Source organism: Chiloscyllium punctatum, chromosome 11, assembly GCF_047496795.1.
Source record: "Chiloscyllium punctatum isolate Juve2018m chromosome 11, sChiPun1.3, whole genome shotgun sequence".
Taxonomy (NCBI): domain Eukaryota; kingdom Metazoa; phylum Chordata; class Chondrichthyes; order Orectolobiformes; family Hemiscylliidae; genus Chiloscyllium; species Chiloscyllium punctatum.
In genome coordinates this window covers 115,775,904-115,847,992 of record NC_092749.1, presented here as the reverse complement: position 1 = coordinate 115,847,992, position 72,089 = coordinate 115,775,904, and the positions used below count along the sequence as shown (strand labels likewise).

At 40.9% G+C, this 72,089-nt stretch overlaps 1 protein-coding gene across 1 annotated transcript; it reads left to right on the top strand.

Annotated features, from left to right (window-relative positions):
* Positions 1–18,234: 18,234 nt before the first annotated feature.
* On the top strand, positions 18,235–69,620 carry LOC140483376 (uncharacterized). The gene is made up of 13 exons (XM_072581600.1): positions 18,235–19,018; positions 23,075–23,111; positions 36,217–36,261; positions 38,916–39,016; positions 39,095–39,159; positions 42,177–42,337; positions 42,469–42,621; positions 51,993–53,543; positions 54,798–54,898; positions 54,999–55,063; positions 63,680–63,840; positions 68,101–68,250; positions 69,159–69,620. Exons 1-13 carry the CDS (start codon positions 18,893–18,895, stop codon positions 69,527–69,529), a joined length of 3,087 nt encoding a protein of 1,028 aa, XP_072437701.1. The 5' UTR covers positions 18,235–18,892; the 3' UTR covers positions 69,530–69,620.
* Positions 69,621–72,089: the final 2,469 nt, after the last annotated feature.

Sequence of the window (72,089 nt, the reverse complement as noted above, 5' to 3'; positions counted from 1 at the left end):
CCCTGATTTGCCTTTCCAAAGTGCAGCACCTTACATTAATCTAAATTAAACTTCACTTGCCACTCCTCAGCCTAGTCCTTTAATTGAAACTTTCTAGAATGTAAGAAAATATACAACTCAAACACATTTATTTCTGGGTGATATCTTGTGCTATAAATAATTACTCTAAAAATAATACATTATTTTAGAATATAATAAACCTTCAATTACTTCCAAATTCCTAGTCATGAAACAAAAGTCAACAAAATCTTTTGTTAAAGATCATATAACTTTAGGCTTGCCATGAGTTTGAAATATGTGTATTTGGATCTGTTGGGAAAACATCTGTTTCAGTGCCGGAGGGATTATGAGAAAGCAATGTGAATCAGGATCACATGCCTGAAGTCATAAACCTCATGGTTGCTGATACATAATCTTGGCCTACTTAATCAGATTTAACTTGTTTTCCAAACGCAGCAAATTGAAATGCCCCACCCCCCAAAAAAATTGAGACTTCTACAATCTAAGTGTGGAGAGTGTGTTGCTGGGAAAGCACAGCAGGTCAGGCAGCATCTGAAGATCAGGGGAATCGACATTTCGGGCATGAGCCCTTCGTCAGGAATGAGGGGAATTCATCTAAAAGAGTCCTGTTACTGATCTCTGAAATGACTGGGTTCATAGTTCCACTTCCAACTTCAGCTTTAAGCTATCAGCATACCTTGCAAACACAATATTTGTGGTTTCAATAGAAAACTGCAAATAGAATATTTAATAAACTTGAAATAAGCTTATCTTAATTTCTGTAGCAGATCAGTTGAGAGAGAACATTTCACCTCCAGCATAACAAAATCAATCAGAGACAACAGTAGTTAATAATGTTCACTGACCCTTAGAGTTTTTTTTAAAAGGCCTGAACGCCATTTAAAAAATATACAATATCCCAAATGTCAATGTTTCAGTCCAGTTTTCAAATTGTAAATCCACACCAAATCTGGTCTCTGGTAGGTGAGAAGTGAACATTAACTGAACTGAACAAAAGTTTATTAATTTAAGCTTAAATTGTGGATGAGTTATGCAAATTGTCTTTGACGACCGATAATATTAATTTTTGGTAGCATTGTCCAGGGTGAGCCAATTATAATTCAAAGTTTGGGAGAAGATTTGTAGCTCGGATGCTCGTTGTTGTGGTTCTGTTCGCCGAGCTGGGAGTTTGTGTTGCAAGTCAAATTCCCAGCTCGGCGAACAGAACCACAACAACGAGCACCCAAGCTACAAGTCTTCTCCCAAACTCTGAACACCTACGGGCGAGAGACGCTAAGATAAGCCAGGAAATGGGAATCCTGTGCCAAATGCAAGACAAATTCCCAGCTCGGCGAACAGAACCAATTATGATGTTTATAACCATCAGATGTTTCTGTGTAACTGGCAGAGTCGAGGGCAAAGATTTACAATGACTCAGCAAAATCAAATTCTAGTTGTAGCAAGCAGTATTCTGGGATTTGTTTTACATGTGCCAAGGGATCAAATCGTCTATAATTCTGTGAAGGCTGTTACTTTCTGAAATGTATGGAAATGCAGAGTGTTTCACGAGGCAGATTTCAATCTGTAAAACTTTATGTAGAATATATTATATAAAAGTTCCATATTCCTTATTTAACAGTTAGAATTGGTGCTAAATCCTATCTATGTCAATGTGTCAACAACATTCCCATTTCCTCATTTTGAAACTCATTTATATCATAACCATAGAGTCAGGCCTGGAGTGAGGAGAAAGCCAATATAAACATACAGACAATTTGGAAGCTGCCAGAGACCGTTCGTACCTTAGAGCCTGCTCCACCATTAAATAAGATCATGGTTGATTTACTTGTACCTTGAATTCCCGTCTCCTCTGCTTTAAAATATTAAACATTGAGAATATAAGAGATGGGAGGAGAATTGCAAACAAGTTTTCAATGTGAGAGAGGTCGGAGAAGAAAACTTGTAAGATTGAAGGGACAAATGTAGTGACGTACATTGGAGACTGAGGAACAGCTGGCGATTTGGAAATTGTCATGGAAGCTTGGTATACCTGTGACAGTCAGAGAAAGGTACGTACAGTCACAGCTTTCTGCTGTTTGGATATTTTTGCTCTGACTCTGCTCAGTCTGCAGTTGGGTTGCATAACAATTACGGAGAGATGTGTCGATTCGGCGAAGGACACTTCACTGCGTTAACGAAGCTAAACACAAATAAGTTTTTGTTATTATTACTCAAAGCCAGACTTTTGATTGGATCGCATGAACTCTGAAAGTACAGAGCTGAGGTCAGTGATCCTAGTTAAGGAGCCGGCTTCTGGAAAACTTCAGCTTGAAGCTAACGAGGTGTCAGGGTGAGGATCGCTTCGTGCACAGAGTTCCCAGCACAGCAGCTCACTTACAGCCGGGGAGTGGCCGTGACAGACCACTACTTTCCTATCCACCCAACTCTCAACTTGGAGGTGAATGGGAGAAGAAGGAAGGAGGACTAGAGAACATGTTGTGGGTATCAGATCCGATCAATCAACCGTCAGCAAATGTCTCCATCGCTGATTCACTCGGAATTGGTCAAGAACCATAAAATCTATGACTCATTTCCCCCTCAAGTGGCCCGATGACAGTTCTCGTAAAACCAGTGAATATTCCCAGCAGCGATGATACTGCTAAGGAATGTGTCACTTCTGAAGTCAGCAATATGACGAAAGATGCCAACCTTCAAAGCATCGGAAAACAGAAGCATGTTAATGACTAACAATACTCTCAGTGAATTCCGTGTAGTCTCATATTGAATCCAGTGAGTCTCACAACCACAGGAGAGAAGGCATTCTAAGTCAATGCGAAAAAGAAGGAAATCCGCGCAGTAGCACCCAGTAAAATCTGCTCTGGTTTGTGTTGTAACACTGTACAAAGGTCATATTCTGTTTCAAGGCACTGACCACATTCTTCCATTGCATAATTCAAGGAAGGAAGATCCCACCTCACTGTGTGGGCGGTGACGTGGCTGTCTCCGTTAATCTACCCTTATATTGTAGTCCGGTTGAAATGTTGTGGAACCACAGCCAACAGTTTGAACTGAACAAGGGAATTTTTTGAGATCTGCTTCGGACTGGCAACCAACGACTGTTTCCTACCATTTGCAGTTAGATGCTACCATCTTTCGGAACATCCCAGTCACAAAAACATTCACATTAGTTTGTTCACTAATCGCTTTGAGAAAAGAGAATTTGTTTTTACAAAGGTTGCTAGAAATGTTTCAGACTGTCTTCTATCAGGTTACTTAATTAAAATTGCGAAGAGTTATTATGTGAACGTTGATACATTAATCACTACAAGTTGTCCCATTGAGGCGGACAACCAGTTTATCAGAAAGAACAAAATCTGAACTTTACAATTTATTATTGAGATTTGTTTACTGTTATAGAGCTATAGAGTCATACAGCACGGAAACTGACCTTTCGGCTCAACCAGTCCATGCCGAATATAATCCCAAACTAAACTAGTCCTGCTTGCCTGCTTCTGGCCCATATCCCTCCAAACATTTCCTATTCATATAATTATCCAAATGCATTTTAAACATTATTATTGTACCAACATCGACCATTTCCTCATTCCACACACAAACCACCCTCAGTGTAAATAAAAATTATCCCTGTTTTTTTGAAATCTCTTAACTTTCACCTTAAAAATGTGCCCCCAGTCTTGAAATCCCCATTCTCAGGAAAAGACAAATACCATTAATTCTATCTATAGCCCTCATTATTTTATAAACTTCTAGAAGGTCACCTCTCTACCTCCTACACTCCAGTGAAAAAAGCCCCAACCTATCCAGCCTTTCCTTGTAACTCAAACCTTCCATTCGCGGCAGCATCCTAATAAATCTCTTCTGAACCCTCTCCAGCTTAATACTGTCCTTCCTATAACTGGGTGACCAGAACTGGACACAATATTCCAGAAGAGGCCTCACCAATGTTCTGTACAACCTCAACATAACATCCCAGCTCCTATACTCAAAGGACTGAGCAATGAACACAAGTGCACCAATTGCTTTTTTAACACCCGGTCTATATGTGAGTCAAACTTTAAAGAATGATGTACCTGCACTCCTCTGTTCTACAACACCACCCAAGGCCCTACCATTAATTGAATAATCCCTACCTTTGTTTGTTGTACCAAAATATTTAAAAAGGAGGTCCTCGAGAGTAGTAATATCTGGATTACTCCTGGTGCTACGAGCTAGTAGGGCAGGAGTAGGAGGATAGAGCAGATGAATGTATGGCTGAGGAGCTTGTGTATGGGAGAAGGATTCACATTTTTGGATCATTGGAAGCTCATTTGGGGTAGAAGTGACCTGTACAAGAAGGACAGATTGCACCTAAATTGGAAGGGGATTAATATACTGGCAGGGAGATTTGCTCGAGCTGCTCAGGAAGATTTAAACTAGTAAGGTGGGGAGGTGGACCCAGGGAGATAGTGAGGAAAGAGATCAATCTGAGACTGGTACAGTTCAGAACAAAGGCGAGTCAGGGCAGGCAGAGACAAAGCAGAGAACAAGGTAGGACTGATAAATTAAACTGCATTTATTTCAATGCAAGGGGCCTAACAGGGATGGCAGATGAACTCAGAGCATGGTAAGGAACATGGGACTGCGATATCATAGCAATCACAGAAACATGGCTCAGCGATGGGCAGGACTGGCAGCTTAATGTTCCAGGATACAAATGCTACATGAAGGATAGAAAGGGAGGCAAGAAAGGAGGGGGAATGACCCTCCTTTTTGATAAGGGATAGCATTACAGCTGTACTGAGGGAGATATTCCCAGAAATACATCCAGGGAAGTTATTTGGGTGGAACTGAGAAACAAGAATGGGATGATCACCTTATTGGGATTGTATTATTGACCCCCTAATAGTCAGAGGGAAATTGAGAAACAAATCCATAAAGAGATCTCAGTTACCTCTAAGAATAATAGGGTAGTTATGGCAGGGGATTTTAACTTTCCAAACATCAACTGGGATTGCCATAGTGTTAAGGGTTTAGATGGAAAAGAATTTGTTAAGTTAGCGCAAGAAAATTTTATTAGTTTTAAAATAGTGATAGAAAAGGATAGACCAGATCTAAAAGTTGAAGTTCTAAATTGGAGAAACGCCAATTTTGACGGTATTAGACAAGAACTTTCAAAAGTTGATTGGGGGCATTTTCACAGATAAAGGGACGGCTGGAAAATGGGAAGCCTTCAGAAATGAGATAACGAGAATCCAGAAAAAGTATATTCCTGTTAGGGTGAAAGGAAAGGCTGGTAGGTATAGGGAATACTGGATGACTAAAGACATTGAGGGTTTGGTTAAGAAAAAGAAGGAAGCATATGTCAGATATAGACAGGATAGATCGAGTGAACCAATAGAAGAGTATAAAGTCAGTAGGAGTATACTTAAGAGTAAAATAAGGAGGGCAAAAAGGGGACATGAGATAGCTTTGGCAAATACAGTTAAGGAGAATCCAAAGGGTTTTTACAAATACATTAAGGACAAAAGGGTAACTAGGGATAAAATCGGGCCCCTCAAAGATCAGCAAAGCAGCCTTTGTGTGGAGCCACAAGAGATGGGGGAGATACTAAACCAGTATTTTGCATCAGTATTTACTGCGGAAACGGACATGGAGGATATAGAATGTCAGGAAATAGATAGTGACATCTTGCAAAATGTCCATATTACAGAGGAGAGAGAGAGAGAGAAAAAAAAACCTGCACAGTTACCGCCTTTGGTGCTTGAATTCCTGTGTAGTTGGACATCGGAGTGCATCTGGGAAAATTAACAAATAGTGAAATTCACAAATTATCTTGGAGGAACTGTTGGGCGAAGTTTACAGCACAGAATCAGATAAGTTAATTGTTGTTTTAAGTCTGTCCAAGAGAAAGGCTGCAGTAGTGAGTACAGTGGATTCTCTCTTGATTATATGTTTTTGGAGATAATTCTCTTGATTAAACTTGAAATATAAGCCATAGCTATTAATTTAACTTGAGGCAGTGTTTGTAGAGGAATAAGACAATGTTATTTTCTGGGTCTGTAGATTGTGAAGGAGCAAAAATGGCCTTTGCAGTGATATGTACTTCTTGTCAGATGTGGGAGTTTAAAGAGAGTTTAAGGGTTACTGCAGATTATATCTGCCACAAATGCTGTTGGATGTGTTTCTTATCAGATCGAGTGGATCGGTTGGAGAGACAGTTAGAAGCGATGAGGAATTTGCAACAGCAACAGTATGTAATGGATGGCAGATATAGGAAAGGGGGAAAGTCTCAGATACAGTCACACAGATGGGTTAACTCCAGGAAGGGTAAGAGAGGTAGGCAGCTAGTGCAGGAGTCTTTTTGTGGATATACCCATTTTAAACAGGTATGCTGTTTTGGAAAATGCAGGGGGTGATGGATTCTCAGGGGAATGTAGCACGAACAGCCAAGTTTCTGGTGTTGAGACTGGCTCTAATGCAACGAGGAGTATGTTGGCTTCCAAGAGATCAATTGTGTTAGGGGATTCTGTAGTCAGAGGTATAGACAGACGTTTCTGTGGCCAGCAGAGAAAAAGCAGAATGGTGTGTTGTTTCCCTGGTGCCAGGATCAAGGATGTCTCAGAGAGAGTGCAGAATGTTCTCACAGGGGAAAGGGGCTAGCAAGAGGTCATTGTCCATATTGGAACCAACGACATTGGAAGGGAAAAGGTTGAGACTCTGAAGGGAGATTACAGAGAGTTAGGTAGAAATTTAAAAAGGGGGTCCTCAAGGATGGTAATATCTGGATTACTCCCAGTGCTACGATCTAGTGAGGGCAGGAATAGGAGGATAGAGCAGATGAATGCATGGCTCAGAGCTGGTGTGTGGGAGAAGGATTCACATTTTTGGATCATTGGAATCTCTTTTGAGGTAGACGTGACCTGTACAAGAAGGACAGATTGCACCTAAATTGGAAGGGGACTAATATACTGGCAGGGAAATTTGCTAGAACTGCTTGAGAGGATTTAAACTAGTAAGGTGGGGGAGGGAGGGGGGTGGGACCCAGGGAGATAGTGAGGAAAGAGATTGATCTGAGACGGGTGCAGCTGAGAACAGAAGTGAGTCAAACAGTCAGGGCAGGCAGGGACAAGGTAGGACTAATAAATTAAACTGCATTTATTTCAATGCAAGGGAAGGCAGATGAACTCAGGGCATGGTTAGGAACATGGGACTGGGATATCATAGCAATTACGGAAACATGGCTCAGGGATGGGCAGGACTGGCAGCTTAATGTTCCAGGATACAAATGCTACAGGAAGGATAGAAAGGGAGGTAAAAGAGGAGGGGGAGTGGCATTTTTGATAAGGGATAGCATTACAGCTGTGCTAAGGGAGGGTATTCCCATTAATACATCCAGGGAAGTTATTTGGATGGAACTGAGAAATAAGAAAGGGATGATCACCTTATTGGGATTGTATTATAGACCCCCGAATAGTGAGAGGGAAATTGAGAAACAAATTTGTAAGGAGATCTCAGCTATCTGTAAGAATAATAGCGTAGTTATGGTAGGGGATTTTAACTTTCCAAACATCGACTGAGACTGCCATAGTGTTAAAGGTTTAGATGGAGAGGAATTTCTTAAGTTTGTACAAGATAATTTTCTGATTCAGAATGTGGATGTACCCCTACTAGAGAAGGTGCAAAACTTGACCTACTCTTGGGAAATAAGGCAGGGCAGGTGATTGAGGTGTCAGTGGGGGAGCACTTTGGGGCCAGTGACCATAATTCTATTAGATTTAAAATAGTGATGGAAAAGGATAGACCAGATCTAAAAGTTGAAGTTCTAAATTGGAGAAAGGCCAATTTTGACAGTATTAAGCAAGAACTTTCAAAAGTTGATTGGAGGCAGATGTTCGCAGGCAAAGGGATGGCTGGAAAACGGGAAGCCTTCAGAAATGAGATAACAAGAATCCAGAGAAAGTATATTCCTGTCAGGGTGAAAGGGAAGGCTGGTAGGTATAGGGAATGCTGGATGACTAAAGAAATTGAGGGCTTGGTTAAGAAAAAGAAGGAAGCATATGTTAGGTACAGACAGGATAGATCGAGTGAATCCTTAGAAGAGTAGAAAGAAAGTAGGAGTATACTTAAGAGAGAAATCAGGAGGGCAAAATGGGGACATGAGATAGCTTTGGCATATAGAATTAAGGAGAATCCAAAGGGGTTTTACAAATATATTAAGGACAAAAGGGTAACTAGGGAGATAATAGGGCCCCACAAAGATCAGCAAGGCGGCCTTTGTGTGGAGCCACAGAAAATGGGGGAGATACTAAATGAATATTTTGCATCAGTATTTACTGTGGAAAAGGATATGGAATATATAGACTGTAGGGAAATAGATGGTGACATCTTGCAAAATGTCCAGATTACAGAGGAGGAAGTGCTGGATATCTTGAAACGGTTAAAGGTGGATAAATCCCCAGGACCTGATCAAGAACTCTGTGGGAAGCTAGAGAAGTGATTGCTGGGCCTCTTGCTGAGATATTTGTATCATCGATAGTCACAGGTGAGGTGCCAGAAGACTGGAGGTTGGCAAACGTGGTGCCTCTGTTTAAGAAGGGTGGTAAAGACAAGCCAGGAACTATAGACCGGTGAGCCTTACCTCGGTGGTGGGCAAGTTGTTGGAGGGAATCCTGAGGGACAGACTACATGTATTTGGAATGGCAAAGACTGATTCGGGATAGTCAACGTGGCTTTGTGCATGGGAAATCATGTCTCACAAACTTGATTGAGTTTTTTGAAGAAGTAACAAAGAAGATTGATGAGGGCAGAGCAGTAGATGTGATTCATATGGACTTCAGTAAGGCGTTCGACAAGGTTCCCCATGGGAGACTGATTAGCAAGGTTAGATCTCATGGAAAACAGGGAGAAGTAGCCATTTGGATACAGAACTGGCTCAAAGGTAGAAGACAGAGGGTGGTGGTGGAGGGTTGTTTTTCAGACTGGAGGCCTGTGACCAGTGGAGTGTCACAAGGATCGGTGCTGGGCCCTCTACTTTTCATCATTTACATAAATGATTTGGATGCTAGCATAAGAGGTACAGTTAGTAAGTTTGCAGATGACACCAAAATTGGAGGTGTAGTGGACAGCGAAGAGGGTTACCTCAGATTACAACAGGATCTGGACCAGATGGGCCAATGGGCTGAGAAGTGGCAGATGGAGTTTAAATCAGATAAATGCAAGATGCTGCATTTTGGGAAAGCAAATCTTAGCAGGATTTATACACTTAATGGTAAGGTCTTAGGGAGTGTTACTGAACAAAGAGACCTTGGAGTGCAGGTTCATAGCTCCTTGAAAGTGGAGTGGCAGGTAGATAGGATAGTGAAGAAGGCGTTTGGTATGCTTTCCTTTATTGGTCAGAGTATTGAGTACAGGAGTTGGGAGGTCATGTAACGGCCCTACAGGACATTGGTTAGGCCACTGTTGGAATATTGCGTGCAATTCTGGTCTCCTTCCTATCGGAAAGATGTTGTGAAACTTGAAAGGGTTCAGAAAAGATTTACAAGGATGTTGCCAGGGTTGGAGGATCTGAGCTACAGGTAGAGGCTGAATAGGCTGGGGCTGTTTTCCCTGGAGCGTCGGAGGCTGAGGACTGACCTTATAGAGGTTTACAAAACTATGATGGGCATAGATAGGATAAATAGTCAAAGTTTTTTCCCTGGGGTCTGGGAGTCCAGAACTAGAGGCATAGGTTTAGAGTGAGACAGGAAAGATATAAAAGAGACCTAGGGGGCAACGTTTTCACGCAGAGGGTGGTATGTGTATGGAATGAACTGCCAGAGGATGTGGTGGAGGCTGGTACAATTGCAACATTTAAGAGGCATTTAGATGAGTATATGAGTAGGAAGGGTTTGGAGGGATATGGGCCGGGTGCTGGCAGGTGGGACTAGATTGGGTTGGGATATCTGGTTGGCATGGATGGGTTGGACCGAAGGGTCTGTTTCCATGCTGTACATCTTTATGACTCTATGAATCTAGGAGGAAGTACTGGATGTCTAGAAATGCATAAAAGTGGATACATCCCCAGGAGCTGATCAGGTGTACTCTAGAATTCTGTGGGAAGCAATGGAAGTGATTGCTGAGCCTCTTGTTGAGATATTCATCGATAGTCACAGGTGAGGGGCTGGAAGACGAGGTGGACTGACATGGTGCCACTGTTTAAGAAGAATGGTAAGGACATGCCAGGGAACTATAGACCAGTGAGCCTGATGTTGGTTGTGGGCAAGTTGTTGGAGAGAATCCTGAGGGACAAGATGTACATGTACTTAGAAAGGCAAGGACTGATCAGGGATAGTCAACGTGGCTTTGTGCGTGGGAAATCATGTCTCACAAAATAGATTGAGTTTTTTGAAGTAACAAAGAGGATTAAAGGGCTCATGCCCGAAACGTCGATTCTCCTGCTCCCTGGATGCTGCCTGACCTGCTGCGCTTTTCCAGCAACACATTTTCAGCTCTGATCTCCAGCATCTGCAGTCCTCACTTTCTCCAAGAGGATTGGTTGGCAAGGTTAGATCTCATGGAATACAGGGAGAACTAGCCATTTGGATACAAATCTGGCTCAAAGGTAGAAGACAGAAGGTGGTGGTGGAGGGTCGTTTTTCAAACTGGAGGCCTGTGACCAGTGGAGTGCCACAAGGATCGGTGCTGGGTCTTCTACTTTTCATCATTTATATAAATGGTTTTGATGTGAGCATAAGAGATATAGTAAGTATGTTTGCAGATGACACCAAAATTGGAGGTGTAATGGATAGCGAAGAAGGTTACCTCAGATTACAACAGGATCTTGATCAGATGGGCCGATGGGTTGAGAAGTGGCAGATGGAGTTTAATTTAGATAAATGCAAAGTGCTGCATTTTGGGAAAGCAAATCTTAGCAGGACTTATAATGGTAAGGTCCTAGGGAGTGTTGCTGAACAAAGAGACCTTAGAGTGCAGGTTCATAGCTCCCTGAAAGTAGAGTCGCAGGTAGATAGGATAGTGAAGGCGGCGTTTGGTATGCTTTTATTGATTGGTCAGAGTGTTGAGTACAGGAGTCGGGAGGTCATGTTGTGGCTGTACAGGACATTGGTTAGGCCACTGTTGGAATATTGTGTGCAATTCTGGTCTCCTTCCTACCGGAAAGATGTTGTGAAACTTGCAAGGGTTCAAAAAAGATTTACAAGGATGCTGCCAGGGTTGGAGGATATGAGCTATAGGGAGAGGTTGAATAGGCTGGGGCTGTTTTCCCTGGTGCATCAGAGTCTGAGGGGTGATCTTATAGAGGTTTATAAAATCATGAGGGGCATGGATAGGGTAAATAGACAAAGTCTTTTCCCTGGAGGGGGGGGGGGGGGAGTCCAGTACTCAAGGGCATAGGTTTAGGGTGAGACGGGAAAGATATAAAAGAGACCTAACGGGCGATTTTTCACGCAGAGGGTGGTATGTGTATGAAATGAGTTGCCAGAGGAAGTGATGGAGGCTGGTACAATTGCAACATTTAAAAGGCATCTGGGTGGGTATATGAATAGGAAGGGTTTGGAGGGATATGGGCCAAATGCTGGCAATTGGGACTAGATTAATTTAGAATATCTGGTCAGCATGGTTAAAGTTGGACTGCAGAGTTTGTTTCCTTGCTGTACGTTTCTATGTCTCTATGACTGTAAGTGACAAGATGTTTATGATTGTAACAGCAAAAGTAACTGTAAAAAGTGACACCTAGAAAAGAAAGTTAAAAATCGCACAGCACCAGGTTATAGTCCAACAGGTTTAATTGGAAGCATTAGCTTTTGGAACGCTGCTACTTCATCAGGGATAACCATCTGATGAAGGAGCCGCTCCGAAAGCTAGTGCTTCCAATTAAACCTGTTGGACTATAACCTGGTGTTGTGTGATTTTTAAGTTTGTACACCCCAGTCCAACACCGGCATCTCCAAATCCAGAAAAGAAAGTGTGAATATTTTGGTTTTTGATCAGAGCTGAGAAGCCACAGAGACATCCCCAAAAGGACAAAACCAGCAGAAAGAAGGGTTGATCCAGGATAATGGATTTTTCAGAGTGGTTCCAAGCTGACTACAGTGGATATGTGAGAATGGTGTGAGACAGGCCAGGGTGGCAATCTGACTGCAGATCTCCTTTCAGAATCTTTGTAAGTCATCAAAGTGGTCAATTTAATCCAGAACTGTAGTGGCTTCCACCAGTTTTTTTCAACAAACTCAAACATAACATGTTTACTCACATTAAGTATCAAAGCTGGTTATCAACTAAGCTGCTTTTTAGAATCAAACTGTGTCCCTTTAGTCCCAAATGTATACAGTCATAGGATTCACAAGACAATACAGCTCTGCAGATGATGAAATGGATGTAACAAAAGACTGACCATGGGCCAAAGATCAATGCCAAACAATAAACAAGACAGAATTTTCACAGTCCAGTTGACTTCCTGCCCTCAAGCTTGCAATACTGACAGCCATAGAATAGATGGGAAATCTTTAAATATCAGATATTAATTCAATGGCAAGTCAGTTAGATTTAGGTATTTGAATGGAAGTAACAGTTCTGCTTTCAGAGTTTATGAGGACATTAGAGATATTAATTTCTGGAACTTTCTCAGGTTCCCAAAAGATACTTTACTGAGACAGATCTGTAAAGCTACTGCTACTGTGATATTTTGTCATTTTTCTTCAGGAGATAGCAATCTTTCTTTTCACTGCCAACTTCTTGGGGGTTTGTTCCTTCAACTGACACACTGGTTGTGTACCAAAACACATACATTATTTCAGATGTTGTTACAAGACAACCTTCAGTACAGGGTTCCCAAATCAGTGTGTCCACAATTGAAGCCATTAAGGCCAATCTTTAATCTCTGTCTTAAAAGTTTGGTTTGTCTGCGTTCCAAAGTTAGTCAATTTACATTCAAAACAGCAGGTGGCTATTTTAAACCTTTGACTTCAGTAATTACTGCTGAATATAACTCCCACATATCACACCTACTTTTAAAACTCTTTTAATCCACAATCTCCAAATCCTTTCTCATTTTCTAGTTTCCTTCATGTTGTTATTTTTAAGGACAATGTATTCTCAACAGTGTCAAAAAAGCACAATGAGTAATACCTATCTCAAAACCTAGTTAAAAATCACACACCAGGTTATAGTCCAACAAGTTTATTTAAGAGCACTAGCTTTCAGATTGTTGCTCCTTCATCAGGTTAAAAATCATACAACACCAGCCAAATCATGTTCTTCATCATGTGGTTGTAGAGTATAAGATCGTAAGACAAAGAATTTATAGCAAAAGTTTACAGTGTGATGTAACTGAAATTATATGTTGAAAAAGACCTGGATTGTTTGTTAAGTCTCTCAACTTTAGAATTGGCATGTTGGTGTCAGTTCTTTCATATGTAAATTCCAGAACTTTCTTAAAGTTACATTCTCAAGTGAATTTTAACAATTGGTGCCATGTCGGCCCAGATAATGCATTGAAGGTGTGAGGTGCCGTGTGTGAGGCTGTCTGTGACCCAGTATTGAGACTGATTCTAATCTAAAAAAGGGATTTATAGAACCTTACATGGATTTATGCAGTTTTGGAGCAAAATAAAACCTAATTCTGCAAGTATAAGTTCATCCCACAAACTTGGGTGTGTGTGTGTGTGTGTGTGTGCACGCGCAGGGTGTTATGAATGTCTGTGAGTGTGTGTATGTGTATGTGTGTGAGTGTGAACACACATGGGTATGGGTACCAAACTTGGCTATCCTCGGATCGTGGGGGACCATCCTCCAAGGCGGAGTTTGGGACAGGCAACAAAGCAAAGTGGCTGATAGCCAAGTTCGATTCCCATGGGGATGGCCTCAACCGAGACCTGCAGTGAGCCACCAGCTTGAACTCTTGCACCAACAGTGCTTGTTAGGGAGAGATCTCCAGGATTAGGACCCAGTGACACAGAAAGAATGGTGATATATTTCAAAGTTCAAATGCTAATGGCTTGGCGGGAACATATAGGTGATGCATCTGTTACTCTTGTTCTCTCAGGTTGTAGGGATTATGGATTCAAAAGGTGCTGTTTAAGAGCCTTGGCAAGTAACTTGAGGTCATCTGCTGCTATTAAAAGTATTGTTGTGTCAAGTCGCATATAAAAATAAACATTCCTTCCTGCACCCACTTCACAGAAGATGATGTTCTCTCTGCTGCAAGGGTGATCAGCAAATGTATTTGGGAAAAGGGACTGTTTTTTTCACTAAAAGCAAAGTTTGCAACTATGTGAATCCATGGGGATGGCCTCAACCGGGATGTTGGCTTCATATCACACTACAGGTGACCCCACTACACACACACACACACACACACACATAAACTCATTCAGACCCTCTCTCATACACAAGCTCTCTCATACACTCACACACATACACATATGCTCCCTCTCTCACAGACACTCATACCGCCTGCACACACACAAACATTTGTTGTATGATTTTTAACTTTGTACACCCCAGTCCATCACTGGCATCTCCAAATCATGACACGCATATGTAAGTTTGGGGTGAATTTGTACTTGCAGAATTACTTTATATTTTGCTCAAAAACTACAGGAATCCATGTAAGATTCTGTAACTCCCTTTTTTAGATTAGAATTAATTTGGACATTGAGGCACAGACAGCCTCACACACGGCACCTCACACCTTCAACACATTATCTGGGCTGGCATGACACCTATTGTTAAGGTTCATTTGATTATGTAACTTTAAGAAAGTTCTGGAATTTACATATGAAAGAATTGACACCAACATGCCAATTCTAACGTTGAGAGACTTAACAAACAATCCAGGTCTTTTTCAATATATAATTTCAGTTACATCACACTGTAAACTTTTGCTATAAATTCTGTGTTTTACAATCTTATCCTCCACAACCACCTGATGAAGGAGCAGCGCTCTGAAAGCGAGTGCTTCCAGATAACTTGTTGGACTATAACCTGGTGTTGTGTGATTTTTAACTTTGTACACCCCAGTCCAATACCGGCACCTCCAAATCATCAAAACCTAGTAGTATTTTAAATCAGAATCCCTTTGAGTGATGGCTATCTCTTGAGTATTTTATCTATAGATAAATACACAAAAGTCTCCATGTTTATGCAAATTTTGAAATACAATGTTACAAAATTCTACTTTTGACAGTGCAAAATCTGTCTTTCAACTAGAATTGTATACAGAGAACAGTTGCAATTCCTTAGCAAGGGAAAAATGGACTGTCATTGGAGGCAGTCGGAGATAGTTCACTAGGCTGATCCCAGGTATGGACGATTTGGAGATGGTATTGGACTGGGGTGTACAAAGTTAAAACTCATACTACACCTGGTAGTCCAACTGGTTAATTTGGAAGCACTTGCTTTCGGAGCGCTGCTCCTTCATTAGGTGGTTGTGAAGTATAAGATCGTGAGGCACAGAATTTATAACAAAAGTTTACAGTGTGATGTAATTGGAATTATATATTGAAAAAGACCTGGATTGTTTGTTAAGTCTCTCATCTTTTAGATTTACCATGTTGGTGTCAATTCTTTCATACGTAAATCACAAAACGCTTTTTAAAAAGTTACATTCTCAAATGAACTTTAACAATTGGTGTCATGTCAGCCCAGATAATGCATTTAAGGTGTGAGCTGCTCTGTTTGAGACTGTCTGTGCCACAATGGCCAGACAGATTCTAAGCTAAAAATCGGATTTACAGAATCTTACATGGATTCATGCAGTTTTTGAGTAAAGTAAAATGTAATTCTGCAAGTACAAATTTACCCCACAAACTTATATGTGTATGTGTGCATTTGGTTGTGAGTGTGGGGAGTTGGGGGGTTTAATGAGTGTCTATGAGAGAGTATGTGTATGTGTGTGTAAAAGGGTATAAGTCTGTGAGAGGGTGCGTATGTGAGTGTGGGAGTGTATGAGAGAGAGTCTGCGTGAGTATTCATGTCTGTAGGAGTGTGAAGTCACCTGTAGTGCAACATGAACCCACGGTCCCAGTTGAGGCCATCCCCATGGGTACCGAACTTGGCTATCAGCCTCTGCTTGGCCACTTTTCATCGTTGCCTGCCCCAAAGTCCACCTTGGAGGATGTCACCTGAAGGTCTGAGGATGAATGTCCCAGACCGCTGAAGTGTTCTCCGACTGGGAGGGAACACGCCCGTCTGTTGATGTTGTGCGGTGCCCATTCATCCGGTGCAGTAGCCTCTGCTTGGTCTCACCAATGTACCATGCCTCAGGGCACCCTTGCCTACAGCATATGAGATAGACAACGCTGGCTGAGTCACATGAGTACCTACCACGTACATGGTGGGAGGTGTCCCCACGTGTAATGGTAGTACTCATGTCGACATTCTAACACAGCTTGCAGTGTCTACCATGACAAGATTGTATGGACTTGTCCTGAAAGCTGGGCAGTTTGCTATGAACAATGATCTGTTTGAGGTTTGGTGGTTGTTTAAAGGCGAGAAGTGGAGGTGTGGGGAAGGTCTTGGCAAACTGAACAACCAGGAACACTACAGGCAACTACCAGCCGATCCAACCAAAGAGCACACCCGTGAACTAAACACATTGATCAGGACTTTGGATACAGTCCTTCAGAGTTCCCTATGCGCACTCATCCCACATACTTCTCACACAGGCAACTTCCACTGCCTTCCAAAGATACACAAAGCTAACACATCAGGATGTCCCATCGTGTCAGGCAATGGGACCCTGTGTGAGAACCTCTCTGGCTATGTTGAAGGCATCTTGAAACCCACGTGTACAGGGGACCCCCAGCTTCTGTCACGACACTACACATTTCTTACAAAAACTCAGCACCCACAGACCAGTTGAACTGGAAACATTCGTCGTCACAATGGATGTTTCAGCATTCTACACCAGCATCCCCCACAATGATGATATCACGGCAACAGCCTCAGTACTCAACACCAACAACTGCCAATCTCCGAGCACCATTCCACAACTCATCCATTTTATCTTTGATCACAACATTTTCACTTTTGACAACCAGTTCTTCATCCAGATAAACGAAGTAGCCATGGGGACCAAAATTGCACCCCAATGTGCCAACATCTTCATGCACAGGTTCGAACAAGATTTCTTCTCTATACTGGACCTCCGACCAACACTATACACCAGGTACATTGCTGACATTTTCTTCCTCTGGACCCATGGTGAGGAGCCACTGAAACAACTATACAGCGATATCAACGTGTTTCATCCCACCATCAAACTCACCATGAACTACCTGATGAAGGAGCGGCGCTCCGAAAGCTAGTGCTTCCAAATAAACCTGTTGGACCATAACCTGGCATTGTGTGAGTTTTAACCCAGGTGTGAAGTGATCTTTCAGGTCAATGACATTTCATCAGAATTGAACCCTCAAAACTTGTCACCACCTATGTAATTCTCAACAGTGGATAAGAAATATCAATAATGACCACATCCTGTGAAATAACTATATTTTAAAAAAAACAGAGAAAAACAGTGGTTGATGTGAGAAATTAGAATAATTCTGGGACAGAGGGAGATCATTCTGCCCATAACTGAAAAGCAGTCACATTACTTTACCCTTTAAATCTCAATTCTTAAGAAAGCTTTACGTAACTGGAGTTTAACTGCAGGTTGTTGATTTGGAGGAGAGTGAATTTGGAACCATTTGCAAAATTTGTTGTTCTTCATTTGCATATTTCTTAATTTATTCAACTCGTTCACCCTTTCACAGACCCAAATTACAGAATGCCAGTGTGCTGGGGGGGCTTGGTGAGCTGAGCACTGAAAATAAATTCAGCACAGCCCCACCTAGTGCCCAAAACAATGTTGTGGGACAGCTCATGGCAGCTGCTACCCACTGGCATTGTCACCCACTCTAATCACTCAAGAGATAAAACCACAACAGAATCCGAAGACTGGGACACTTTCTGTAATCAAGTTTGCCAGTACCCCAAGGTAGCAACAGTAAAACACTGAGTAAGTGAGAAGCAGCAAATAGGGCAGAGTTTCAGAAGACAAGTGAGCTCTTTTAAATTGTTGAAACTCAGATTTTCAAACTCAGGGACGTTGTTTGGCAGATTGACATCAACATTTCTTTGAGTAACTGGAAGGAATGAGAGACTCTCTGCAGAGTTCATGCCTCCAGATTCCAAAGCAGGAGGAACATGACAAAAAGGTCCTTGATTTCGTCAGCATTTTGCTCTGCTTGCTCTGTTCACAAATACTTTAGAACTAATTTATTATTGTTTGGCCATGCAGGTGATGAACAATACAAACATTTGATGTTTGTAGAATAAGTTGTTACCTTTCTATCTCCTAGGTTTTACATTGCTGGTGAGTGATTGGTTCTGATGGTCAATGACTGTGGAACTGAAGAGATAGAAGTGATTTATAATCTTTCAGTGTCAGGCTAAATTAGTTGTTGTGATATTTCACTTCCTGACCATTGATATGTTTGTTCTCTTTACTAGTTGGCAGGTATTGCTGGGGCAGGACTGTGTGGTGGACACAGGGATGTGTGTTATTATTTAATTTGATAGTCTCTTTTGTATATTTTGTGTTTTGTTTTTTATAAATTGAAAAGCTTGTTTATTACTCAAAGGAGCAACATGTTGGATTTTGTTTGTGCTGAATGACAGAAGAGGTTGCCACATTATCTTTCTGGTCTCTTGAAGCTCCCTCCTACCAACAAATGGTTAACATTCAGAGGTCATGATTCCTCTGATTTAATTTCTGCTGATTCATCTAATTTATCAATTAGTTAAATTGTTTTCTAGGAATAGAGTTTAATAAATACAAATCGTCCAGGTATTATCAGCTGTGCCCAGCCCTCAGAGTAAACCTTTGTGCTTTATTCCCCAATGTACTAGGATGGGCTCTTTGATTTTTTCCAAATTTAGAAAGCTATTTGTGTTGTATGTAATTTTTCCCATATCTGTTGCTGGTTCAGGGCTTTCATGGACTGGTGGAGTGATAACAGTACCAGAAAGTGGGAAGGTGAGAGTTTTCTAAGCTTTATTAAATCTGTTTTTCTTTGGATAATATAATTTCTCATGATTTTGTAGGAAGGTTTGTTTGTTTTCTTGTTTTTTTTTGTTTATTGAATTTTGACTTTTAAGTATCTGTCCATAATTCATTCAAAGGTTTTGTTAATCATGGTTTGCTGTTTAATTATCAAGTTTAATATCTATCTTTAGAACAAATGGTGGTGTTTTTTTTCTCTCCTAAATTTAAAGTCATTCCTACTTTGGAAATTGTGTGAAGAATAAAACCAAATGATTGAAATGTTTTTAGAAATCATGATTTGTCTGTGGACCTTGATACCCAGCTACCAATCATGTTAAACATTTGGGACACTAGTAATATTGCTCCTCATGGTCATTATACCACATTCTTGCTTTATAAACGTGTATAATCTGAGAGAGGTGAGTGAGTGGCTGTCTTTTTTTTAAAAAAATTTTATTCAGATTGTCATGAGATCACTGTCAGAGAGAAACTCTGACTTTCCAACAAGCTGTGAATGTTTAAATATTGTGGTAGGTTAGTTTTAAACATGCGGCTTCTATGGGCTGCTTTAAGCAATTTTTGATTTGTTGTCTATATTTGGTTGGAATGACTGAATCTGAATGTTACTAACACCACCCTCTTCCCAACCCAACCCCCTGCTGTCTTTGAGCTGTGTGTTATGATGTTAGCTCAGATGGCTTTAAAATACTAAATTTCTTGCTGAAGGACAACATTATTCTGTTGCACTTATATTGAAATTGGATTAGATTAAGTGCTTTGTCCATGTCCTATTCCTAGTCATAGAGACGTATACCATGGAAACAGGCCCTTTGGTCCAACCTGTCCATGCCAACCAAATATCCCAACCCAATCTAGTCCCACCTGCCAGCACCCGGCCCATATCCCTCCAAACCCGTCCTATTCATATACCCATCCAAATGCCTTTTAAATGTTGTATTGTACCAGCCTCCACCACATCCTCTGGCAGCTCATTCCATACACGTACCACCCTCTGAGAAAGAGTTGCCCCATAGGTCTCTTTTATCTTTCCCCACTCACCCTAAACCTATGCCCTCTAGTTCTGGATTCCTCTTCCCACCCTATCCCAGGGAAAAGACTTTGTCTATTCATGAGTTTGTAGACCTCTGTAAGGTCACCCCTCCACCTCTGACGCTCCAGGGAAAACAGCCCCAGCCCATTCAACTGCGCCCTATAAGCTCAAATCCTCCAACCCTGGCAACATCGTTTTTTAAAATCTTTTCTGAACCCTTTCAAGTTTCACAACATCATTCAATAGGAAAGAGACCAGAATTGTATGCAATATTCCAACAGTGGCCTAACCCATGTCCTGTACAGCAACATGACCTCACAATTCTTGTACTCTATACTCTAACCAATAAAGGAAAGCATACATTTCTACAGTAAACAGATGCAAAATACTTTATTTAGTTTCTTCCCCCATCTCCTAAGGTTTCCACACAAAGGCTGCCTTGCTGATCTTTGAGGGGCCCTATTCTCCCCCTAGTTACCCTTTTGTCCTTAATGTATTTGTAAAAACCCTTTGGATTCTCCTTAATTCTATTTGCCAAAGCTATCTCACGTCCCCTTTTTGCCCTCCTGATTTCCCTCTTAAGGATTCACTCCTATCTATCCTGTCTATGCCTGATACATGCTTCCTTTTTCTTAACCAAACCGTCTGTCTTCAGTTATCCAGCATTCCCTATACCTACCAGGCTTTCCTGTCACCCTGACAGGAATATACCGTCTCTGGATTCTTGTTATCTCATTTCTGAAGGCTTCCCATTTTCCAGTTGTGCCTTTTTCCTGTGAACATCTGCCTCCAATCAGCTTTCAAACGTTCTTGTCTAATACCGTCAAGATTGGCCTTTCTCCAATTTAGAACTTCAACTTTTAGATCTGGTCTATCCTTTTCCATCATTATTTTAAATCTAATAGAATTATGGTCACTGGCCCCAAAGTGCTCCCCCACTGACACCTCAGTCATCTGCCCTGCCTTATTTCCCAAGAGTAGGTCAAGTTTTGCACCTTCTCTAGTAGGGGTACATCCACATTCTGAATCAGAAAATTGTCTTGTACAAACTTAACAAATTCCTCTCCATCTAAACCTTTAACACTATGGCAGTCCCAGTCTGTTTAGAAAACTATAATCCCCTACCATAACCACCCTATTATTCTTGCAGATAGCTGAGCTGTCCTTACAAGTTTGTTTCTCAATTTCCCTCTGACTATTAGGCCTCTTGCATTAAATTAAACTGCATTTATTTCATCAGTCTTACTTTGTTTTCTGCTTTGTCCCTGCCTGCTTTGACTGTTTGACTCGCTTCTTTTCTCGACTGTACCAGTCTTGGATTGATCCTTCCTATCTCCCTGGGACACCATTCCCCAACCTTGATAGTTTAAGTCCTCCTGAGCAGCTCTAGCAAATCTCCCTGCCAGTATGTTAGTCCCCTTGCAATTCGGGTGCAATCAGTTTGTCCTTATACAGGCCACTTCTCCCTCCAGAGATTTGAATGATCCAAAAATGTGAATCCTTCTCCCATACACTAGCTCCTCAACCATGCATTGTCCCTTTATAATGAAAGGGACAGTGGCATTGTCTGTTTTTCTCTGTAAATATTAGAATGTGGATTTTTTTTTTTACACAACTTAAGGTTTTGCTGAAAGTAAAAGAGAACCAAATGAAGTTTTCAGATGATTCAAGGGTTTAATTAAAAATGTTTGGAGAGAAGTTTTCCATCAATGATAGATCATCAATATACACATCACCACTAAGAAAATCAATGAAAAACTGAAAAAGTTCCTTCCTCTCCAGTCTTCTGCCCTCTTTCCTCCCTTCTCCCCTCCCTTCTCCCCTCCTCTTCTTTTTTTTTCTCTTTCTTCTCCCCCCCCCCCCCCCCCCCCCCCCAAAAGAGCCTCTGATATGGTCTCTGCTTTGTTCACGCTCCATGTCACTGACAAAAGCAAACTTTCCCTCTTTATCCCTCAACTGTCTGCAGTTTTTGAGTAAATTGATCTCCTGATGCTAGATGGGATTGCTCTGACTGGGTTCCATTATTGATATTCTCCTAGTCAGAGAATCATGGCATTGTGGAGATGTATGACATGGAATCACACCCTTTGGTCCAACTTGTCCATGCTGACCAGATATTCTAAATTGATCTAGTCTCATTGCCAGCAATTGGCCCATATCCCTCTAAACCCTTCCTATTCATATACCCATCCAAATGCCTTTTTTAAACGTTGTAATTGTACCAGTCTCCTCCACTTCCTCTGGCAACTCATTCCATAAACACGCCACCCTCTGCGTGATAAAGTTGTCCCTTAGGTCCCTTTTTAAAATATCTTTCTCTTCATGCTAAACCCATGCCCTCTATCTCTCTTTCAATTGTTTCCCTTTCTCTGATCCTACAATGTTGTTTCTAATGTTTGGCTGCTTTGGTTTTTTTATTATCCTCATAGTGCCAGTCCGCACCATTCTCTCTAACATTCAACTTTACCTTGTGACCATCTCTTGTTAGACTGTCAAGCTGCTAATCTGGCACCTAGTCCTGGCAAAGCTGATGCACAAATGTGTCAGTCAGCATGTCCGTTTTGCTTTCTAATTGAAAATTACCTTAATCATGATGAATAATTTTGCATCCTGATGTAATCACTAAGTCAGCAACTTTTTTGTAAGTTTCAAAATCCAGTTAATATGAAGTAGCTTGTAATTATTTGGGTCTGAAATCAATGATATGTTTGAAAATCCTTCCAGTGTCAGTGAAATGGTGACGCTGGGCTAGGTGAAGTTCTTTTCTAACTTGGACTGTCTTCTAATTTTAAGAGAAGTTATTGTGGGTCAGATGGTAATCTACTGGAGATATTATTTTTTTTTTGCTTTTGGTCTAGTATCTTCAGGTGGGGAGGTCTGTGTTGAAATAGTCAGCTATTGACTATATTAATAAGCTTAAATTCCAATAGAAACAAGCTGATCTCTGGCAAATGTTTTTTTAAATACTCCATTTTAAAATCTGTTTTTGCTTCTAGAAAGCTGAGAGTGATCGAACAGAGAAGTCAAGTCAAGGTGAGAATTCTTTCAAATGTTTCATGTAAATCTTCCTGTTATTTCTCCCATAGGTGTTCTAATAGGTTTGTCTCTCCAATACTAATGGAGGTCGGCACCAAATTGGCAATTTATAATCTTTCAAGGATGCCCATTTTGAGTTAAATTGTCAATATTTCATGATGTGGCAGCCATTGACAATTGTTAATGGTGTTTAATCTTTAGAGTGGAACATAAGGTTTAATCTTCTTTACTGAGTGCTTTAAAGCCCAGGGTTTTACAATAGGCTTATAATTTATACTTTTCTTTTTCTCCTGCTCCTTGGATGCTGCCTGACCTGCTGCGCTTTTCCAGCAACACATTTTCAGCTACCTTTTTTTTAGTCCTACATCAGACTCCGAAATCAATCCCTTGATACTTCACTGTCAGCACTATTTATCAACACACTCCAGTCTATTGGTTTAAAGTTCCCCAAGGAGAACTCTCTCTATTGGATCATTTTGTTTGTTGTCTGACTTAACCAATATTTGGTTTAGTGAGTATACTGTCATCCATTATTAACTTGCCTTTTTGTATAACACTTTGTTTGAGAGAAGGTGAATATTTTTGTTATTTGACATTGTTCCAGGATTCTCTGGAGAATGTGTTGTTGGTTTGAATCAGTGCTGCCAACTGCTTCCAATGGTCGGGGTAACTTGACAATGTTCACCTGATTTTTGTTTATTTTCCCCCTCAAGTATGCTATTCCACTGGCAAGAGGGTCAATACTGTTCTTGGGCAACTTGGACCTAAAGAAATTTTTTGGCTTGTATTCAAATTAGTTTTTTTTTAATTTTGTGAAGGTTGACTGTTAGAATTTTTGATACCTGTTTTAAGGAGGATTGCATTTGTTGTCTACTGCATCTGAATTCACTTAAATTGCTAATTGATGTTTGCTGGAGGGTTGGCCAATGGACATCAAAATGGAACTAAATCACTTTTTTTAATTTATGGTGTTTTGTGATCTGTCATAATTTGGAAATAAACCTGGAACAATAGCAAAGCTAGTACACAAAACTCTACATTAAAACAATTCAATTCTGAAATCGGAAGCTCCACTTCAGTCAAGAGGCCTGTGTCATGGCTGATGGAAAAACTGAATATGGAGATTTTAATATCCAGACCATGTACAGTATTTGATTTATGTTGATCTAAGTAAATATAAACTGAAAGAAAAGGCCTCTATTTAGAAATGGCTTAACTCTTCAATAGGAAGAATTTGATCTTGAGATTAAAGAAAACCATCCAGTCTTAATGGGATCAGGTATGGTCTGTTTCATCAAGTACATCTCATTCTCTTGAACAATGGATTCTAAGCACCGTTGGATGGGAGAGTAGTGACACAATTGACCAGTAAGTCACTCATTTAATTGTCTCCAAGACAAAATACAGGAAACAAATTCACTTGTGGTTTAGCTTTACTATGTGTTTTCATTTTTAATCTGACTTTGAGTTGAGGTGAAACACTAAACTGGAAAATATTGCCTTTTGGATTAACTTTAACTAGTTTAGGTAACTGAAATTGAACATCTTGTAGTTTGATTAATTTTGCATGAGCTTGTGCATAGTTACAGAAAGTAGGAATTAATTCTGTATTTGGAATGTAAGAACCGAGCAGGAGGTGGCAACTCTGCATCAAACCTGCTCTGCCATTTGTTCACTTTATAACTGATATTGGCCCTCAACCTCCACTTCACTTTCCCTGCCTGTTCCCATAACACTAACTAACAAATTAAAAACATATCTGTTAATCTCCTTCCCTCAAGATCCCAGCATCCACTGCACTTGCAGAAGTGAATTCCAGTTTCGTGATACTTGAAGAAAAGTAACCCCACCCTTCCTGTTTTTTAGATGGTATTAATGTTATGACCCAGGATGTAATTTTAATCCACATTGTACAGATGTATGGTTTTTTTCCTCAATTACAAAAGTTGTGAAATTAAGGCATAATAAATAAAGCATTCATTTATTAAATACAACTGACCACATTTGAATAAGTGCCTAGAAGTCTGTGTCTCGCCAGGGGGTAAATATAGTGAAACCTTTCAATAGTTAATTTGAGATTCATATCCTTCCTCTTGTTGAAAAGTGTGGTGCTAGAAAAGTGCAGCAGGCCAAGCAGCATCTGAGGAGCAAGAGAATCGACGTTTCGGGCATAAGCCCTTCAGGAATGAGGCCAGTCTTCCTCTTGGCTATTTTCTTTGAACAGTTGAGTTCAGTAAATTTTCTTAAACAAGACAGTGTTGAACTGGAGGACACCTGGTATTCAAACTAATTACAATTGATAAGTGGAGCATGATGACATGAAATAATTGATTTTCATCTTGAACTGTGCAGAATCTATACAGAATTATTAGTCAGGAACCTCTTGGAAATTCCAAGCTCGTATCTCCTTACTAGTTTCAATCTGACCTATCACTGTATTTGTTTTTTTCAAATTTGAGCACTCTAAGTCCTTTTGTTTTTCCCCCAAAGGGGAATCTAAACCATTCCAACTAACACTTTTTTTCTAGCGGAGCATGGCTTGCACCAAGATTGAACCTCCTTTTGTTTGTTTCTAAAAATGACTCTTGGCTTCAATATTCCTGGAGTTACCAATATTAAATAGGGTGGTCACTAGGACTTGAGTCGGGGGAAAGGAAAGCGACTGAATGTGTCGTCCAGTAGAAAGATGAGCAAGAGGTTAGCAAGTATGTAGGGTTAAGTTCAAGGCAGGCTAAAAATGAAGCAAAAAAGATGGATAACTTGGGATGTATTACTACAGATGTTGGAAATCCTGAGGATAAGGCAACTGGCATTAAGGTGCTTTACCTGAATGCTCATAGTATTTGTAACAAAGATGAATTAATGGCACAAATCATGAATGATTATAATGTGGTAGGCATCACAGATGTTGTTGCAGGGGGTTCAGGCCTGGCAGTTAAACCTCCAAGGATTTTCAACTTATTGAAAAGACGGGGAGGTGGGTAGAGGGAGTAGGAGTTGCCTTCTTAGTTAAGAATGAAATTAAATCTATGGCACTGAATGACATCGGGTCAGATGATGTGGAGACTGTGGATGGAGTTGAGGAACCACAAAGGCAAAAAAAACATAACTCCCATTATGTACAAACCTCCCAGCAGTAATCAGGACCAGGGGTGCAAGATGTACTGGGAAATAGGGCATGTCAGAAAGGCAAGGGCACAGTGATCATGAGGAATTTCAATATGCAGGTGGACTGGGCAAACAATGTTGCCAGTGAATCCAAAGAAAGGGAATTTGTGGAATGCCTACAAGATGGCTTTTTGGAACCACTTGTGATGGAGCAGGCTATTCTGGACTTAGTGCTATATAGTGAGCTAGACTTTATAAAAGATCTTAAAGTAAGGGCACACTTCAGAGGCAGCAATCATAATATGGTTGAGTTCAGTCTGCAGTTTGAAAGAGAAGGCAAAATCTGGTGTTTACAGTTTACAGGAGTTTCTGGGTGTAATTGAGTACATAGTGCAGAGGTTCATCCCAAAGAAAGATTATCTGGGGAGGTGATTAGACAGCCACGGCTGACTAAGCAAGTCAGGAAATCTATAAAATCTAAGATTGGGAAGGCTACAAAAACAGATAATGGAGAGAAATAAGGAAGGAGAGGATTAAATATGAAGGTAGGCTAGCTGGTAATATTAGAAATGAGTGTACAAGTTTCTTTCAGTACATAAGAAGCAAATGAGGCAAAAGTAGACATTGGGCTGCTTCAAATTAATGCAGGAAGGCTAGTAATGGGGGATAAGGAAATAGCTGAAGACCTTAAATACTCTTCCACTGTGAAGACTGAAGTAATATCCCCAAGAGTTGAGTATGGTAGCAATTTACAAAAGTGCTAGAAAAGCTAAGTCTAAAATAAATTGATAAATCTCCAGGCCCTGATGGGCTAAATCCTAGAGTTCTGATGGAGGTGGCTGAGGAAATAGCATAGGTGTTGGTTGTGATCTTTCAAAACTCCCTGGAGTCAGGGAAATTCTCCAATTGGAAAATCGCTGCTGTAACCCCCCTTCAAAGAATCAAGACAAAAGTTGGAAAAAATTAGGCTAATCAACTCATAACCTCAGTTGTAGGTGAAATTCTAGAATCTGTTGTTAAGGATGAGATTTCTAAATTCTTAGAGCAGGGCCAGATTAGAATAAGTCAACATGGATTTAGTAAGGGGAGGTCATGCCTGACAAACCTGTTAGAATTCTTTTGAAGAGGTAACAAGTAGGCTAGACCAGGGAAACCCAGTGGAGGTAATCTATCTAGACTTCCAAAAGGCCTTTTTAAGGTGCCTCACAGGAGGCTAAGTCGGGTGAGTGCCCATGGTGTTCAAGGTGAGCTACTGGCATGGATTGAGGATTGGCTATCTGACAGGAGGCAGAGAGTTGGGATAAAAGGTTTTTTGGCATGGCAGCTGGTGACCAGTGGTGGCCACAGCTGTTAACTTAATATGTTCGTGATCTAGATGAATGGACTGTTGGCATTCTGATGAAGCTAGCCAATGATTCAAAGTTAGGTGGACAAACAGGTAGTTCTGAGGTGGGGGAGGCTGCAGAAAGATTTACAGTTTAGGGGAATGGTCCAAGAAATGGCTGAAATTCAATGCAAGGTCTTGCACTTTGGAAAAAAGAATACAGGTGTGGATTATTCTCTAAATGATAAGATTCGTCAAAGCCAAAGCACAAAAGGGATCTGGGAGTGCTAGTCCAGATGCTTTAAAAGTTGGCTTGCAGGTTGAATCTGTGGTTAAGAAAGCAAATGTAATGCTGTCACTTATCTCCAGGGTTGGAATATGAAAGCAGCGATTGTACAAAGATTTTATAAAGCTCTAGTTAGGCCCCATTTAGAATACTGTGTTCAATTTTGGGCCCCACACCTCAGGAAGGACATACTGGCACTGGAGCGTGTCCAGCGGAGATTCACACGGATGATCCCTGGAATGGTAGGTCTAACATATGAGGAACGGCTGAGGATCCTGGGATTCATTAGAGTTTAGAAGGTTGAGGGGCGATCTAATAAAAACTTACAAGATAATCCATGGCTTAGAAAGGGTGGATGCTGGGAATCTTTCCATTAAGTGGGGAGACTTGGACCTGTGGGCACAGCCTTGGAATTAGAGGCAGTCAATTTTTTTTAGAATGGAAACTAGGAGACGTTTCTTCAGCCAGAGTGTGGTGGGCCTGTGGAATTCATTGCCATGGAGTGCAGTGGAGGCTAGGATATTAAATGTCTTCAAGGCAGAGATTGATACATTCTTGATCTTGCAAAGAATTAAGGGGTACTGGGAGAGTGCAGGTAAGTGAAGTTGTAATGCCCATCAGCCATGATTAAATGGCCTTACTTACACTCTTGTCTTATTACCAAAATAAAACTGAGGTCACTGACATTCTGAAACGCCTGACAATTTCACAGAATTGCACTATCCAATAGTTTAGCATGGTCTGATGTCAGACTCTTGGTAAAAGCAAATAGGTCATGTCAATAGCTGGAAATTTTAAAATCCTTCAGCCTGTTCAGTGGCATTGTCCAATCTTTTATTCTTCAGTGCACCAGATAAAGGAAGGTGATCTCTAGAACATTAGTGTCACTTCTGTGATACCTTTTTTTTGAATTGAAATAATGATCCTCCTTTCAGTCTCTCCATCATGCCCTTCTGTATCTGACTATTGCAGAAAGCTTTTCTTCTGAACAAACGTTGATTTGTTCTGTCATTAAAATTTAAAATAAATGAGAAATACTCATATTAGGCAAAATCTGTGGAGACAAACTTTTAGTTTTAGCTCAAGTCTCTGTTGAATTTTGGTAAGACATATCAGGGCAGGATTTATACACTAAATAGTAGGGCCCTGGAGACCTATGGGTGCAGGTGCACACTTCCTTGGAAGTGGAATCACAGATAATTAGGGTGGTGATGGTGTTTGGTGTGCTTGCCCTCATTGGTCAGACCATTCAATAGAAGAGTTGGGATTCATGTTGGTGAAACTACTTTTTTTGAAGTACTGCATACAATTCTAGAAACCCTGCTGTAGGAAGGATATTATTCCACTGGAAAGGTGCAAAAAAATTTACAAGGATGTTACTGAGACTGCAGGGTTTCCAATACAGATAGGCAGGGACCTTTTCAAAGTGCAGGAGGGTCTGAAGTGACATTTTGTTTTAAGATTGAGGGCTATAGGTAAAGTGAATACCCTAGGGTAGTGATCTCTACAACTAGAGGATGTAGGCTTGAGGTAAGAGGGGAAAGATTATAAAAATGACCTGAGGCAAATTCCTCTTCAGAGGTTATGCAAAATTGGAATGGACTGAGGGGAAGTGGTTGAGGTGAGTACAATTACACATTTGAAAACATTGGGATAAGTACATGGATGTAGGCAAATGGGAATGGTTAGTTTCAAACCCCTGGTTAGCATGGAGTTGGATTGGACGGTCTGCTTAACCCTAGGACTCTTTGTCTATAAGTTTTCAATGAAACATTATCCCAACTTGACCATCTAAACAACTGTCTTTTCAGATTGTTGCTTCACTTTAATTAGCAGATGGTAGAATTTGCATTCAATAAAAAAAAACTGCAATTAACATTGATTACCATGAAACAATTGTTGGAAAAACCTATCTGGCTCACTAATGTCCTTCAGGGAAGGAAATCTGACCAAATCATGTGATTTGGGTTACATGTGACTCCAGACACCAAGCAATGTTGTTGACTCATGGCCTAAGAAGCCATTTAATTGATCAAAGGCGACAAAGTTTCAATGAAATGAAAGAAGATGGATGACCTGGTACCAACCCTGCCATCATAAACAGCCCTGTTGACCCTGCAATGTCCTCCTTGCTAAGGTGGGAGCTGGTACCAAAATTGGGAGAGTGGTATATCAGCTGAGTAACAGCCTGAATTGTCTATGTCCCAAACATCAGCATCACCGGGTATATCCTATGCCACTGGCAGGATAGGCCCAACAGATGTGGTAGCACACTGGTATACAGTCAGGAGGGTGTTGACGTGGGAGGCCTCAACATTGACTCTAGACCCCATGATGTATCATGGATTCAGACTTTTGAAATGGGCAAGGAAATCTCCTGCTGGTCCTGTCCTCTTGGCTAATGAATCCTATTCTTCCACACTTCCATTCTGTGTTTCTTCCAGATTTTGTTCAAAGGCATAAAATGTAGTCTGGCTATGGAAATACTCCACCCAAGAGTGGCTTGGCATCAGCACTGCTGATCAAGCTGGTCAGGTCCTAAAGGACATGGCTACTGGACTGAGTCTGTGGCAGGTCTTGAGGGAGCCAACCTGATGGAAAAACATACCTCACCTCATCCTTGCCGATCTGGTTGCAGATACATCTGTCCATGACAGATTCTGATTTTTGGATAATCCGGATCTATTCTGGGGCAGAAAAGACCTGCCCAAAGGGGGTGGTTTTCACCTGGAACTGGAAAGGGAACCAACATCCTGGTTGGGAAGTTTTGTTAGTTCTATTTTAGGAGCCTTTTAAACAAGGAAGGAAGGGGTGGTTGGTGGGGGGAGGGAATCATAAGTAGCCATGAGAATAGAAAGGTAGATGAGGATGGTTTTGAATCAAAAAGAAAAGCTTTTTTTTTTAGAAAAAGCTGAGCAAGTCAGAAGAAGGTAACTCTGAAGAATTAAACTGCATTTATTCAATGCAAGATCTCCTGTAGATGAGGCTAATGAATGCAGGGTATGTATAGGACTGGACGTTGTAGGTATTATAGAAACTTTGGCTGAGGGAAGGACTGGCTGCTCTATGGTCTGGGCTTTAAATCCGATGGGAAGGATAGAAAGAATGGGAGGCAAAAGAGGAGAGTGATGTTTGCCTAAAATCAAAACATTATTGTACTTGGGGATTTGAGGATTGTCCAGTGAAGCTGTATGGGTAGGACTTAGAAATAAAAGGATGATAAACTTTTGGGGTTGTACTCCAGGCCCCTAGCAGTCAGGGAAATTGAGGAACAAATATGTGGAGATATATTTAAGAAGACAGGGTTGTAATTTTCCAAACATTGACTGGGTGCCATAGTTTTAAGGGCTCATATGGTCAGGAATGTAAATGAGTACAAGAAAATTATCCAGTATGTGGGATGTGTTTACTAGAGAAGGAGCATATCTGACTACCTTGAGAAATAAAACTGGACAAGTGACGAAGTCAGTATGGGAACACTTGTTTGGGACTAGTTGTAGTTTTATTAGTTTTAAAATAGCCTTCCATAGTCAACTGGAGTAAGAAAACTCCTTATGGTATGAGGCAGGAACTTGCAAAGATTAATTGGAATAGACTACTCGCAGATAAGGGGATGACTGACTAACAGGTGAGAGGCATTCAAAAGTGCGATAAGGAAAGTTCAGCCATTCTCTTCTGTGAAGGGTAAGATTGGGGAATGTTGGATGAATAAAGATAAAGGCTCTGGTCCAAAATAAGAATTACCATATTTGTTAACTGGGATCAAATTAATCTCTTGAACAGTATAGAGTACAAGGGCATTCTTAAGGTGATCAGGAAGACAGTGGGGTTATGAGTGTATTGGCAGATAAGATTTTGGATAATCTAAACAGATTCTCCTATATTAAGAACAAAAGATCAACTAGGGAGAGAATAGGGGCCCCTTAAGGATCAATAAGGTAGTCTGTGTTGCACCCCTAGAGATGGAGAGAAGGTAAAATGTTTTCTGTTTTTACTGTGAAGAATGAAATGGAGGCTACAGAACTCCAGAAATATTAATATTTCTGAAAATAGCTCACATCACAGGAATTGCTGGAGGTCTTGGAAAACATCAAAGGTGGATACATTCCTTGGGGCCTGATTTAAGTGTATCCGAGATCATTGTGGGAAGTTTAAATTTTAAAAAAATTGCAGGAACCCTTGCAGACAGACTTGTCATCAAATAAGTACAAGTGAGGTGCTGGGGGATTGAGTTGGGAGGTTAATGTTGTGCCTTTTTGAGAAGCCTGAATTGCAGACCTTTTGAGTCTGAGATATGGTGAGTAAGTTGTTGGGAGTTATTCAGAAAGATCAGATCTAGTGTATTTGGATAGGCAAGACTGATTTTAAGGATATCAGCATGGCTTTGCACAAGGGAAATCCTGTCTCAAACTTGATTGAGATCTTGGAGTAGTAACCAAAAAAGATTGCAGGCTGTGCAGTAGATATTGTTCACATTGACTTCACTAAAGTTTTTGACGGGGTCCACATGGTAGACTGATTAACTGTAATCACGTGGGCTGCAAAGTGAGCTTGCCAATTGGATACAAAATCCTCATGGAAGCCTGTCACCAGCAGTGTTCCATAGGGATTGGTGCTGGATCCACAGATTTTGGATGAGAATTTAGGCATAGTTGGCAAGTTTGCAGATGAAACCAAAATTGGTATAGTGGCAATAAATAAAGTGACCAAGATATTTGTAATCTTAAATGGGTTGAGAGGAAAATGGACTCTAATTTTGACAGGCTGAATTTAGATTCGATTCCCTACAGTGTGGAAACAGGTCCTTTGGCCCAACTGGTCCACACTGACCCTCCAAAGAGTAACCCACCCAGACCCAATGCATCTAACACTATGGGCAATTTAGCATAGCCAATCCACCCTCACCTGCACATCTTTGGACTGTGGGAGGAAACCCACACAGACACTGGGAGAATGTGCAAACTCCACACACAGTCACCTGAGGCTAGAATCCAACCTGGGACCCTGGTGCTGTGAGGCAGCAGTGCTAACCATCATGCCACCCCTATTGTGCTCCAAGGGTGATCTGTCCATGGTCCTACACATATCGAACACCTTTCCATTGTGTCACCTCAGAAATAAACCCATGATCTACTTTTCTATCTAACCTCTCAAACCGGTGCCATTCTCTGCTAGTGACTCATTCCTATCTCCAGATCCCTCTGCCCTATTTAAGGACCTATTTCCAAAGAGGAAGTGGTCTCTTTATTCTTGGAGTGTTGGAGGCTGAGGGATGATCTTAGAGGTTTATAAAATGATGAGGGGCATGGATAAGATGAATAGGCCAAGTCTTTTCCCTGGGGTGAGGAAATACAGATCTAGAGGGCATAGGTTTAGGGTGGGAGGGGAAAGATGAGACCTAAAAGGGCAACTTTTTCAGAGGGTGGAGTGTGTATGGAATGAGCTGACAGAGAAAGTTGTGGAGGCTAGTACAATTTATGGCCTTTTAAAAGGCATCTGGATGTGTATATGAATAGGAAGGTTTAGAGGGACAGGTGCTAGAAAATGGGACTAGATTAATCTGATATCTGGTCAGCATGGATGAGTTGGACTGAAGGGTCTGTTTCTGTGCTGTTCAGCTGATTCAGTGAGATATTGCACTGTAGTAAAACAAACAAGGACAGCACTTGTACAATTAATGGTAGGGCCTTGGGTAGTGTTCTAGAGCAGATCTAGAGGTTCAAGTACATAACTTCTTAATTTGTGTCACACCTAGACAGGGCAGTTTAGGGGTTTAGCCTTAATTGCTTAGGTTATTGCGTATAGGAGTTGGGAGGTCCATTGCATGACATTAGTGACTCCTCTTCTGGAGTACAGTGTTCACATCCGGTCATTACCTTCTTGGGAGGATATTTTAAGTTGGAGAGGATTCTAAAAGGTTTATTTGGATGTTGTCGGTAGTAGAATAGGCTGCAAGGTTTTTTTTTCACTAGAGTGCAGGAGATTGAGGGGTGGCCTTTTTAGAGATCTTAAAATCATGAGGGGTATAGATAAGGGGAGTTCAAAACTAGGGTGCACCTTAAGGTGAAAGGAGAAAGATTTAAGGACAGGAGGGGAAACTTTTTCAAACCTGCAGTTTGTATGTGGAATGAACTGCCAAAGGAAGTGGTAGATGCAAGTACAGTTAGAGTCTTTAAACGACACTGTCATATCTCCTGCTCACTATTACCATCTAGCCCAGGGATCAATGCTGGTTTAATGGACAGTGCAGGTGGGTGTGTCAGGAGCCGCACCAGGCATGTTGAAAATGAGGTGTTTATCCTGGTGAAGCTACCAAACAACCGGATTTGCAAGCCAACTAGCAGGTGACTGATAGAACTAAGTGATTTCATATGCAATGGACCAGATTGAAGGTCTGAAAGGTAATGGATAATTAAACCACTCACTGGAAAAGGAGGTTCCATAAGTATCCTGATCTTTGGAAGAGCCCAGCACATCAAAGCTAAAGATAAGGGTGAAGCAATCTTCAGCCAGAAGTGTTAATTGGATAATCCATCTGGGCCTGCTCTTGTAGCCTCCAGCATTCAGCCAATTCAATTCACTCTGCAGTATTCAGTGCTGCTAACCATTTATTGTATCACATGCAGGCTACAGGCCTTGATTACATTCCTGCAAGAGTACTGAAGACTTGCTGCATCCCTAAGTACAAGCCCTGGAGCAAACGGTTCCAATACAGTTACAGCACTGGCATCTACCTGACAATGAGAAAATATTCCAGGTATGTCCTATACACAAAGCAGGACAAATTCAACCTAGCCAATTACTGCCCCATCATTCTGGATCACTTGGAAAGTGTCAACAACAATGCTATCAAGAAGCACTTGGCATTACTGGGCATGTTATTGCTCTGTTTGGTTCTGCCAGGGCTACTCTGCTCCTGACCTCTTGTAGCCTTAATTCAAGCATGAACAAAAGAGTGGAATTTTGGGTAGGATGAGACTGCAGCCTTGAAGTCAAAGACATTTGAGCGTGGCACCAAGGAACCCTAGCAAAACAAGCCAATGGGACTTGGGGTTATCTCTGTATGCCCCCTCCCCTGCTGAGTCCTACCTGGCATGTAGAAAGATGGCTGTAGTTGAAGGTCGGTATCTCTGCAGGAGTTCCTGTGTCCTAGGTCCAACCATCTTCAGCTGCTATATCAATGACCTTCCCTCTATAAAGGCCAGAATATGCTCAGCATAATTTTCCACTTCTCAGATACTAAAGCAGTCCATGCTCAAATGCAACAAGATCTGGACGATATGCAGCCTTTGGCTGGAAAATGACCAGGAATATTTTTACCCCACAAATGCAAAGTAGCCACCATCTCCAGTAAGAGACCCTTGACATTCAATGGTCTTTACCATCACTCTCTTTCCCTCCCCGTTATCAACATCCTGGGGGTTACCATGGTCTACAAACTGAACTGGACCCACCACAAACAGTGGCAATTAGCCCACTTCCTGACCACATGGCACACATCTGAAATATGATGGAATACTCTCCTTGCCAAGATGGGTACAGTTCCAATAACACTCCTGAAGTTTGAGGCCATCCAGGATGAAGCCTGCTTGATTGGCACAACATCCATGTTGCAGAGTCCATCAAAGGATGGCACTAGGTGAGCACAAGGTCAAGGATTAGGAGTGTGATCTTTTGGGCATAAGCCCTTCCAAATCCATGACCATATCAGTCTCTAGAAGGAAATATCAGGCATGTGGGAACACCCATCTGCAAGATTCCCTGCAAACCGTCTCCCCTACCTGACTTGGAAATACTACTTCTTTTTTTTGTCAAAAGTTGGAAATCGCTTTTTTGTTTTAACAGGCATTGTGGGTTTACCTACAGCACACTGACTGTAGCAGCTCACGACTATTCTCAACAACTAGGGATAAGTAATAAATGATGGCATCCAGTAATGCCCATATCCCATGAGTGAAGTTAGACGTGAGTAAGTGGAAAATGTCTGAATGAACACTAAATTTAAGCACTTTTTAAAATTCAGTCGCACTCCTTTTTTAGAAAGCTAGATCAAGTTACTGGAAATTTTTTTTATTATGGTTTTGAGGGAAGGAAGATTTTCATCTCGTGTGGTGCAAAGAGTGCTCTTTAAACTTTGCTTAATACAAACATTTGGTATAGGTGCTTTATTCTTTTCAAATTATGTTGTCTTGAAACTATCTAAAAAGAACTGACTTTTTTTTTCCAACACTAGTCTGTACATCTAAAATAATGCTGGGACAAACCCAAACTTCAGTAACTAGTTCAACTGATTGTAATTTTCACATCCAAACCTCTGCTTCAAGCTTATGGTATCAATTCACCAAACTGAAACTTCAAGAATGATGTTTTTTTTTAATTTTCAGATATTATTCATGTATTATTTGATCCAAGCAAAATTTATCCTGGAGGTAAGACTTTTTAAAAAAATTCCTGTAAGATTTAGTTCTAGGTCAATCGCTAAACTTTATTGACTAAAATGTCTAATTTAAATATAAGTATTTGATTTCCAGATGGTAGAAGTTAAGAATTGAAATGGCAATGAGCTTAAGTTCCATAAAGCTAGTTACCCATGAGTCAAAAATTTTTGAACTTCATAGGTTCTCAATCCAAATAGTTTCCTCATCCCTGCCCTTGTCCCATTTTGAGACCACTTGTCTCCAAGCCCATGTCTGAACTCCATCTGCAACAATCTCTCTATCTTTACAGAACTACTAGGATTGTCACAAACCAAAGGGCAAATCTTTAAAGTGGGCAGATTTTTCTTTTTTTCTAAAGTGAAATCAGTTCCTTGATCTTGTAGAACTTGGGGAAATCCAGATATCAAGCAGAGCAGATGAGGAACACTGAAGATGGACCTTATTGGAACTGGCTTTAGGCAATGCTGCTCCTCTATCGTGAGGATTTGGCAGCTCCTTTTAATCACTAACCACTTTTCTTTCCCAAATGAATATCAAGAAGTGAGCTCATCGCATAATCTTAATTTTTTTTCACTTTGCTTATTGTTTTTGGCCTTGAGCAGGAAACTGTGATTGAATTGTCTTCAAAAAGTTTGAGTCTGTGGCTTTGGTTATGAAGGCAAACCAGTGAATCTGGGGCTCCAATCATTAAACCAACAAGTTTCTGTAGAGAGATTTAAACTGTCAAGTGTTTTAATCCTATAAACCAATAGAATATGATGAGTAACTGGGTGCTTTCAGAAATTTTATGTATGTAATGGGCTGTTCAAGCCTAGCCTCCCCATCCCATGTCAAAAAGTGGATACACATTTCATCTCTAGAGAAATGAATAATTTTTTTTTTTTGTAAAGACACAAGCCAGGGATCTATAGACCGGTGAGCCCGACCTCCGTGTTGGGCAAGTTGTTGGAGGGAATCCTGAGGGACAGGATGTACATGTATTTGGAAAGGCAAGGACTGATCAGTGATAGTCAACATGGCTTTGTGCATGGGAAATCATGTCTCACAATATAGATTAAGTTTTTTGAAGAAGTAATAAAGAAGATTGAGGGTAGAGCAGTAGATGTGATCTATATGGACTTCAGTAAGGCATTCAACAAGGTTCTCTGAGACTGGTTAGCAAGGTTAGATTCCCTGGAATACAGGGAGAACTAGCCATTTGGATACAGAACTGGCTCAAAGGTAGAAGGCAGAGGGTGGTGGTGGAGGGTTGTTTTTCAGACTGGAGGCCTGTGACCAGTGGAGTGCCACAAGGATCGGTGCTGGGCCCTCTACTTTTTGTCATTTACATAAATAATTTGGATGCAAGCATAAGAGGTACAGTTAGTAAGTTTGCAGGTGACACCAAAATTGGAGGTGTAGTGGACAGCGAAAAGGGTTACCTCAGATTACAACAGGATCTGGACCAGATGGGCCAATGGGCTGAGAAGTGGCAGATGGAGTTTAATTCAGATAAATGCGAGGTGCTGCATTTTTGGGAAAGCAAATCTTGGCAGGACTTATACATTATCCTAGGGAGTGTTACTGAACAAAGAGACCTTGGAATGCAGGTTCATAGCTCCTTGAAAGTGGAGTGGCAGGTAGATAGGATAGTGAAGGCGGCGTTTGGTATGCTTTCCTTTTATTGGTCAGAGTATTGAGTACAGGAGTTGGGAGGTCATGTTGTGGCTGTACAAGACATTGGTTAGGCCACTGTTTGGAATATTGCATGCAATTCTAGTCTCCTTTCTATCGGAAAGATGTTGTGAAACTTGAAGAGGTTCAGAAAAGATTGACGAGGATGTTGCCAGGGTTGGAGGATCTGAGCTATAGAGAGAGGCCGAACAGGCTGGGGCTGTTTTCCCTGGAGCGTTGGAGGCTGAGGGGTGATCTTACAGAAGTTTACAAAATTGAGGGGCATGGATAGGATAAATAGACAAAGTCTCTTTCCCTGGGGTCAGGGAGTCTAGAATTAGAGGTTTAGGGTGAGGGGTAAGATATGAGACCTATGGAGCAACTTTTTCACACAGGGTGGTAAGTGTATGGAAAAAGCTGCCAGAGGATGTGGTGGAGGCTGGTACAATTGCAACATTTAAGAGGCATTTGAGTGGGTATATGAATAGGAAGGTAAAAACAATGACTGCAGATGCTGGAAACCAGATTCTGGATTAGTGGTGCTGGAAGAGCACAACAGTTCAGGCAGCATCCAAGGAGCAGCGGGGAAAAAAATGACATTTAGGGCAAAAGCCCTTCATCAGGAATAAAAGCTTTTATTCCTGATGACGAGCTTTTGCCCGAAATGTCGCTTTTTTTTTTCTGCTGCTCCTTGGATGCTGCCTGAACTGCTGTGCTCTTCCAGCACCACTAATCCAGAATATGAATAGGAAGGGTTTGGAGGGATATGGGCTGGGTGCTGACAGGTGGGACTAGATTGGGTTTGGATATTTGGTGTGGACGGGTTGGACTGAAGGGTCTGTTTCCATGCTGTACCACTCTGACTCTAGTGGATCAACAGGGAACTGGGACCCAGAAGTTTAGGTTTACCATGGTGACTGAGGTTTTTTTCCTGTAAAATTCTGTTTCTGTTCCTCCATAATCCCCAAAAAAATCTAAACTTCCATTTTTAGGTTATTTATTTCAAGTAACTATTGGAGTGAAGTTTGAAGGTGACAATTTCCAGGAATTTGAAGGGATTGAGAAAAGAGTTGCAAGATCTATTGAAAATCTAGTGAGTATTCCTTGTGCTGAGTGTTCAAAACAAATTCTGATGTTTTTTAAAAAAAACTAATCTCTTTTTCTCCCCTAGATTAAACACCAGCTTTCAACATTTTCTCCTTCACTTAAGAAATTACTCCTTCGTAGTATTGAGAGGTAAATTCCAAATTGTTTCCATTAAGCACTTGAAGGGGTGGTGTATCTGTCAGGGGTTGTGAAGGCTCTAAAATTTTAAACTGTTGAGCAGCTAAATAGCTGAAGCTATATTGATGCTCTGGACAAGGAGGAAAAGGATGGAGTGTTTTTTTTGGAATTCCTAAATGAGCTCAGCAGCTAAATCAACCTGAGAAATAGCCAGCTCTGAGGCTGAAAGAACATGAGGCATGTGGGATCAAGGTGAGAAGCCAACAAAGTTACTGAAAGATGTCAAGAACATTGAACAGAGCTCTGAGCTGCTGAACAAAATCTGGGCAGTGATGGGTGAGCAGTACTGTTCAGCTGCTAAAGGGAGGGAGGCTGTGGCTGTGACTGTGACTGCAACAGTTGGATAGGTATGTCCTTGGTATCAGTACCTGGGCTGGCAGATAATGCTGAGAGCACGTCTTCATCCTTGAATAGTACAGCTTAAAGTACCACAAGATCAACTTCATACATTTCAAGAAGGTTTTCAATACCATCCATTAGCAGTCATCCAGGTAATAGCAGGATGTGGAGCAGTGTATTATAACCTCACTGTATCTCCAACTGCTACACTAAGACCAGCATATGCACTATTGATTCTTTGCCCACACATGAGTGATAAACTTTGTCTGAGGATGTATATGCATTTTAAAAATCGCAACACCAGGTTATAGTCCAAGTTTGTGGCAGCACTAGCTTTTGGAGCACTGCTCCTTCATCAGGTGGTTGTAGAGTATAAGATCTTAGACTTCACAACCACCTGACAGAGCCATGCTCTGAAAGCTAGTGCTTCAACATAAACCTGTTGGACTATAACCTAGTGTTGAGATTTTAACTTTGACCACCCCAGTACAACACCAGCTCCTCCACATATCCTGAGATATTGATATACCTGGACTTTGCAGATAAGATTTTTTTTTTCTGGCCAGATATGTCATGCTTGGTGACATGACTACCTGTTTTGTACTACAAAGGTTGCTTAAAGAAAGCGAAGTCAATAAATGCATAGCTGCAAAGTGCCTCCCACTTTCCCTATCCCAATTTGGACAACAGTATGTGACGGAAGCCAACCACTTCTGATCTAGAAAGCAATATCTTTGGGGAGTGTAATGTAAAGATTTAATGTTCACACTTTGAAAGACCAATGCTGCTTTCAGCAGCACAATCGATGTGAATGTGAAACTTCACCTGCCCATGGTAGGTACTGTTATCATTATATCAGCACAATACAAACTGGACATCTTCCAGAAGTGCTATCTGACCCAAATCCTGGGTGGTATTGAAGTGCTACACTGGACTAGTCATTGTGATGGTTGGGCACATACCTCATTGTCTGGATTGACCCCACCAAATGAATGTAGTCATTGGCTTGGCCAGTCCATATGAATTATTCCAAGAAACTTTTGGAGTGGGGGATTGGCAATAAAATGGTCAGCCAGTGATGCCCACATCCCACAAATAAGTAATTTAAAAATGGGGCACTGACTAAGCTGCAGTGAAAGAGATCAATAAGGTGGTTATGTCCATTGTCCCACTGGGACTCTGGAGTCTGCATCCACAATTTTGAAATGTTTTTTTTTGTGTGAAGTAACCTGCTTTGCATCAGATTACATGAGCCAGTTTGTAGTATGGTTTACTGGTGTGTGGTAGTAGTGACAATGTGTGGGAAGGGTTTAGAGGGATATGGGTCAAATGCTGGCAAATTGGATGAGATTAATTTAGGATATCTGGTCAGCATAGATGAGTTGGAGTGAAGAGTCTGTTTCCATACTGTATAACTGACTCTGTCTGTGTATATCAATAGGTTTGGTAAATAGACCAAAATTAGGCAGAGTTCTTGTGGATAATTGAGGTTATCCATTTCGGTCAGAAACATGGGCAACTCTTATCTAAATGGAAAGAAACTCCAAAGTACTTCAGTGCAGAAGGATCTGTGTCCTTCTATGAGTCATAGAAAAGTAGCATGCACATAATAAAGCAAATGGAACTTTGACATTTATCACTTAAAGACTAGACTAATAAAATTTAGTGTTGTTGCAATTGTCTAAGGCATGAGTGTGTTTGCACCTGGTGTATTGTGTACAGTTTTGGTCCCCTTGGTTGAGGAGGGATGTAGTTGTATTAGAGGCAGTTCAAAGGTCCACCACTCTGATTCCAGAGATGAGGGGGTCTCTCTTCTGAAGAGACTGAATGGTTTAGGCCTGCACTCTTGAGTTCAGAGAAGATCTAGTTGAAGTCTACAAGATGCAAAAGGAAACTGACAAAGTAGATACAGAACAGATGTTTTTTCCTTTTTTTTTTAAAATTGCACCATCTTGACTGAAGGGTCATAATTTGATGCTGATGGGTAGCTGCCTGGAATTGATTGCAGCAGATGCTGGGATGTTGTCTGAGTAAATTTGGAGATAGACACAGATTTTAATTAGTGATGGATTGAAGATTTATGGAGAGCAGGTGGAAAAATGCAGTTGAGGCTAAGACTTTACCAAATGGCAGAGTAGACTTAAGAGGCTGAATTGCTGACTGTTGCTAGTTCTTTGTGTTCTACCATATTGCAGTTTGCTCTAAGTTGACTGTCATTTTTTTTTTTCTGCATTAAAACAGTGACTCCACTTCAAGTACAGTTAATGGAGTATGAAGTGCTTTCCAATACGTTAAAGCTGTGAAAGGCACAATGGGGAGTCTTTCTTTCCCACTTGAACCACTGCAATATTCCTGCAGCAATGTTATTCGGATGAGTGGTTATTAAGCCAGTTGACAGTTCAGTGTGGGCCTGGAAAACATACACCGGCCCAACCAGAAGAGGTTATTAGTGAACCACTTGGCTAATGCTAATCTATAGCTCTGTGGCTGGTTTTGTGTTCCATGTGATTGTTGGATGTAGATGTAGATCCTCAATTGAATTGTTTTCTTAACTTTTTTTTAAGTATGGATTAATCCAGAGACTCTTAAACTCTCTCAAAGGCTTTGTTTGTTTGTTTCTTCAACTCCAGAATCAATGCTCCAGTCCTGTTCTTGACATATTGGCTGTATTTCAATCCTGGTGGTCAGGACATTTATGGCCCACTGGAAATTCAGTTAAACCAACTGAAGGCAAAGCATGTAGCTAATCTCAGACATGGAAAAGCCACACTATTCTTCAAATCCATTGAAGGTAATTCACTCCTGCTTAACTTGTAACTGTTTTGCCTAATTTCTTTTTGTTTTTTTTTAAATGAGACCTTGACTTTCAAGTTGGGGTTTTATAGCATTTGCTGACCATTCGCTCTTTCCTCACTTTTGCAGATGTAAACGAATGCTCCTCTGGGCTCTCTATGTGTGACCCTCGAGCAGATTGTTTCAATGCCTTTGGTTTCTATTCTTGTCGATGTATAGAGGGATTTGAGGACCGTTCACTTAATGGTTCTGGCATTGAATGTATCGCTAATGAAAAATCAGGTATTTAAATAGACTGCATAGCCATTAATTTAAAACAGCTATTTTTAGTGATATAAATGTATTCCTCATTAAATCTGCATTTCATACAATTAAAACAGTGTAGTACTTTTGGAAGTGCCCCTCTTTCCACATTAATATGTATCGGAGTTCAAAGAAGTCCTCCTTGTAATGGATTTCAAATCTATTTATTATTCTGAATTTCCATGGTATTTAGTCCTATAACATGTTAAACCATGTTAATCTCTTCCCCTGTACTATCTTTCTTTCTTTTGCCTGTTTTTTCTTTTCTTAAATTAACAGTTGACCAGGTCTGTTTTTAAAAGCAGAATGTATGTATAACAGATTTCTGGATGAACCCTAATGGACGATTATCCCATTATGTTGGAAGTCTGCAGACAGAATGGAGTCATCCATTGTTGTAAAATGTTTTTACAGCCACAGGATGTTGCTGGTCTCCATCATTAAAAGAGCTAGGAGCAAAAACAGACAATTCAGCCCCTAAAACCTACCATGCTATTTGATACAACCATGGCTGGTTTCATCTCCACTTCCGCTCCTTTTCCTGCTCACCATAACCCTAAACAGTTTACTAAAATAAAAATCTCTCTCCTTCAAATTTAATGCAGTGTCCTGGAATCTGCCACATTCAGGAGTGAATTCCACAGATGCATGACCCTTTTTTTGGAGAAGTAATCCTCCATTCTGTTTAATTTGTTACCATTATCCTAAAACTGTGCCCTTCTGTCCTAGTTTGCCTCCCATAAGGAAACATTCTCTCCTCTTTGTCAAAACCCTTTTTAGTATCTTTATAGACATCAATTTGATCTCCTTTTAATTCTTAACTCAGTGTGGGCCTAAACTGTTCAATCACTCTTCATTAGACAAATCCCTCACATCTGAAATCAATCTAGTGAAGCTCCTCTGAACTACCTCCATTTAACATTAAAAATCTGGTTTGATTCTTGTGAAAGTTACGTGCTTTGCAAATTTTTTTAAGGGTTTTTTAAAAAGTTAAATCCTGTCACTGCTTGCAAAGCTGAACTTTGTTTCCAACATCAATGAAAGTTCTTGGTGGTGTCACTTCTATTGAGTAACAATTTTTTTGTTAAAAATTACTTTTTAATTGGGAAGTTTTTTAAAAAGCAGAAACTGAAGGTTCTAGTTGTGAAATAGTTAAGCTAAAATGTTTTTCTGGTTTTACTTGATCTGTGAATCTTGATGCCATGCTCTGAATGTTGGTCTGAAGCTATAAAAGTTGGACTTCTGGAGTAGGCTGTTTGGTCCTGCAAACTTTTTCCACTCATCCATAACAATAGCTGCCCTGGCCCTGGCTTTTTTTTGTTGTTGCCTTTATTCCCCTCACTAATAAGAATCAATTTAATCTGGCCTCAAATTTATCTCCCTAATGTTTTCGTCTTTCCCAAAAATGGAAACCACTTCCAGGTATCTGCCAATAAGGTTGCTTCAAGATACTAACTCCGTAAAATCACTCTGGCATATAAAGGAGATGGTTTAGTTCAAACTGGACAAGCTTTTCTAGAAATGTCCTTCATCCCAGGAATGAGTTGGTTGAAGCTTTTTATGTGCTGCTTCTAATGCAATATTTAAGGAAACCAAAATTGTACTGTTCTTCAGATGTGGTCCCCACTGCCTTGTCCAGGTATAGTAAACCCCCCTACACTTAAATTCCATTCCCCTGCAATAAACAACATCCTATTTTAGTCTTCAAGCAGACACAGCAAGTGATTACAAACCAATTTCATGTAACAGGTTACCCAGATTCCTCAATACCATAAGTCCTGTAATTATTCTATTTAAATAGTATACTGTATACTTCGTTTTAAGACTCCTTTTATAACCTCTGATTTGCAATTTTAAGTTTACAGCTGTGAAGATTGATGCACTCTAACTATTCAAGGCCTTTGCCAATTTTTTTTTTCTGACCATACTGATTCTGTAGATTTGATCTCCAGAGGAGAAACATCTGCTTTGGTCATTCTTTCTATGCCTTAGCACATTCTTCAGAATACCACACTCAATTACTCTTCTTTCCCGTAATGATAGTATTGGCATGAAATTGGCATTAAACTACTAATTAATGGTACCAAAGCTGTCAGCCATATCTCAAAATACAGGACTTGAGATAACCTTCAGGAAAAATTTTACCCCTTTTTTAAAATGGGAGGTTATTGGAAATAATATTGTACTATCTCTATTTAATGCACTTGTTCAAAAAGGTTCCCAGAAAATCATGTAGATATTTTTCTCCTTACAGAGCCTGACTTGAAGCATTCCCTTGGTTTTAATGAATTGCTAATTGCTATTATCCTCTGTGTAGTTTTGATCCTGGCAATAATATTAACCTTCCTCTCTGTGATGAGTAAAAGAAGAAAGAGGGTCTCTACTCGTAATGAAAATTCAGTTAGTTCACAGCGAGATATCAACCTTCACTACTTCCAGAAGAAATAAGGAAAGGATCACTAGCTTTTGCATATTGTATAAGCAAAAGTAATTTTGTGTGACTTGAAGATACAGTTGGACAGTAACTTAATAACCTGGTGCAAAAGGCATTCACTATGACTCCATGTTTGGAAGACAATCGGTTAGGATTGGAGAGTAATTAGCTAATTGCTCTTTTTTCCTAACTTGAGGTATCCAGTGTTTTTAACTAAATTTGCAAAAGCTGAGGTTTTGATTTTGGCAATGGCATTTACAGTTGGCATTCTTTAATATTCTATCACTTGCAGCAATCTGTTAAAAGCTTTAATAGTAAGGGCTGTAGATTTAATTGCTTAGTTTCCTAACATTCCCAGGATTGGTTCTTTGATCAATATTTCTACTTTTTTTTTATATATCAATACTTTTGTTTTTTTTTCAGACCTGATTTAAATGTCTACATTTAAAATGGTTTAAGATTAGAATAACTTTTTGGGAGTTAGATTTAAATCACAGGGTGTTGCTCATCACCAGGGTTTGGATGACCTGAAGCAATTGAGCTGCAGTGTTTCTATTGTGAAGAATGGAAATGAACCTAAACTGTTAGTTCAGCTGTTTAAAAACATGTCATGTATTTTTAAAAATAATTTGAAAACCAATTTCCTTCAGGGTTGGGAAATAGTCCATGTTCTTACAAATCTGTGAATATAAACTTTCTGAATGATCTAATTGAAGCTTTGCTAGCTTTACTGGTATTTTGAGTATTTCAATGCCATTTGACTGCTTCTATTATAAGCATAAAAGTCTCTAAATACATTAGATTTGTCCAGTTGTTTTGTGTGGAACTGCCCATTTCATTCTGTCCATGGATTTACTTGTTTTGAGATTTCCCGGATCTTGTTTAAACAGTACTTTTTTAAATATAAAACTCTTCCCAAATGCAGTCTCTGAAAGTGAAAATAAATGGTTCCTTCAAAATATTTGTATGCTTTTGTTTTTGAATTTAAATCTGAACTAGGACACTCTCTCTCATTTTCTAATCATGTAATTGTACCCTCTTTCTGCAAGATAAGGATTCCATTTTAGATCATTTATTCAGTTCTTGGCTGTGAGAAATTCTTGTCTATTATTTTGCTAGAATTATTTTTATTTTAATGGATGTGTTTATTTTCTGAAGTTCTGAGTATGAGCCTTGGTTTTTTTAATGCTGAAAATTAAAATATTCCACATACCACTACTGACTAATATTGGTCTCTACAATTCTCTGCAATCCTGGTAATCATTTGCTGCTTTTTAAAAACAAACATGATGCACAACTAATTTTTTAAATATAGTCACTTTATATTCGAGACATTACAAAGTGCAGCCATTTCATTTCTGGTCTCCACTTGTGTATTGTGCTTAGTTAGGCTGTAGCATTTTCCTAATCTGTGTGCTGCTAAAAAGCACAGCCAGTTAGGCAGCATCTGAGGAGCAAGAGAATCAACAGTTTGAGCATTAGCTCTACATCAGGACTGGGGGGGTTTGGGGGTGGGGGGGGGGGGCGCAAGGTAGCTGGGAATATGATGGGTAGATGAAGGTGGGGGGTTGGTAGGTGGGAAGGGACATGGACCGGTCAAGAGGGTGGTGCTGAGTTGGAAGGTTGGATCTGGGATAAGGTGGGGGAGAGGAAACTGGTGAAATCCACATCAATGCCATGTGGTCAACTGGTACCAAGGTGAGCGATTTGAGGCATTCTTCAGGCATTAGGTGGCTAGAGTTTGGAGGAGGCCCAGGACCTGCATGTCCTTGGTGGAATGGGAGGGGGGAGTTGAAGTGCTCAACCACTGGGTGGTGAGGTTGTTTTGGTGCATGTTTTGAGAAAATCTCTCTCTGGGATACATTCTGCAAGTTGGCATCCTGTCTTCCCAATGTAGAGGAGATCAGTGAGAGCAACAGACACTATGTATGAGTACTGGTAAATCGGTGTTTGGATGTGGAAGGATCCTGTGGTTTTTTTGTTTTTGTTTCTGACCCACCCACCCCAAAATGTGGTCAACAATGCCCTCAATGCATCTTCCTCCACTTTCTGCACCTCTGTCCTCCTAAGCCCACACATTTCAACTGCAACAAGGACAGAAGAACCCCCTCCCCTGGTCCTTGCCTCCACCAACCCCCCACCCCTGCCGCAACATCCTGATGCAAAGCATCATCCTCCAACACTTACAAACAGGCCGCACCATCCTATAATTCCCTTCCTGCTCAGAGACCATTCCCTGTGACTCCCTTGTCAAGTCCATGGTTTTTTTCCCCCTCCTTCCCTCCTGTCACTTCTTTTTTTTTTTCATTTCCCTGCCACCGCAAGAATTGCAAAACCTGTGCCCACAATCTTCCACCCACCACCCTTTTCCCTGCTTCCACCCCCCCACCACTGTCCAAGCTCCCAAAGGAGCTTTCCACATCTGACAAAGATTCCCCTGCACTTCCACACAATACCATTGCTCTCTGTGATCCCCTCTACATTGGAGAGACAGGACGTCAACTTGCAGAACATTTCTGGGGCACACAGCAACCAACCCCACTGCCCTGTGGCTGAACACCTCAACTGTGTCCTACTCCACTAAGGATATGCAAGTCCTTTGTCGCCTCCACTGTCAAACTCTAGCCACCCAATGCCTGGAGGAAGAACACCTTGTTTTCTTCTTTTGGGGACCCTCCAACCACACTGCATCAATGTGGATTTCACCAGTTTTCTCGCTTCCCTTCCCTTTCCTTTCCCTCCCCTTTTTTCTCACCCCCCCCCCCCCCCACCCCCACCAATAGATCTAACCCAGCTCCACCCTCTTAACTGTCATACCTGTCCCTCTTCTTTCCCACCTATCGCTATCACCACCCCCATCCCCTCACATCTATCTGCCTATCTCCTTCCCAGCTACCTTTCCTCAGCCCCCTTGAGCACTGCCCCACCCCACCCCATTCCTGATGGAGTTTATGCATGAAATGTTGATTCTCCTGCTCCTCAGATGCTGCCTGACCTGCTGTGATTTTTCTAGCACCACACTCCACTCTGATCTCTAGCATCTGCAGTCCTCTTTCTCCTGCAGCATTTTTCTATACTCAGTGTAAACCATGTCAAATTTACTTTTGACATCCTGAGGTCCAAGATACCATAAAACAAACAGTTGGATTCAACCACATGTCCTTTTAAATAGGTTTTCAGTTAAGTGAATGAATTTTCATTTTTAAAACATCAATGTACCGTTTTCAAATGGTAATTGAGGTTTGCATGTCATTTTATTACTTGTGTGTACACTATAAGCTGGGCTATCTCTGTCAAAACAAATTTGTATCTTTCAATTTACATTTGTGAAAACAAGTATTACTGCCTTATTATCTCTGTCACATTTTTCCCTGCCCCAATGCAAACCCTATGACCAAGCCAATCTTCAACCATGCCAGTTGGGGTCTCCAGATTTTGGGTCTATACAGCTTTAGTCTGTGTTTTTTATAAACTCTACTCCCCTTTTTAGGGGGGAGAAGATACCCTTACCCTTAACTGCAGCAGTAATTTGGGAATTGTCATTGTCCTTGAAGAAACATCCCCTTGTTTTGAATTGGAGTTGAAGATTAATGGTGTCATGTGGAACACTTGATTCTGTTGACATCTTTGATTTGACTTTAAATTTCCAGATTCTTGGAGCAAATTAATCTTACTCAGACTGATTTTTTGTTTCTCAGGTACCTTTTTTTTTTCAATAACCCTGATTTCTATTCATTAAGGAATTGTTTTTAGCCTGGGAAACAGTCTTCATCTAGTACTGATTCTCTTACAAATAACACTGTTAAAAGCTTCACTTCGATGGCATTGGACTTCAATTCATTTTGTGTGGATGCCAATAGCAAGGCCAGTATGTGATTTTTGTATCTAGTTGCCCTGTAGGTGGTGGTGAGCTTTTGTCTGAACCACGTTCCTTTGTAGCAGCATCTATAGTGCTGTTGGGGAGGAAGTTTCAGAATTCTGACCTGGGGCCAATGAGGTTGTGATGAAATGATTCCAAGTCAAGATGTGTGACTTGAGAGAAATTTGCAGGCACTGGTGTTCCCATGTACCTGCATCTTGTCTTTCTAGATGGTAGAAGTTGGGGGCTTAGGTGCTGTTGAAGTAGGACTCATTGGTAAGTTGTTGTAGTGCACCTTTTGTAGGTATGTAGCTACGCACCAGTGATTCTCCTCTTCAATGTTGAGGTGTTGATGGTTAGTTGGCGTGCCAATTAATTGGGCTGCTTTGACTTAGATGGTGTAGAGTTTCCTAAATATGTTGATGTTGTACTCATCCAGACAAGTGGAGAGTGTTCAACACCAGTTCAACCTTACAGACTGTATAGTCTTGAGTTAGATGAATTACTCTTGAATTTCCAGCCTCTGCTCTGGTTCGACTTTTTAGTCTAAGGCAGTCACTGCCTTGCAGTTGGATGCAACTTGACAAACCTAAGGATAACATTTAGCTCTTGTTATATATCGCCATGGAAAACTTTATTAGTGAATAGTGCTGACCATTCGATGAACCTCCCTGCTCCTGACCTATGTTAGGCAGATCATGAAGTAGCTGAAGAAAATGGGTTTGAGTTGTCACTGAGGATTTCTGCAGGATGTACTGGTATTAAGATAATTTCACCTACAACAACCATTCATTTTATTTTTGAACCTGACTCCAGTCAGTTTTCTCCCTCCATTTTCCTTCAGTTTTACTTGGTTTCACATGCTCAATTGCCTACAGTCTCTGTATCCCCTTTTGTCTCTGGAACTTGACTCTTCTCCACGTGTTTGGACTGAGCTGATTTTTGAGTTCTGGAGCAGAATGATGCTGCTCCTACTTTGGGTGAATGCTCCAATTGTAAGTTTAAATGTCCAAAGGGAAGCTATATTTTCCAGTTAATGCACTTGGGTAGTGAGGAAATGATAACCCTCCCATCTAGACATTGAAGTATTTCTTAGATGCCAAGCTTTCAAACCAAACTCTGTCTGGGCAGCTGATGACAGGAAGGTGTGTGTAGGTCTGAGCTTGATTTGGAGGGTCTCTTTTGTGGGCAATTGGGAGAGGACTTTTTAGTTTGTGTATCTCCTGCTTTATTTCTGAAACAATCCAAAAACCAGAGTTGTTTGGATAGATCAGCAATGGTTTACATTAGCATCTGGGTTGTTTTATCCATCAGTGAAATAATTAACTGTATATTGTCCTGCAAGTTTCTGTCACCACACCATCAAACTTTGGTGAATTATTTATTTGTCTGATTTTTGCATGCACATGTGGAGTACCTTGATATTTTGCTATGTTAAAGGTGATGTATGAATACAAATTTAGCTTTTTTTTTCTTCCCCCCCCCCCCCCCCCCCCCCCCCCCCCAAGCAGTCCTCCTTTTCACCACTCTGCAGATGCTGGAGATCAGAGTTGTGGTGCTGGAAAAGCACAGCAGGTCAGACAGCATCTGAGGAGCAGGGGGGTTGACTTTTTGGACATAGTCCCTCTTTCAGGAATTCCTGATGGTTTACACCTGAAACATTGATTCTCCTGCTCCTCAGATGCTGCCTGACCTGTGCTTTTCTAGCACCACACAATTGATCCTGAGCAGTGTACCTGTGTTTTTTTCAAGACCAATTAACCACTTTCACAACTTTCACCTAGATTTTGCAGCAGCAAACTTTGGATTTTTTTTCTTTAAACCTGATGTTAAAACTCCAGATATAAGCAATGGGGGAATGTTAACTTTCCACCAGAGGAAGCTGCAATTGAGTAAACTATCGGAGTGGGTTGCCTTATGAGAATAAATTGACCAAGGTTGGGCTTGTTTTCACTGGAGTTGAGTGAGGGGTGACTTGATGTGTACAAATCCTGAATGGTCTTGACAAGGTGTACATGGAAAGGTTTCCTCTCGTGGTGACTCTATGCAGCTAGGGGACTTTAAAACAAAAGTTTGAGGTGGGGGTCCCCTTTTTTTAGGAGTCTGAAGATAATTTATTTTTTTAAGGCTGTGCAACTCTTTTGGAGCACTCAATCTTTTTTATTATTTATTAGCTTCAGGATTGGGAATGCAGAATTCAGAACAAAAAAATAGATTTGTTGGTATCATTGGAACAAGCTTAAGGAGCCGAATGGCCTACTTTTACACTCTTCTGTGTGCTCTGAAACTTCTGTTCTCCTTTTTTTTTTTCCCCCCTACAGTCTGAGATTTGGATCCTACAGAATCTGATCTGGGTTAAACCAGATAAAACATGCTGGTTTGCTCAGGACCTGTAAAATAGCCTTGTTTTAAAACTAGTCTTGATATATTCATTTGTTGCTCAAACAAAGTAGAGCATTTTCTAGCTATAGCTATGTTTACCATGAGTTTCTCTTGGGGGGGAAAAAAAGTTCATTTATCATGTGTAACTTTCTCTATAGTTTGCACCTCCTGCGAGAATTGGGGAAAATCATCTTTTTGTTTTCATTTTTGAAAGCAGCTTTTTACACTCTTACTCTATTTCCATAACCTGGCAGGGCTTGATACTACAGTTGGAGAAAAATTTTAATTTCTAACTGGATACATGCAAAGGTCATTGTTTAACAAAAACAGTTGTAAAATTCCCTTTTAGTAAGGGAGTGTCTCCTCTAGGGATTTTTTTTTAGGAATTGTATGTGGCCTTCAATGATACCTCCTGAATTACTTTCCCCCCCCCAGTTTATCCAACCCCATCCTACAAGGCTGTCCCACTGTAACCCATATTAAAGCCAATGGAGACTCAGTACGACATCCAGGCATTTGTTCTGGGCACACTGTGTAACCAGAATCTAGATCAAATTGTTTTGAGAATTTGCACGCAGACTCGTGTTTAACAGCCTGTTTGAACCAACCTTGTGATGACCTCCTTGTTGGTTCCTCAGTGACAAACACCATGTCCTTCCTTTTTTTTTTTGAAAGGAGGTTCTACGCACTCTCTCAGACATTTCCATGTGAAACATCTGGATCATAACACTCCACTGGAATTGGAGCTACTGTCACCATCTTTCCAGAGATTCCAGCGAATGGATGTGAGTCATGAGACACCACTGAGGATTCACACCAAAAACTTGTTCCAGGCTGAAGTGATGGAACGCCCTTCCCAGCTTCCTGGGAGAGAATGGCCAGCCACTAATTCCCAGCTCATTCCCAAATTGTCAGCATCTACTTCAGACCTCTCCAGCAAACACCAGGCAGCAACCTTTGCAGGTCCACAGGCACACTATACCTCCTATCCACAGCCTCTCTTTACTGCAGTGCACTTCACAACACTCTCTGGCCAGCCAAGGCCTTCAGGAAATCAGCCTCATTTACCCAGTGCTTCACCTCTGAAGCCAACCAGAAGTCCACAGATGGGCAATGTCACTTCTGAATGGTTAAAGCTGCAAGTCAAAGGTAATGGGGATATTTCACAACCATCCAAGATTAAAAGGAATCCAGTTAACTGGAAGTTTGACAAATTCAGGCGATTTACTGATGCTCCACGTCAGTGGCAAATCAGCTATTCAACTACTTCAGGATTCTGGTCATCTTCCATCTTTCCCTTTTTGGGGGAAGTAAATCCTACACTACATTCCTTCCAAAGTGACACACTCTTAAAACTGCAAGTTGATGATTATTCTAGAATAAGTGCAAAGTTGAGCTCTGATTTCAGTCTGAGGAATTTTATTTCTGATTCCAAGCATCCAGCCATTAACCCTGCAACCATTATCCACCGAACACGATCCATTGGAACTACTCAAAGGAAGTATTGGGGGAGTTCTACACCTGATGAATCGAATAGAATGATGAGTCTGTTAAATTGGCTTGATCCTACTGAAGGAGAGGCAGAAAAGCAAAACAATAGAGTCCTGTCTGAGGCAGAGGTCCTCAGTCAGACAACCATTTGTGGCATTATTAGAGGCCTTGCACATGAGGGCTTGGAGCATCAAAGGACAAAGCTATTAAAAACCTCATTATCATACGGCCACGTACAGCGTGAAGTCCAACACCATGTACCCTGTGACCCTAAAAGCATAATTGAACCTGGCAATGATAGAATGAGCAAATCTGCGCCCATCTATTCTGTTTGGGAGGGGATGTTGTCACTTTTGTTAACTCCTTCATTGGACAATGATTTGTGGATGAAGTCTGAAAGCTGGAATTTGTACAGTGAAGGTTTTACTCAGACCATCTTTCATCAAACCCACACAATGGAACTTCAACTGATTATACCAAACCATGCAGACATTTCTTCTGTAGTAAATTCCAGTGTGATGACGACTGGAAAGGAATTTCTAAATTATGCAGTGGACTGGCAAATGTCCAGCCTGTGGCGTACTAGCCCCACTCTTGATGCAGCCCAATGGGCTGTTGATGCTGCAACCAATCCAATTGATAAAACCAGCCTTTTAGATGCTACCCACCCAGTGGAGCCATCCATGTCTCAGAATCCAACATGGACAACACTGGCACCAAAACTACATGATATTGGTAAGTGCTTATTTTAGTGTGATGACAAAAGGCTGAGTTTTAACAATCATATGTATTCCTTCATTGCATTTTTAAAAAATTGATATTCAAAAAATGCCACAAAAGAAAAATAAGCATAAGTCTGTTTCTAAAATCTAGAACATATGTACTGTTCTGGATTCAGTACTGGAATATAAAAGTAGCAAACACTGGGCATCTAGAATATTTTTAAAAGGCTGGAAATAGTCAATAGGTCTGACAGCATCTATGGAGAGAAACTGTTTCAGCTTTTGGCTCTTTTTAGAATTGTTCAAAACAGCAGAATTGATTACTCTATCAACTATGAGCATTTTTTTAAACTTAATGGCTAGTTCACTTGAACAAATTTCACTCAAATCAATTCTTATCTCTCTCATTTTGAATTTGTGCTGGTAACTGCTCAGGTCCCAACAAACTAAATGTTGGGAGATCACTGTAACAGTCATTAATGTATTGGCATGGTTTGAAGTGTAACAAATTTTTTTTATTCTATTCTTAATAATTTAAAAGTATGTTTTATGGGGAGGAAAAACATGTTGGACAAAATCTTTGGGAACACTGTGCAATTTTAACCCTCAACACCCCACCCTATTCTCTGGCCAATATCTCTCTCTGTCGTGGGCTCTATGTAGTGCTCCAGCAAAACTCAGCTCAGTATAAGCTGGAAGAACAACACCTCTTCCATTTGGGGACCCGACAGACTTTAGGAAATAGAATTCAATATGTAGTCCTGAAGTTATTGAACTGTCATGTCCAAGCTACTGCCCATCCCACACACCAGATCTTGTGATCACAGTCTGCTATTACACACCAACTCCTTTTAACAGCTATTCACCCTCCTAGCCAGGTCATGATCCACTTTTTTTCTCTGGTGCTCTCACTCATTTACTTTTTACAGCTTTACCCACCCCAATCTTCTACATATAAACATTTTTCTAGCTGCCATCAGTTCTGAGGGTTACCAGACCTGAAATGTTTAACTTTGATTTCTTTTCACAGATGCTGCCAGACCTACAGGGCTTTTCCAGCAAATAGGTCAGAAAAACAATGAATTAAGCTGATCCATTTTAAAATACTTTTTATTGGGAAGCTCTGGTCTCTGTATTGCAGTATCTTGGAATAATGACTGCGGAGGAAGAATGTGAATCAACCTATTAGAGGGATAGTGAAATTTTGCTGTTGGTTTCTCTCCTTTTCTCCATGATTAGTCTGGTTAAATGTTTTTAAAATACGCAGGTTCTTTATTGGCAATATCTGCTGGAATGGAATTAATAAATGTTGTGTACAAGAACCTTCAGCATTTAGAGAAGAAAGTTCTACAATCCGTTAAGGCTCTGGTAAGAATTTAAACTTCCTTGCACCCTTCCAACTATGGAACAGGCACAGATTTTAATATTTCCCTTTTTTTAAAAAAACTTTTTTTTTAAATTTTAACAGATAATGGATAGTCTGGCATCATTTTCTCCTCCACTTAAGAAAATTCTCTTTCAAGGAGTTAGAAGGTAAGACTGTGTGTGTGAGAGAGATCTGAATAAGTGATATGGACAGACTACCTAGGACTGAACAAGATTGTCTGTCTGCAGAACTGTGGTGCATTCAAAATAGATTTACATCTTTGCATAAAGTCTTGTTTTTTAAATGGAGGTAATAAACTGGCATTAATTTATAACTGAGCAGATGGAAAGTTCTGTTTTGAAAATGGGTCCAGTTAGTGATTTCTGGAGACCACCTGAAACGATTGTTGATATTGTACTCCATATCATTGTCAGGTAACCATTTTGTACACTAGCCTCACTTGTAAACCCATTATGTTGGGTGAATTTGGAATTCTTGGAATGACTGTCCACTTACAGTCACAAGTTTTTCTCAAATTTGTCAGTCAGTTTAAGGTACTGGAGGCAAAGCTTTCAAACCAAGCAGACTGTGTTTGTATTCTTGTTCATGCTGAAAGCACTTTTAGTTTTTACTACACAAACTATGAAAGCATCCAAATCTTTGTTCAAGAAGGGCATAGTGAAATATATGCATACTGATAGTTATCAAAACAAACCAGGAAATGTTTTGAAACCAATTGTAAACAATTGGTTCTAGGCTTTTATAATTAAACCTCCTAATGCGGGGATTCTTGGATCAGACGGTGGATATTCATCACCTCTCCTCCCCAGCTCGGGAATCCTCCTTCCCTACAATCTTATTTCTCATGAGGCTAGAATTAAAGTGGAGATCCAACTGATGATTTTAATAACTGCACCATTGTTGGATATTCTTTAAACTGCCTGGGCCATAAGCTCTGGCAATCTCTCCCTCTGTCTCTCTGCTTTATTTTGGTTCTTAACATGTCCTTTATAAAGTCTAACTCTGACTCGGCTTTTGCTCATCCAAATTATGTAGCTCTGTCATCTTTTTGTTTTATAAGGCTCCTGTGAAACACTTTGGGGCCTTGCATTGCGTTAATAAATCTGTGCTGTATAAATCTGTTATTTACCAACAGGGTTGTCAGTCTTTGTACAAAGTACAATTCTTGCCACCATTCCACTTTTTCCAGTCCAACTGAAGAGGTTTCCTGTCCTCATCATCTCTCCTTGATATTTTATAAAATAAATGATAACATTCAGTTACATATTTCAACAGGTATGTGGATCAAGTCGAAAAGAACACAGTGGTTAAGTTGTCATTTTACACTTTTTTTTTTTCCAGTTTTTTTTTAGGGTTACACAATTCAGCTGCTAACACTTTCTTTTTACAACTTGGACCAAAACACATTTTATTAATCTTCTGCAAATCAGTGGCTCTATTGTCTGCAATTGTCAAAAATCAAGCAATGTCTGTCACTTGTAAACTACTCCACTGTTCTGGTCTACAAGTACCAGCAGTTCAAATGTCAAGTTCCTGACTGATAAAAGAATTGTCATCAGGACTAGGTCATTTAGTCCCTCAATTGTATTCCACTGTTTGATCATGGCTGGTGTATTTGGGGTCTCGACTCCCTTCCTTCTGCCTGCCCATTTTGTTTTTAAAAAAAAAACTACTTGCCCTTACTCTCCAATCAAAAATCTAACTAATAGAATTCAGTGAACTAGCTTCCACTGCTCTCTGGTAGAGAGAATTCCATAGACTAACAATCTTGAGACACAAAAATCCCTTCTCATCTCCGATTTAAGTTAGTCTTGCTCTCACTCAAGACTGTGACCTCTTATCGTGTCTCCTGCGAAAGGAAATACTTTCAGAATCCATGCTGTCCAGTTCTCTTGGATCTTTATAACCAGCCTCCCATTCTTCTAATCTTAATGATACAGTTAACCTTCTCTTGCTAAGAGAGAATCCCTTCATCCCAGGAATCTGAGTCAGTTGTACAGCATGGAAACAGACCCTTCAGTCCAACTAGACTATGCCAACCAAGTTCCAACTCTCCTGCATTTGGTCTATATCCTTCCAAACATTTCTTTCTTAATCATGTAACTATCGAATGTCTTTTTAAATATAACTGTCCTTGCATCCACCACTTCCTCCTGGCAGTTCATTCCACACATGATCCACTTTTTTTAGAAAAAACATTTTGCCCCAACTTGAAAAGGTTCAGCAAAGATTTACAAGGATGTTGCCAGAGTTGGAGGATTTGGCTATGGGGAGAGATTGAACAGGCTGGGGCTGTTTTCCCTGGAGCGTCAGAGACAGGGGTGACCTTCTAAGGCTAATAAAATCACGAGGGGCATGGATAGGGTAAAGAGGCAAAGTCTTTTCCCTGGGGTCGGGGAGTCTAGAACTAGAGGGTTTAGGGTTAGAGGGGAAAAATATAAAAGAGACCTACGTATCAACTTTTTCACACCGAGGGTGGTATGTGTATGGAATGAGCTGCCAGAGGAAGTGGTGGAGGCTGGTACAATTGCATCATTTAAGAAGCATTTGGATGGGTTTATGAATTGGATGGGTTTGGAGAGATATGGGCCAGGTGCTGATAGGTGGGACTAGATTGAGTTGGGATATCCGGTCGGCATGGACAGATTGGAACCTTCTCTGCACATCTGACTATGTCCTTTTTTTTTTAGAACTTCCACCTCTCCCCTTTTTTTTTAAAACATGCCCCATCCCTGTTTTGAACCCCACCCACAGAGAAAATGCCCTTGTTATTCACCTTCTCTATACCCCTCATGACCTCTATAAGGTTGTCCTTTCTGAATCCTCTCCAATTTAACAATATCCTCCCTAAGCAGGGTGACCAGAACTGTGTACAGTATTACAAAGTGGCCTCACCAATATCTTGGTACAACCGCAGCAGGACATCCCAACTCCTCAATGATCTGAGCAATACATCCAAGCTAAATGCCATATTAACCCTCCTGTCTACCTCTGCAAATTTCAAAGAATTAAATACCTGAACCCCTATGTCTCTATGTTCTGACACCAGTTGAATGAACCTTCTCTGAAAGCTATCAATTACTTTTTTTTCTAAACCATGAAATTATTGATTGTCATGGGGTGGGGGTGTGAAACCATCTTGCTCATTTAATGTTCTTCAGGGAAGGAAGTTTGGCTGACATGTAACTCCAGACCTACAGTAAATGTTTGGCACTCAACTGTCCTCTGAATTGGCTTAGGAAGTCACTCCGTTGTATTGTGATGATGCTATGACTTTAAGAAATTTGCTTTTGTTTTTGACCTCCAGAAATCACAAACTGGACCCATTTTCAAACAGAACTTTCCATCCGCTCAGTTATAAATTAATGCCAGTTTATTACCTCCAGTTTAAAAAAAACAAGCAGAAATACTTTATGCAAAGATGTAAATCTATTTTGAGTGCACCACAGTTCAGCAGACTGACAATAAGACTGGGCATCTGCAAGGCATTGTACACAAGCATCCGCAGAATTGTACTCCAACACAATCTGTACACTTTTATGGTCTGGTATATCCCTCACTTGACTATCTCCATCAATCAGGGATCAACACTGGCTCAATGAAGAGTGCAGGAAGGCATGTCAGGAGCAGCATTAGGAATACTTGAAATGAGGTGTCAACCTGGTGAAGCTATCAAACAAGACCGCTTGTGTGCCAAACCGAATAAGCAGCATGTATTACAGCTAAGTGATCCCACAACTAAAAGATCAGCTCTAAGCTCTGCAGGCCTGCCACATCCAGCTATGAATGGTGATAGACAATTTAAATTGCTCACTCAAGGCTTCACACTGATCCCTCAAAGATGGAAGACTCAGCTCATCGATGCAAACGATAAGGCTGACATATTTGTTCAATATTCAGCCGGAACAGCCAAGTGAATAATTTCTCTGCCTCCTCCCATGGTCCCCAGCATCATAGATACTAATCATGAATCAAATTGGTTGCATGCACTTGGATATTGAGAAAGTTGGGCTGTGGAAGTCCATGGGTTTGTAATGTCAATCACCCAGAGATGGAGGTCCAGGAAGGGGAGGGAGGTATCTGAGATGAACCAGGGGGATTTGAGGTCTGGGTGAAAGGTGTTGAAGTTGATGAACTGTTCAAACTCCTCGTGGGAGCATGAGGTAGGACCAATACAACCATTGATGTAGTGGAGGAAAAGGTGGGGTTGGTGCCCATGTAACTGCAGGAGATTGACTGACTGACTGACTGACTGTTCCACGTGCTTGACAGAGGCAGGCATAGCTTGGTCCCATGCAGGTGCCCATGGCTACCTGTTTTGGTTTGGAGGAAGTGGGAGGATTGGATGGAGAAGTTGAGGGAGAGGACCAGTTCAGCCAGTGGATGAGGGTGTTGGTGCAAGGGTACGGTTGGGAGGCATGAGAGGAAGAAACTGAGGGCTTGGAGGCCTTCATTGTGGCGGATAGATGTGTACAGGGACTAGGTGTCCATGGTGAAGATAAGATGTAGGGGGCTGGGGAAATACATCTTGGAGGTGAAGGGTGGGTGGTGTCCTGAATGTAGGTCAGGTGTAGGACGGTGTCAAGGTATGCAGAGATGAATTTAGTGGGACAGGAGCAGGCTGAGACAATGGGTGGATGGGCAAGATCTGGTTTGAATTACGAGGTAGAAATGGGCTGTGCAGGGTTCATGGATGATGAAGTTGGAGGCTGTGGTTGGGAGATCCCCAGAGGTGATGAGGTTGTGGATGGTCTGGATGACGATGACTATGATGACGGGATAGTAGGAGGAGGTGTCTGCATGTTGATGGCTGGCTTTAGCAGTGTAGATGTTGGTGTGATAAACTACCACTGTACCCACCCCCCTTGGCTGCAGTTGAAGTAGAGGGCCCCATGTTGAGGGTGACTGAGGGGGATGGTCAGTTTGAAGCAGTCTGTCGTGGCTGTAGTAGAAATGAAGAGGTCAAGGGTAGGTAACAGACCAACTTGGGACTCCAGATGGTTGGGGTGTGTCTGAGGCAGGAGAAGGGATCCTCGGTGAGTTGGAGTCTTGATTGAAAACTTGGGCCCAGAGGCAGAAGAAATGTTGAATGTCTGTGTTGAACTCTATTATTGTGGAAGCATAGAGGGATGAAGGTGAGGCCTTTTGCTGAGGACTGATCGTTCATCCTCAGTAAGGGGGTGGTCTGGGGAATAGTAAACATGCAGTGGGAGTGGAGACTGCCACTGGAGTGGGTGTGGTTATGGGGTCAGGAGTGACTTCAACAGAAGTAACGCTCACCATGGAGGTGGAATGGGGCCCGCACAGGTAGAAGTGATGTAACACATGATGTCAGCATCACTGGCTGAGTTCTGGTGAGTTATGTCACTGGTGGTGGAAGTGAAATTGGTAATGTAGTCATTGTGTTCTGGTGAGTGACATCTCGTGGGGGGGTGGAGGTGGCTGTGGCAGCAACTTCAGGGGTGGCAGTGATGTACAGAGGTGGGTATCATGTAGATCGCTGGCTGCGGAGGTGGTCGTCTTCTCGCTGACGTTAGGCAGCGTGGTCAGCAGTGGCTGTTGGGGCAGCAAGGGTGGAAGTGACATCATCGCTCATCATGGCAGTGATGGCTGGAGAGGCTGCATGGTGATTGGCCTCTGAGCAGTTCCAGAGGCTAGGAGGAGGTTCTGGAATGGTTGAGGAAGCCTGAGTATTGAGGTTAGTACATGAAAGTTAACTTGCGTTCCTCAATGTCCAATATCGTGGAGGCACCGCGTTTTGTTGAGTGTGTCAATTATCTGAGGATGTAAAATAGCAGAGGTCCTTTCCAGGACTGGGAGTGTGAGATCCTGAGCTGAAGTAGAGTAGGTGGTGGCACATGACTGCAAGTGTGGAGCGGAGGATCTGGAAGGAGAACAGTTTCCAAAGGTTTGATTTGTAGTATGTACGTGTTGTCCTGTTCAGGTCCAAGGTATGTTGGTCTGAATGTAGTCTGGAGTCCCTGCAGGATCAGTTGGTTCCATTAGAAGGCACTGAGGAAGGAGATACTGCTGTGGTAGTGAGTCTGCTTTAGGACATGCTGAAGAACTTCAGGACAGAGATGACTAGGAGATCCTTGAAGAGGGAGGAGAGAACTTCAAGGTAGGCACCCTTGGAAGATGCTTCGCAGTAGGGTTGAACTCAACTCTGTGAAAGTGAGGACTGGAGATCAGTGTGGTGCTGGAAAAGCATAGGCAGTCAGGCAGCATCCGAGGAGCAGGAGAATCCTCATTTTCAGGCATTCGTCCTCCATCAGAAATGGGGCTGAGAGATTAAATGGGCGGGTGGGAGTGGGGAGCGAAGGTAGCTGAGAGTGCAATGGGTGGATGGAGCAGAAAGATGGTGGACAGGTCAAGGGTGGTGCTGAGTTTGAGGCTTGGGACTGGGATAAGGTGAGTGGAGGGGAAATGAGGAACCTGGTGAAATCCACATTAATCCCATGTGGTTGTAGTGTCCCTGACATGTAAGATGGTCTTTGTTCGTCAGTCATTTCAACTCCAGGACATCTCTGCAGGAGTTCCTCTGGGTAGTGTCCTCCACCTAACCATCTGCTTCATTGAACTGCCCCACTTCCTCCCTTTTTTTTAAAATGGAGGGGCGATCATCATTGTGTGACCAATGGTCAGCACCATTCTTGACTCCTTAGATCCTGAAGTAGTCCATGTTCAAATGCAACTACATCCAGACAATATTCATGCTTGGGCTGACAAAGGGCAAATAATATTTGTGCCACACAAATGCCAAAAAATCATCTCCAATAAGAGACAACCTGACTGAAACCATTGCCATCAACAGCTCCCAACATCTGTTGACCAGAAACCCAACTGGACTTGCCACAGAAACACTGGCTACGAGAGCGGGTGAGAAGCTAGGATTACTGTGGCAAATAACTGACCTGACTCTTTAAAACCTGTTAACCATCTATTGGCCCAAGTCTGGAATAGGATGGATTACTCATTTCAGCGCCCAAGAAGCTTAACACTATCAAGGACAAAGCAGCTGGCTTGATTAGCTCCTCATCTGCTCAGTAATAGCAGTTCAAGATAATCTACAGAAATTCTCAATATCCTTTTTGCATCAAATCCCATGACCTCTTCTATCTAGAAGAACAGGGCAACAGGTACATGGAAATGCCACCACCTGCCAGTTCCTGTCCAAGCCACTCACCATCTGACTTGGAACTGATCACTGATATATCACTTTCTTCAATATCACTGGAATTCTCTCCCTTAGGGTATTGTGAGTCAACCTCCAGCAAATAGACTGCAGTCGCTCAAGAATGTAGCTCACCACCACCTTCAAGAGCAACTAGAGAGCAGCAATAAATGCAGACCAGCCAGCAACGTCCACATCTCTAGAACAAATGAATTTAAATAATTTTAGTGCAGAGATAAACTGCTAACAGTATTCCAGATATTTCTAACCAAGGTTCTGTTCAACACTACCTCTTATATTCCTATCCCATTGTAATAAACACAATATTCCATTTGCCTTTCTAATCAATTGCTCTAAATTTTGATTCATGTAATAGGACAGTCTGATTTCCCCCTCTACCTCCTAGAGTTCTGAAATCTGTCTGCATTCAAATCACGCTTTTGCTTTTCCATTTTGTCATGCCCAAAAAGAAACATTCGCATTTTTGCACTTTATACTACAGTCGCCAAGTCTGGCCACCCTCTCTTTATCTACATATTTCACAGATCCCTTTCTTCTGTTTCTTGACAACTTGTCATTGGCAAATTTTAGCAACCATGCATTTGGTCTCTTTCTCCAAGTCAGTCATTTTGATTAAGTATTGGAGGCTCTAGTACTGATCCCTGTTGCAATGTGCTAATTAACAATGTGCTAGCATGATGCTAATCTGAGCATTCTACCCCTTATCCTACACTCTCTCCCTACATTTCCCATGGCCAATCCACCTAACCTGCCCATCTCCAGATTGTGGGAGGAAACTGGAGGAAGCCCACCGATACTGGGAGAGCATGTAAACTTAACACAAGTGCCAGAGGGTAGAATTGAACTTGGATCCCTGGCACTGTGAGGTAGCTGTGCTAACCACCGACACCCCATATTGCCCTTATCCATTTTGTTAAAAAATCGCTGGAGTAATTTAATGAAGCTTTTGTGGATGCCATATTATCTTTTCTGACAGCATTTACTGTTTTATTGACTGGATGCAGGCAAAGTTGAGACACCCTGTGAGTGATAACTAACTACACTTGTGAAATTTACATCCACCTGAAAGCACAAGCTCCTCGCCCACTTGCTAGAAACTTCTGGAAAATAGTACAATGTGAAAGAACTGCTCAGTCCAGGGATGGATTCACTTTTAAAGACAATTGGTCCATATTTGATCTACTCAGTATTACCCTAAGCTGGATAGTTCCCTGCAGGATGGGTAATAAAATGCTGGCCAGCTAGTGATGCTCACATCCCATGAGTGAATAAAAGACGTAATAATTTCAGGAAAAACTAGAATCCATGATCTGAATCACTTGTGAACTTGGAAAGAAGGCTATCAAAATGATCTGTCTTATAGTTTGAATGAAAGTGCACATGTAAAATATTTTTGATTTAGAAGTGCATGTTATTAATCTAACTTCTAACCAGACAGAATTAAATGGTTCACATTGGTACAATAGCCCAACCTATGACACTATGATAACCAAACTGATGGACCTCTAAGAAGTAATCACCCTGTACAGTATGTAGTAGCAGTAACTTTACCATTTTTCTTTTGCAGGATCAATTCTTCAGGTCTTGCCATTGATTATCAGCTATACTTTGGTCTCAATGGAGAGAACATCTCCCACTCGCTACAGATTCACTTGAACAAGTTCTTGAACAAGTCAATGGTTAACTTAAGGAATGGAAGAATCTACTTGTCTTGGGTTTTGGTTGGAGGTAATTGAAGGGTTTCCAGTTTCTCAGCCTTCAATTGAATGATAATGAATGGCTAAAAGGATTTGCCCTGTTGAATTTTATTGTAAATAATCCTGTTTAAGATACTGGTTTTAGATCTTCTCCTGTAATAAGAAAACCATCTCTAATCACCTGCTTCCATGGGTCAAATGCTCCACAATAAATACCCTTAATGCACTTTTTGTTTTAAATAGACAGTCTCCAAAATCTTATTTTTCAAGTTCCTAGTAGTCACGTGTTTAGTTTGGAACTGAAGGAATAAGTCTCAAAGATAGGTACTGTTATGTCACTTTTTTTATCCACTTCCTTCAAATGGATATAAGTCATATCCTAAGATGTAGGAGCAAAAGTAGGTTATTCAGTCCAAGTAGAAATATTGCTTCACAATGAAACCATGTTATGATGTTGGTGATAGTGTGGCTGAATAGCTCTCCTAGGTTAATGTGTCTGAATATGGATAAAACTTTCTGGATTAGTGGTGCTGGAAGAGCACAGCAGTTGAGGCAGCATCCAAGGAGCAGCGAAATTTTCCTATGGATAAAACTGTTTAGTTTATGATCATGAGCTTTTGAATGGAAAAGTCTTATTTGTGACGGCATTTCCTATAGTTTGACTCTCTTGTTGGAAGGTGACAGTTCATGTATCCTGGAAATGAACTATTTTGCTGTTCTCTCTTGCAATGGATTAATATTGCCAAAAGCTACTTCTCAAAAAATCAAATGCGTCCACTTGTTTGAGTGCCATCTCAATGCAATTTCATGTTTTTGAGTCCCTACAACTGAGGCATTGGATTTATTCCAATAAATACGACACATTTGTTGCTCATCAGAAATTGTGAATTTTAGAATTCAGCTAAAGTCTACAATTTGAACATAACATAACTGTTTAGATCATTTTAACACTTCCCGATGAGCGTTGTCTGAATTTGTATTCAAATGCAGGCTCCACTTTCTGATAAAAGGAATTTGGGCATTGCACAGAACTACTCTATTAAATAAGCTTGGGACAACTATTCCTGGTGCATTGAGTCTGCTTTGACCAGTCGGTCAGTACTTATTCAGTACAAATTGTTGTCCCCTTTTGATATTTAGTATAACAGGATCCTTCCTGATGGAGGAGCACCACTTCAACAGCTGGTTCCATCAGCAATGCTCCCGTTCAATACCAAGGGAATAACTACCACCCCTGGAGAATTGGAGGAAAGAGACATTTCTTTTTAGTTAATGGATAGAAAGCGTATGGAGAGCTGGCAGGAAAGTGGAGTTGAGGCCAAGATGAGATTTATCTAATTCTATTGTCACTTGTACTCCAGTATAAGCATACAAGTGTATAAAATTATCATTTACCAGCACCACTTTTCAATTTTATTATAATTTTGCAAACAAAAAAGAGCTGAAAAGATGAAAAAGTCCACATCTGTTTTTTTTTTTGGCCTGGAGTCTTGGAAAGCCCACAAATATCAAATTGATTCCTGAAAGATGACCCATTCTTCCTGATGTCCCAGCCTCCAACAAACAAAAGGCTGTGAATTCACAATTCTGCGATGGATTGTATTTTTAAAAAAAACATTAAATTGTGAAAAAATTTGCCAATCTGAAGATTTACCACCTGCTCTCCCCTACCCTTTCCCCACCCCCCCTCAAAAAAAACACTCTTGCCCTGTTCAGAGGATTAGTTTTTACACACAGCAAGGTATGTAACGTGTTCTTGTGTTCACTGTTTCAGGTACTTTTTTCTCACTTATTATTTTTCACCTTCTCTTAGAAGGTGATGACACACTTATTTATGCTTTACTAACAAAAAGCAGTGATTTATTTTCCTTCTCCAGAATTGGTTTGTGCTGGATAAATAAGACTTCTGATTCTGATGTTAAAGTTGGTAGACTGCAAGTTGATTAGCGTGTGGGGAAGCAAGACACATACCTATGTTGATATATTTGAGAGAGAGTGCAGATTGCTAAGAGTATTTGGGATAAAATATTTCTGGTTCTTTTGAGACAAGGTTTAACATGGAGCTAATGAAGGTTTCTGAGTAGCTTAGCTGAAGGTGATCATTTAGAACTGTATATGTGTTACAGCCAGTTACTCTCTGACTAGAAACCTTGCAGTTGTTTTCTGTATTCTTTGTAAAATTTCATTTGGCAGTAAAACACTAAGTATATATATTTTTTTTAAATGGGCAGTACGGTGGCACAGTAGTTAGCACTGCTGCCTCACAGCGCCAGAGGCACTGGTTCAATTGCCGCCTCAGGCGACTGTCTGTGTGGAGTTTGCACATTCTCCCCGTGTCGACGTGGGTTTCCTCCGGGTGCTCCGGTTTCCTCCCACAATCCAAAAAATGTGCAGGTTAGGTGAATTGGCCATGCTAAATTGCCCGTAATGTTAAGTGAAGAGGCAAATGTAGGGGAATGGGTCTGGGTGGGTTGTGCTTCGGTGGGTCGGTGTGGACTTGTTGGGCCGAAGGGCCTGTTTCCACACTAAGTAATCTAATCTAAAAACAAGATTAAATCAGCATTAAGTGAAACCACTTGTCAATCTGAAATAGTTTCAAGGTAGCCTTAGTAACACTTTAGAATTTGTGTTTATAATTCTCAGTTGAAACGAACAAGTTTGTAGGATCTGGTGTAAAAGCAACAATAAACCATTGAACGTTGGTTCTGTTTTGATTTGCAAATATTTGTCAATGATTTTTGTGTTCCCCAAGGAGTGGTCATTAGCAAAGTAAATAGAAGTAATCTTCCAATAAAAAGTTATTCATTTTGCAGTGTTCAACAAACTTGGTTACCTATTTAAAATCATTTTTGTCTAGCCTTGCATTTAGTGATTTTTGCTACACCATTACAATGTTACAAACATTGTACTCTAGATTTTGTGAATTCTGTGTATTGCTGTTGCACAGTTTCTGATCTGTGAATGGGTTGGAGGCTCCTATCTTATGGCTTGTACTGTAGTCACCTTTCTCTATTAAATATTGCCTGATGTCACTCAAGTTGTGTTTGTGGCCTTGCAATATCAGCAGAAATGGATAGAAAGGTGTTTTTTTTTTAGCTTCTGTTATTCTGGTTTTTGTTTTCGGGTGAGCTGAGATCTCTGCTTCTGTTTTCTCTTCCAATGCTCTTCCATGATTTGGAGATGCCGGTGTTGAGCTGGGGTGTATAAAGTTTAAAAGTCACACAACACCAGATTATGGTCCAACAGGTTTATTTGGAAGCTCTTCCAGACGGCCTTCAACAACCATCTCCCAGTTGTCATTATGCACTGTCCATATTCCGCTTGCGGAGGCTCAGGTGGTGATAACTCAGTGGTCAGTTCATAGTCAGTACAATTACTTAGACAATGAATGTAGCTGAAGCAGTGTAGGTAGTGTTGGCTCAGCAGAGTCTAGGTTGAATGAATTAGCACACCTTTTTAGAGTCTGAGTTGTTGATAGTGTCAGGCCAAAGATACATTCAAGTCTGTGAAAGTGGAAGCTGGTCAGCCTTTCTGTCGACCAATTTTTTTTCAAACTCTCGGCACTGTGGAAGAGTGCACTGAGCATGAACACTTGTTAGATTCTCAGTTTAGTTTAGTGTTCTAGTCAGGTGGTGGTTATTCCACAGCTTAGGACCCCATCGTCCTGATTTTTAAAAAAAATTGCACCTTTCTTTGTTTCAGCATCAAATGATAGGGCCCTCTTGTGGTACAGTGGTAGTGTCCCTACCCCTGGACCAAGAGGCCTGGGTTGAAGACCCACTTGCTTCTGAGGTGTATAATAATGTCTCTGAACAGGCTGACTTTTAAAATTTTAACCTAATTTTCTTAAAAGAAATTTGCTTTTTTTTAAAGAGCGGTGATGTATGAAGTTTTGACTTGACTTGACTTGACTCGACTCCAGCACCACATTAACAATGCTGAGAGACATTCTGGATCATAACATTGTGTTTTCCATAATGAGAAGGGAAGGTGACATGTTCTCCCTCCAGTACAACTCCAGGTTCTGTTCTTTGTCCACTGTTTCTCACTCTGACATCTCTTGTAACAAATGGGAGCAGATCCCTTGCTTCAATGGCTGGTTCTGTCACAGTGACATTAGCATCCCAGGTGGGACTTATTTTTTTAAACCAGATGTTGAAAGGTGAAAACCATAGACGATTCAAAGGGAAAACTCTTTCCTTGTCGATTTTTTAAATTGGAGTTGAGGGATTAAAGGACAGCAGATGAAGTGCTGCTGCTGATCTGTCACTCAATGTTTTGACTTTTACAGATGTTGATGAATGTCAATCTGAAACTGCAGCATGTAGCAAGGAAGCAAAATGTCTGAATACTGTTGGCTCATATTTCTGCCAATGTGAAGATGGATTTGAAGATCGTTCAATGGGACACAGTCACATTTGTATTGATCCACTAGAATTGGGTATGTACATTCTTCCATCTTCTCTATAAGATGAGAGAATTCTTGTGGAATTACACTTAAACCTGTACTTTTAACACGCCTTTTTATTGAAGTGAAAATTTCCTTCAGTGTAGATTGACACAATCCCACTTTTCAGTTTTGCTTATCTTGCTAAGGATGAATCAGACACCATCTAATGCTATTTAAGTAATCCTTTTCTTTCAATTGTCTGGTTCAGAGCAGGATTCTGTATTCCAGTTCAGCTGACATTTTAATTGTTAAAAATACTTTACTGCCTTTTTAGTCAAAATAATGGATAAAATCTCTTTTGTTGTTGTTTAAAAACATGCTCTTAAGATTCTAGTTGAGTGAGGAAATTGTTTTTTGAGTGAATCAAAACCGTTACTTGAAATCAAATCTTGACTGAGTCTCTATTTGATGATGGTTTCAGTTTTTTGTTGTTCTGCCTCTTGCTGGTTCCAAAACTCTGGAGTATTCGGTTTCTCTTTTCCCTGAAATCTTTTCTCCCTGGGGTAGGTCCACACAACTGGATTGGTAAACATTTTTATCTGCCAATTTTACACACTAATAATTGGCACAAGGAATAAACTCCAATCAAGGAAGGGTGTTTTACAATTTGCAGAAATTGAGCACGATGGCTTAAGGTTTGAGTTGTAGGAACTATTGTGACAATTAGTGTCTTGAATGTGGAGGATGTGAGAATACGGAGCTGAATTTTGCCCTTTTTAGATACTAATTTGATAGCTCTAAATATTCAGCAGCAAAAAGTGACGACTTTAGTCTGATGTCCATCCTCGAATGTTTTAATGTAGATTAATTAACATAATGTAGTTAGAAATAGAATAAAATTTCTGAATAAAGAAACTACTAGATTGGAAATAATGGCTTTTTTTTTTCCTTTTTTTTAGATCCTAGTTTTTGGTTGTCTTTTGGTTTGCAGGAAATCCTAATTGGTTCTGCTATATGCACATTCCTGCTCTCAGCTGTGATATTGATTCTGTGCTTTGTGATATATAAAAGATCACAGAACAAGTACTTCAGAGCTTGTGACATAAATCTAGGTGGGGTTGCTGTAAGGGCTCCAATGTCCTCTGCAGATGAATTGGAAAGTGAGGAGTCGCTGGTTATTATTCCCCACAGGATTTCCAGCTACATATCATTCACAAAATTTCAACCAATACCTGAAGAACCAAATGGACATGAAATTGATCCTGATTCTGAGTTGAGCAATCCATATGAAATGAAACCCCAGCCTACATTTAGGACATTTCACTTGTAAAAGGCCAAGCTTCAATACAGTTTCATGCAATTCAATGTAATCATTGTTTTAGTTAACAAATTTGTTTTGCTGTTCTCTTTCAAATGTCCTGTAGAACTGCATAAATTTGAAAGGTGTCAAAAACCTTCTTTGTTTATGAATTATCCAAAAAAAATTAAAATTGGTGATTCTTTCAAGTATCTAATTTTGTTGGACTTCTAACTGAATTTACGTGTTTCCTGTTGTGGTATAGAAAAATCCCTGACATTTAAAAAAAACTGAGTGCTCTTTCAAAACTTGTTTTATTTTCCTTGCATAGTCATGGAGTCAGATGTACAGCACAGAAACAGACCCTTTGGTCTAATCCGTCCATGCTGACCAGATATCCCAATCCAATCTAGTCACACCTGGCCAATATCCCTCCAAACCCTTCCTATTCATATACCCATCCAAATGCCTCTTAAATGTTGCTATTGTACCAGCCTCCACCACATCCTCTGGCAGCTCATTCCATAAACGTACCACTCTCTGCGTGGAAAAAGTTGCCCCTTGGGTCTCTTTTATATCTTTTCCCCCCTCACCCTAAACCTATGCTTTCTAATTCTGGACTCCCCGACCCCAGGGAAAAGACTTTTTTATCTACTTATCCTATCTATGCCCTTCATGATTTTGTAAACCTCTGTAAGGTCACCCCTCAGCCTCTTATGCTCCAGGGAAAACAGTCCAGCCAGTTCAAATCCTCCAACCCTGGCAACATCCTTGTCAATCTTTTCTGAACCCTTTCAAGTTTCACAACATCTTTCCGATAGGAAGGAGACCAGAATTGCACGCAATATTCCAACAGTGGCCTAACCAATGTTCTGTACAGCCACAACATGACCTCCCTACTCCTGTACTCAATACTCTGACCAATAAAGGAAAGCAGACCAAACGCCGCCTTCACTATCCTATCTACCTGCGACTCCACTTTGAAGGAGCTATGAACCTGCATTCCAAGGTCTCTTTGTTCAGCAACACTCCCTAGGACCTTACCATTAAGTGTATAAGTCCTGCTAAGATTGCTTTTCCCAAAATTTATCTTGCATTTATCTGAATTCAACTCCATCTGCCCCTTCTCAGACCATTGGCCCATCTGGTCCAGATCCTGTTGTAATCTGAGGTAACCCTCTTCGCTGTCCAGTACACCACCAATTTTGGTGTCCTCTGCAAACTTACTAACTGTACCTTTTTTTATGCTCCCATCCAAATTATTTATGTAAATGATGAAAAGTGGTGGATTCAGCACCAATCTTTATGCCACTCCACTGATCACAAGCCTCCAGTCTGAAAAACAACCCACCACCACCCTCCTCCTTCTTCTGTCTTTGAGCCAGTTCTGTATCCAAATAGCTAGTTCTCCCTGTATTCCGTGAGATCTAACCTTGCTAATCAGTCTCCTATGTGGAACCTTGTCAAGCGTCTTACTGAAGTCCATATAGATCACATCTACTACTCTGCCCTCCTCAATCCTCTTTTACTACGTCACAAAACTCAATCAAGTTTGAGACATTATTTCCCATGCACAAAGCCATGTTGACTATCCCTAATCAGTCCTTGCCTTTCCAAATGCATGTACATCCTGTCCCTCAGGATTCCCTCCAACTTGCCCACCACTGATGTCAGGGACACTGGTCTATAGCTCCCTGGCTTGTCCTTACCACCCTTCTTAAACAGTGGCACTACATTAGCCAACCTCCAGTCTCTGGCATTTTTGTGACTATCAGTGATACAAATATCTCAATTAGAGGTCTAGCAATCACTTCCCTAGCTTCCCACAGTGTTCTAGGGTCAACCTGATCAGGTCCTGGGGATTTATCCACTTTGTGTTTCAAGACATCCAGCACTTCCTCCTCTGTAGTATGGACATTTTGCAAGATGTCACCATCTATTTCCCTGCATTCTATATGTTTCATGTCCTTTTCCACAGTAAATACTGATGCAAAATATTCATTTAGTATCTCCCCCATTTTTCTGCTGCTCCATACAAAGGCAGCTCTGCAGATCTTTGAGGGGCCCCTATTCTCTCCCTAGTTACCCTTTTGACCTTAATGTATTTGTAAAAACCCTTTGGATTCTTCTTTTAATTCTATTTGCCAAAGCTATCTCATGTCCCCTTTTTGCCCTCCTGATTTCCCTCTTAAGTATACTCCTACTTCCTCTATACTCTAATGATTCACTCGCTCTATCCTCTCTATACCTGACATATGCTTCCTTCTTTTTCTTAACCAAACCCTCAATTTCTTTAGTCATCCAGCATTCCCTATACCTACCAGCCTTTCCTTTCACCCTAACAGGAGTATACTTTCTCTGGATTCTTGTTATCTCATTTCTGAAGGCTTCCCATTTTCCAGCCATCCCTTTACCTGCGAACATCTGCCTCCAATCAGCTTTTGAAAGTTCTTGCCTAATACTGTCAAAATTGGCCTTGTAGTATTTGTAGTAATTACTGTTTAGATAGTGGGGAACTACATCAGAGGACACATGTCTATGGTAAGTCAAATATACGAATGAATTTCCTTAAACAAATTGAGTAGTGTAAGTG

Coding starts and splice junctions, on each gene's coding strand:
- LOC140483376 (XM_072581600.1), top strand. CDS start 18,893: ATGGGCTCTTTGATTTTTTCCAAATTTAGAAAGCTATTTGTGTTGTAT. Junction 54,899..54,998: donor TACAATCCGTTAAGGCTCTG/GTAAGAATTTAA, acceptor AAATTTTAACAG/ATAATGGATAGTCTGGCATC. Junction 55,064..63,679: donor CTCTTTCAAGGAGTTAGAAG/GTAAGACTGTGT, acceptor TTTCTTTTGCAG/GATCAATTCTTCAGGTCTTG.